This window comes from Fistularia commersonii, chromosome 31 (assembly GCF_037954325.1).
Source record: "Fistularia commersonii isolate RoL2024-O1a breed Wild chromosome 31, RoL_Fcom_v1.0, whole genome shotgun sequence".
In the NCBI taxonomy this organism is placed as follows: Eukaryota; Metazoa; Chordata; class Actinopteri; order Syngnathiformes; family Fistulariidae; genus Fistularia; species Fistularia commersonii.
Genome location: NC_141314.1, coordinates 3,538,951 through 3,599,898, shown reverse-complemented (window position 1 = coordinate 3,599,898; position 60,948 = coordinate 3,538,951). Strand labels below are relative to the sequence as shown.

General features: G+C 43.3%; 3 protein-coding genes across 4 annotated transcripts; 2 read left to right on the top strand and 1 right to left on the bottom strand.

The window, feature by feature from the left end:
• The first annotated feature begins 580 nt into the window (after positions 1-580).
• LOC147215593 (N-alpha-acetyltransferase 15, NatA auxiliary subunit-like) lies at positions 581-14,179 on the top strand. Its single transcript, XM_086178894.1, has 20 exons — positions 581-776; positions 1,714-1,798; positions 3,765-3,869; positions 4,054-4,211; positions 4,311-4,445; positions 5,037-5,190; positions 5,585-5,704; positions 8,209-8,304; positions 8,451-8,557; positions 8,651-8,723; positions 9,398-9,567; positions 9,646-9,798; positions 10,798-10,926; positions 11,114-11,327; positions 11,868-12,061; positions 12,169-12,277; positions 12,403-12,501; positions 12,592-12,735; positions 12,986-13,083; positions 13,164-14,179. Exons 1-20 carry the CDS (start codon positions 723-725, stop codon positions 13,371-13,373), a joined length of 2,607 nt encoding a protein of 868 aa, XP_086035020.1. The 5' UTR covers positions 581-722; the 3' UTR covers positions 13,374-14,179.
• Positions 14,180-15,854: 1,675 nt separating this feature from the next.
• Positions 15,855-23,500, top strand: elf2a (E74-like factor 2a (ets domain transcription factor)). Its single transcript, XM_086178895.1, has 9 exons — positions 15,855-16,156; positions 17,267-17,350; positions 18,533-18,812; positions 19,330-19,437; positions 19,727-19,840; positions 19,943-20,026; positions 21,271-21,463; positions 21,555-21,791; positions 22,065-23,500. The coding sequence occupies exons 2-9, from the start codon at positions 17,276-17,278 to the stop codon at positions 22,594-22,596; spliced, it is 1,623 nt and encodes a 540-aa protein (XP_086035021.1). The 5' UTR covers positions 15,855-16,156; positions 17,267-17,275; the 3' UTR covers positions 22,597-23,500.
• Positions 23,501-24,343: 843 nt separating this feature from the next.
• On the bottom strand, positions 24,344-35,998 carry nocta (nocturnin a). Of its 2 annotated transcripts, XM_086178897.1 has the most exons (4): positions 35,932-35,998; positions 35,453-35,649; positions 27,022-27,303; positions 24,344-25,632 (listed from the first exon to the last, which is right to left on the bottom strand). In XM_086178897.1, exons 2-4 carry the CDS (start codon positions 35,631-35,633, stop codon positions 24,770-24,772), a joined length of 1,326 nt encoding a protein of 441 aa, XP_086035023.1. In that variant the 5' UTR covers positions 35,634-35,649; positions 35,932-35,998; the 3' UTR covers positions 24,344-24,769. The 2 variants fall into 2 exon arrangements, with proteins under 2 accessions (XP_086035023.1, XP_086035022.1); XM_086178896.1 differs by lacking the exon at positions 35,932-35,998 and having other exon boundaries at positions 35,453-35,764.
• Between the last annotated feature and the right edge of the window lie 24,950 nt (positions 35,999-60,948).

Genomic DNA, 60,948 nt, shown 5'->3' with positions numbered 1-60,948 from the left:
ATTAGTATAAAAGATAGGTTCATAAATGGATATTATTAGATTCAACTTTATTGTCATTACACATGTAAAGATACAGAGTAACGAAATGCAGTTATTATGTAGTGCTGTGTAATGACAATAATTGTGTAATGTGCATTACTCTAAATGCATGATGTTACTTATTTTAACTAATGTTAAGATGTTATTTTAACTAATGTTAAGATAAGTAACACCATCACTAACGTTGGGTATATTTTACCCAATACAATAGCCTTGATAAAATACAGATTTCATCAATTTATAGATGGGCCGATGGTAGGAGGGAAACAAACATACAATTAATAACATCAGTTACACCAAGGAACCATAAAACTCAGACAATGGCAACACAATGAAAATCACATGACAAGAATTGTGAAAATCACCCGACGTTAGTGTTCTAGGGTTAAAACACGCAAACGTTTTGTACCATGCGGTTGTTTGCTATCTTAGAAAAAAAGTGAATGAAAACTACAAATTGGCCGCGGTCCGGTGCGCAGACTCAGATCACAAGTTGACCCGGAGAAGCTTGGCGGCCATTTTGCTCGGAAGGGGGCCTCGGCCGCCTCGAACACGTGAGAAGCGCGGCGCGGCGCGGAGCGGAGCGGAGCGGTGCCTGAGGAGACCGGAGCAGACCCGGACCTTTGACTCCGACATTACCATTATTCATGTGTGACCCGACAGAGGGATAGGAAGTCAGCACAATGCCCACCATCTCCCTGCCGCCGAAAGAGAACGCTCTCTTCAAGAGAATATTGGTAGGTTAAATGGCCCGGCACAACGTTAGCCCATTAGCGAATGCTAGTTTACCAAGTAGCCGTTAGTTGTAGCAGTCAGAGCAAGTAGCTCGAAGAGTTGCTGGTGTATTTTAACAAAACCTCCAGGGGCACCTCATTTACAGCGTCTCTCTTCTAAACAAGTCATTTTTGAAATGTCCGAAAGGTAACACTGTATTAGCTTTGTGTAACAATATTGTAGCAATGCACCGGCCTCGTAAAATAAGAGGTATATAAAACAGCAAAGCTTGTAGACATATGACAACCATAAGATAAGTTACTCGGACAGCCGTGCTAGCCTCTGAGGATGCTTGCAACTAGGAAAAATATTTATTTCCTTATTTTGCTTTTTTGGCGCTGTGCACGAATTCAACACTAAACCCCAAGCATGGAAGTGGTAGTATTAAAAGTAAATAAATCATACACACACACACAACATAGTCTAGCTATAAGTCTTCAATGAGTGTCAAAGATACACCGGCAGACTTTTTTTTTTGCTATCAAACAACAAACGCTTGCTTAGCAATCCTACTCAGCCAGTCTTGTGTATCCCGTGATACAAGTATTACTGCAAAATATAGTAGTTTTGCTTCCCTCCTTGTTATTGGGAACGGCAGTGGACACAGTGCAGTGGGAGTTGGCAGGATTTCCACTGAGCCAGCCGCATCCATCTGGCTCCCTGTGTCACTGCATCTCGTCAGATTGTCTCCTCTGTGTTGCCTTGTTTCCCTGCAATGGGGAAGGTATCCTGCCAGGAACACCTTATTTGCAGGCAATGCCCTGTCCTGTCCAGGCTTGGGGATTCTCTCTGCTCACCGCCAGCATGCTGGGCGGGGATAATCTTTTTTTAACATTACCCATGCCACCCTGGAGGCAGACTCCAGATTCTTATCCGGTCAACCTTGTCGCTTCATTGCAGAGGTGTTACGAGCACAAGCAGTACAGAAACGGACTCAAGTTCTGTAAGCAGATCCTTGGAAACCCAAAGTTCGCAGAGCATGGAGGTAAGCAGCCCATCTTGACCTTTGACCCCCCATTTGCTTTTGAGAAACTATTTAAGACATTTGCTTTGCAGCCAGGATGATCAGAAGTATGCCTGTGTTTGTTGACATACTCTGTTCAGTAGCGATGGCATGCTGTCATTTTCTGTGAGTGTCATTTAGACACTAGTTAACTAATTATGCATGTCTTATCCAATAAAAGCCTGTGAAGAAACTGAAATTTATTAGAGGAGCAACACAAAATCTGACCATCTAATCCAAATATTCTCAGTAGATTTCTGAATGTTGGTTCATTAACACTCAGAAATTGGACCCTTAACACTAAGAGAAGGGGTTTGTTCTCTATTTTCATCAACTTTAACATTAATATTTTTCACATTTTATCAAATGTGTTTCCCCTCTTGTATTATTGACAAGACGTTTAGCCACAAATGACCAAATGTTGCCAGGTGTATTTTTAGACAAGTCAGACACCACCACATACTGCTAAAGGAACATTATTTATTTGTTTGTTTGAGAAAAACACAAGTCTCCCCTGCAAATGAATGTTTTGTAGCATACACTCTTGAATACAGAATCTGGAAGTCATCAATACAGTTTGAACTCTAGACTTAGACAGAATCTATTTGGCATCTAGATTGATATCAAAATGAAGTTTTGTTGCAATGGCACAGAGCACAGCAGGAATGTTGAAAGAAACAAAAGATACAGAAATAGAATGATACATATATCTATCCATGACAGATTTCATGAAACCTTATGGGGACCGTCTAGATGCCATCATGGATTATGATGCGTGCTTTAGCACTGTGCCGTGAGACAGTATGTCAGAATTCAAACATGACCGTGTGGGTCTTAAGCCGAAGATATAATTCTAACTTCAGGACACGAGTGAGTTTCCCAGCTTTGCTTGACTGTCTTGTTGACACCCTGGCTTACTAATCAGCATCAGAAGGGAGTTTTCTGTCTTTTTCAAAAACACTTTAGTTGATCAAAATCTTAAAGGAGAAACGCTAATAACCAAAGAGCTGCCAATGGGTTTTGTGTGCATGATGCAAAAACATACCCTCTGAAGATCTTCTTTGCTTTCGTCTTTTTCTTCCGTAAATACCTCATGAGTGTGACAAACTTTGAGCCCTCTGTCATCTGTCACACCGAATTATTAAAAGTTTAATTTTAGTGGTCGATGTCGCCGTGCATATCTTAAACTGAGCTTTGCACTGAGATGAAATGCATGAGTTTTGCTCTCTTTTCCAAAAAGGGGAGGATCTTCATCATTGATAATTTAAGATTAAATAAAATGAGACCTGCAATCAACTGACTTATTTCTTACTTTATGCATAGGCTCGGAGGGGAAATAAATGCTGCATACACTTTGCATAAATGCAAACACAAAATGATATATATATTTTTTAAATTACAACAGCTGTGGAGGGTACGAAGAAATTCTAGTGCACCCTTTGTGGCAGAAAAGTACATTATTACATAGTCATTCAATGATATACTATGCCATTGAAGTAATACGGCTATACCATCCTCAAACACATGCAATTCTACACAGTTTTTCTTCACAAAGTCAGGACTAATCAATACATATAATATAAGATGATACTTTATTGATCCCCATAGGGGAAATTCGGGTGTTGTAGCAGCACAGGGAAGAGAACAGGTAACAAAAGACAGACAATAACAATAAATATTAATAGAGACATTATAAAGGACAGAGGCGGCAACAGTAGAGGGATAAAAATAACTAATATAAAATATACCATGCTTTTTAATATATAACAAACTTAATTTACCTTATGTTTCGATATTTATGGATCACGGGATAAAGATATTAAGTTTTTCATAAATGAACCTAAGCGTAATATGTAATTTAGCCCCTGGGCGGCCATGATTGTAGTCCAGTGATAGGGGAGAATTGATGACCCCACTCAGTTTTGCTCTCAACTGCTCTGTCCCACAGAGACGCTCGCCATGAAAGGTTTAACCCTCAACTGTCTCGGCAAGAAGGAAGAGGCTTACGAGCTGGTGAGACGGGGCCTTCGCAACGACCTCAAGAGCCACGTCTGTATCCTTCTGCTGGTTTTGTCTTCACTCATACCTTGAGCTGCAGGCTCATTGTGCATTTATGATATATGCACAGTATAGAATATAATGCCATTTGTTCTCTCTCTCTGGAACTTATTTATGAAAAATGTCCACTCGTAAAAAAAAAAAAAGGCGACATTTCCTGAACCCATTCGTCCTAACAGGCTGGCATGTGTATGGCCTGCTGCAGCGCTCTGACAAAAAGTACGACGAGGCCATCAAATGTTACCGCAACGCCCTGAAGTGGGATAAGGACAATCTGCAGATCTTGCGAGACCTGTCCCTTCTTCAGATCCAGATGAGGGACCTGGAAGGCTACAGGGTGAGGACCAGCAGAGCGGTTACATGCAATGTTCTATAATTAATGGTTTGCAGGGACAATAACTACTGCTTTTTTTTTTTTTTTAATTTTTTTGTGCAGGAGACTCGGTACCAACTGCTTCAGCTACGGCCAGCCCAGCGGGCCTCATGGATTGGCTATGCCGTAGCATACCACCTTCTGGAAGACTTTGAGATGGCCGCCAAGATTGTCGAGGAATTCCGAAAAACACAACAGGTACGCCGCCCCACATTCGTCCCACTGTAACCGTAAACAAGTCTCACAAAAGGCAAAACTCCCAGAGGATTCGTACCTGTTGACATAATGAACTTCTCTTCAGGTTGATTTGTTTTGCTCCTGGATATTTTTGTCCAAGTGGTTGTTAAAGAATATCAGGGCTGCAGCCAATGACTGCTTCAACAATTTGCAGAATTTTCAAACTATTCACAACAAAGTTTGTGAAACAAATAATAAATCAATTTAATTCCCCTCAAAAAGAAAAGTGCATTTTGTGCACAACACCTACCGTACCTTAGAAAGTTTGTTTGAAATGACTGAATTCTCAGGAGTTGCAATAGGAAACAAAATCAGCACGGTTGGTTTTGAAGCATGTTGTATTTGCCAGCTACTGACTGTATGGCTTAAAAAGTATACTGGAATCGCACCAAAATTTAACTAATTCTGAATTTCTACTTAATATCTGCATACTTGTATTGAATATTACCAGAGGGAAACAACACAAGTCAAATACTGTGCTGAAAATTCATCTCCCATCCCATATGTCAGTGAGGTCAGTCGTCGTAATCCTTGTCTTCTGCGTGTGTCCAGACGTCTCCAGACAAGGTGGACTATGAGTACAGCGAACTGCTGCTGTATCAGAACCAGGTCCTGAGGGAGGCTGGCCTGCACAAGGAGGCCCTCGATCATCTCAACAGCTACGAGAAGCAGATCTGTGACAAACTGGCCGTGGAGGAGACCAGAGGTGGGTGATGTGAGGGGGCGGCGTGGAGCAAGAGGTATAGCAATTGTCTTTGGAACCGATCATTCCTGGTTTGATTCCCCGCTCCTCCTAGCGTGTCGAAGTGTTGTTGAGCCCCTAATTGCTCGGGTGGTGGTGGCTCGTGCAATGCTGGACGGCAGCCTACTGCTCGTGGTTCACACGCGATGGGTTAATTGCAGAGAACGAATTTCCCCACAACGGATTAATAAAGGATAAATAATGATGATAATAATAATAATAACAATGATAATGTTCTCATTCAAATGCATTTCAGTGGAGATTCTCGATAAATAAAATGGCGATAATACAAAATCTCCTTTTCCCACTCGAGGTCCTTACAATTGACTCAATTGGTCAATTCTATCTATGTTCCCAGGAGAAATCCTGCTCAATCTGGAGAGGCCCGAAGAAGCTTCAGAGGTCTACCTCAGACTCCAGCAGAGGAATCCAGAGAACTGGGCTTATTACCAGGGCCTTGAAAAGGCCTTGAAAGCAGGTAACGTCTCACCTCTGTGTGGTCAGAGTCATGCGGTAATGTTGTTGCATACCTTGTCGGAGGTTGGTGGGAAAACGCAGGGGGGTGGCAGGGGTTCCAGCAGGATTAGTGACGGCAAGCCTGTGACAGTGTCTGGTCCATTGGTCTATTTAGCTGTCGCTTCAAAACTCAGTAGCCAATCAGCACAAAGCTTCCGAGGGCCTGCCCATGGTCAGCATTGAGAACGAAAAGGGAGTGTCAGGAGTGTAAATGTGAAAGAGGCAGAGCTAGTGAAATTCTGATCTTTTGCAAACAAAAAGTGCATTTTCGAACATACAAAATATAAACATTTTGAAGGATTAAATTGTTATTTTGTTTACAGTTTGTGTATTTCAAATTTCGTGGTTCCATTTTTGCTCGCTCTATTCAAAAAGTGTTGCTTGCCTCATGAAAAGTGTCATTAGATACTGAAACAAAAATGTCTTCTTCTCTTGTTTATGGACCATTGGTAATCGGGCCAGAAGATGAATAGCCTCTTGCAAATTGTCACGACCACCTATATGGTTCAAATGGTTCGGCCCGTTTGACAAAGTCCAAAGCAACTGAGAGTAAACCAAAGGAAAGTCCCGCAATGTATAACATGACTTTGAGCTGTGAAAGTGGCCTAAGCCTTGTGCAACCGACTGGATTGTCCAGTCCGCCTCAGGGAATGTCACAGGAACTTAACTTGCATCCTCGTGTCTCATTTTGAAGAATATTCCTGTTAGGAGTGACACATTCTTGTATAAACAAAAGTGCTTTTATATTTAAATACACCATTGTTTGATTAATAGTGCAACATCCCATGACCGGCAAGCTAAAATAACTAACGTTAGTGAAGAGATGCCTGTACAGGAACAAAAGTACTGCAAACATAAGTAGAGAATAGAGAAGACAATGGCCTCTTGCCCAAGAAATCAACAAAGCGGAATTATTGGCATACTTGACCCTTAAAAATAAGATAAAATAGCATATTGTGGTGTGAGAAGGGATTGCAGAGACGAATGCGAGTTCCAACTTTATTCCTCAAACACCAACACAAAACTGACTGTGGACTTCCGTGGACCACACTGTCCCTGACCTAAACCACACCCCTAGCCCTGAGTCGTGTGGGGTCAGAGGTCGCGCCCCTGAGTGTCTGCCACAAATGTATCTACCACAAAAGTATTTACCACATCATCCGCAAAAAGCAGAGACTCGATCCTGTGGCCGCCAGACCAGATCCCCTTGACGCCCTGGCTGCACCAAGAAATTCTGTCCATAAAAGTTCTGAACAGAATTGCAGACAAAGGGCAGCCCTGGCGAAGTCCAACTCACCGGAAACGGGTCCGACTAACACCCAAGCTCCGGGACCAAACAGCCCGAATGATGCGGTTGAGTACCTTATACTCCTGGAGCGCCCCCGACAGGCTTTCCCGTGCCTTCTCCAGATCAACACAAACACAGATTGGTTGGGCAAACTCCCATGTGCCCTCGAGGACCCTGCTGAGGATATAGAGCTAGTCCACTGTTCCACGACCAGGACGAAAACCACACTGCTCCTCCTGGATCCGAGGTTCAACGACCCAGCGGAGCCTCTTCTCCCGCACCGGTGAATAGACATTACCAGAGAGGCTAAAGACTGTGATGCTGCTATAGTTGGAGCACACTCTCCGATCCCCGTTTTTGAAAGTGGGATCACCACCCCGGTCTGCCAGTCCAGCAGCACTGTCCCCAACATCCATGCAATACCTGGACAGAGCCCCCAGAAGACCTCCCATGAAAAACAGCATAATTGAACCCAGTTTCCCCCTGCCCCGACGCGGGTCACCTGGTCCGGAGCCAGGCCTGGGGGCAGGGCTCAATGGCGAGCACCTGGTGGCCGGGCCTGCATCCATGGGTCTGGGCTGGGCCCAGCCTGAAGGAATGACATGGGTCCCACTTTCCCTGGGCTCAGAACCCACAGGAAGGGCCAAGGGTGCAGTGTGAGCTGCATTGGTGGCCGGAGCAGGGGACCTTGGCGGTCTGACCCTCAGCTGCAGGAGCTGGCCCTTGGGACATGGAATGTCACCTCCGGAATTGCACTTTTCAGGAAACGAAGTGCCTGTTCTGGAAAAGCAGATGAGCCTCAATGCGGAATTGAACCCTGTATTTTTCTTAGCGTCAATGCTCAAGATTTGAGGCAGGAATAGGACATGGCTGTGTAGTTGTCTTGTTAGGTAACTACTAGCGTAGCGCCCTGCATCATCACCGTCTTCATAACAACAGTTGTACGTCCATCTTTCATCACATTCATTCGCCGAACTTTTTCTTTGTCAATATCAGTGACACAGTGTCACTCCGACGAAAGAGCCTGTCCCTTCCTTCGGAAGATGAAATTAATATTAGAATATCAATCATTCATTCAAAGTGACAGGGCGCCACTGCAGAGTGAAGGCTGAAGGCTAAATAGTTTGCCAGAGATGACATTAACAGACTTCATCTCCTTCCAATGTTTGCACGTTCAGACAGTCACAAGGAGCGCCTGAAGATTTATGAGGACGCCTGGGTGAAGTTTCCAAAAGGCCTGATTCCCCGCCGGCTGCCTCTCAATTTCCTCACAGGTACACACAACGCCCGGACAAGTCTGATCTTTTACCTGTTGATCAGATTATTTCACATACAGCTGAACATGGCCTCGGCATAGTGTGTTTTTGCCGTAAAAATCTTACCTTAATGTGTCCTGGAACGCTGTGTTTTTGCTATCCAGGCGAGAGGTTCCATGATTGTCTGGACAGCTACCTCAGGATGAACTTCAGCAAAGGCTGCCCACCTGTCTTCACCACACTGAAAACTCTCTACGCCGACAAAGACAAAGTACGATGCGCTTTGGGTTGCACGCATTTACAAAATGATGTTCTCGCCCGTGCCTCCCCGATATAACGCACAATTGCCTCTCACCTCCCACAGGTTTCAATCATCGAAGATGTAGTTCTTGGCTATGAAACATCTTTAAAAAGATGTAGAATGTTTTGTGAAAAAGGTAGGTTATTGTTTTTTTTTCATCCCTTGGTTTGACATTTTAAGTGGATGCAAATAGATTAGCAAAGCAGGTTTCCACCCCCATGACCGATGGCCATTGTTTGCCACAAGATATGATTCTAATTATGATGGTTACTCAGATTGACAATGACTGTGTTAAACTCTTCGGGGAATTCAGGGAGCTCTTGAAGTAGCTGCTACAATTCATTTGTGTGGTTCATTTCATCTGTATTTATTTCTAAATTGGATTTTGTTCTTAAAAACCAATGCTTTCTTTGTTCGCCTTCAGTCACCCTGAGCCAACACAGCCTGAGGCGATGTTGCTGCTCTCACTTTGATGCAAAAATGATAATTACTCAAGAATAAGATTAAGGCAGAGAAATATTAACAACTTAGCTGTCAGCATGCACTGGAAAAAGTATTTCTTATCTTTCTCAGTAAAAATGCTAAGGTCTATCAAAGTCTTGTACTAAACAGTTGCACACAGCAGACTCACTGAAGAGCACTTTCAGATACAATCTGTGTCACAATGTTTTATTTTGGTCCACATTTTGTGAGTCGCTTTGGATAAAAGCGTCTGCTAAATGACTGTAATGTAATGTAATGTCCATCTCGATGCTTGTTTGAGTTGAATTTGTCCAAATGTCTTGTCCAACTCTGTGTCTGTTTGCCTAGATGATGGGAAAGAGGAGCCGCCCACCACCCTCTTGTGGGTGCAGTATTTTCTGGCTCAGCACTTTGACTTCATTGGGCAGCCCTGTGTTGCACTGGAGTACATCAACGCCGCGATCGATAGCACGCCCACGCTCATCGAGCTTTTCCTCATCAAGGCTAAGATCTACAAGGTTGTAGTGGAGAAATAAAGCAAGCATATTTCACTCATGTCTGGTTCGAGGCGCTCACCTGCTCCTCCCTCCCAACAGCATGCAGGTAACGTGAAGGAGGCGGCCCGCTGGATGGACGAAGCTCAGGCCCTGGACACTGCTGACCGCTTCATCAACTCCAAGTGCGCCAAGTACATGTTGAAGGCAGGCCTCATCAAAGAGGCTGAGGAGATGTGCTCCAAGTTCACGCGGGTAAAGATGCCATTACTAACACCTTAGTACCTTAGTACCACCACCTGCAGGGAGAGATGTCAGGGTCAGGTGCAATGTATTTCGGTCAGGTGACAAAAGTGGGGTACCTTCACGTGGAAGCCTTTGGGACGGTAAACTGGCTCTAGGGTCATGAAATACCACCTCTCTGTTGCTCAGAACGGATTAACGTTTCAGTTCAATTTCATGGGAAATTTAAATTGATAGGCGAACAATTGAATTCCAAGCTTTGTCATGGAATTAATTAAACTAGTAAGTCAAGGTATTTCTGTAGGTGGACTCTTCTCTCCACACCAGATCTAAGGAATGAAATTCTGAAGGGGGGGTTACTCTTTCCTGGAGTTGCCCAGGGTGGCTACGGGGATTCTCACAAATTCCCCATGTGAATGCTGGTTTGTTGGAGTTTTCAGTTCAGTGTTTTGCTCCACAACCGTTAACGTTTGGTTCCAAGACAACCACGCTTACCTGAGCTCACCACCGCCTCGCACCCCTTCTTCTCCACACTGTCGCTCTGGTCTTTTGACCCTAAGAATGTCCACTCCCTGTAACTGTACTTGGGTCAAAACACAGACTTTGTCTCACGGTGGCTAACCTTCATTTTCTGTCCTTTAAAGAGAGACATATACCTCCGTCTCTCTTTAATTCTCTCCCTTCATGCTCCCTCTGCAGGTCACAGTGTCCTCAGCAAATGTAGTTCATGGAGATGCCTGTCTAACCTCATCACCTCTGTGGGGTTATTCTGCATCACTTCATCTTATATCATTGAGCTACACTTTAAATTTTCTAGCTTTTGACACTCATTTCACCTCCAGATGAACTCCTCCTCCATTTCTCTTCCTGTCATTACCAAGATTGAACAACTGAAATCCTGCTCCCAAGGCTCTCACCTATCTAAAAATCCCTCAATATCTCTTCAATATTTTGATGAATTACAACTTTCTTAATGTACGCATTTTGATGGTGGCATGTGTGTGGTTTCAGGAGGGCACGTCGGCCGTGGAGAACCTGAACGAGATGCAATGCATGTGGTTCCAGACGGAGTGCGCCTTGGCCCACCAGGCCATGAACAAGTTTGGAGAGGCCCTGAAAAAGTGCCACGAGATCGAGAGGGTACGTGTGAAACACGGGGGTCATCTTAGTCCAATCAGATATGAGTTCATTTGTAATAAATCCCAACTGAGTGTCTTACAAATGGTCACCCTGTGTAAATAGGAAGTTTTAATTTTTTTTTTTGTAATCGTGAACCCAGCGGAACACACAAAATCTGACTGAACCCCGCTTCCTTCTCCTTTGTCAGCATTTTGTGGAGATCACTGATGACCAGTTTGACTTTCACACCTACTGCATGAGGAAGATGACGCTGCGCTCCTATGTGGACCTGCTGAAGTTGGAGGACGTGCTACGGCAGCACCCGTTCTACTTCAAGGCAGCGCGCACCGCCATCGAGATCTACCTGGCACTCCACGACAAGCCCTTAACCGACGACAACAAGGAGAGCGAGGCGGACACCGGTCAGACTCCTTGCGTGTGTGTGTTTGTCTAAAAAGAATTATGCAAGAAAGTGTTTCCTGTTTATGCAACAGGTTGGAACAAGTTGATCCCATCCAGGCTGACGATGCGCTCGTACAAAATGTAATAACAGTTCAATCGTGCACTGTGCAGGCACCCTGCCAGAAGCAGCTTCCCCTGGCTGGTGTCAGCCAAGTAGTGGTTTCAAGCAAAGACCATAAATATCCATAAATATTACCCTCTATTTGTTTATCAAGTTGGATATATCTTGACAATGTTATAATTGTTTAGCTATTCGTGTTATAGCTATCATACAGTAATGTCGTATCATAAATACAATAGGAGTGGACACTGGTGATGCTTTGTGCTTATCCAAATTATTCATAATTCATCCATTATCTATACTGCTAACCCTGCAGTCAGGGTCTTTGTGGTGCTGTAGCCTAGCCTAGCCCAGCTGTCATTGCGTGAGGGCTGGGGACCTTGACGGCCGACGTCCAGTAGTTCCTTGCAGAGCATCAATGTACTCTCGTTCACAACAGAGAACCTATCGGGCAAAGAACTGAAGAAGCTACGCAACAAGCAGCGGCGCGCACAGAAGAAGGCGCAACTGGCAGAGAAGAAGATCAGCGCGGAGAAAGAGAAGCAGCTCAAAAACCAGAAGAAGAAGAAGGAGGACGACGACGAGGAGATCGGCGGCCCCAAAGAGGAGCTAATACCTGAAAAACTGGCCAAGGTGGACGTCCGATTTACTGGCTCTCCGAACACAACCGTGTGGGAGGAGGTGTGTGCCTTTCAGTTCGTGAAGGTTCAAAATATGACATGGTTCACTTCCTTTGCCAGCCAGAGAATCCCCTGGAGGAGGCAGTGAAGTTCTTGACACCTCTAAAATACCTGTTGCGGAATAAAATAGACACTCACCTCCTAGCTTTCGAGATCTACTTCAGGAAAGGTGAGATGGCCGCCGCACTTGCGCGGTTCCTTCACCTCATCACGTATGTACAGATGATCGCTCCTCTCACCTCTCCACCAAATATGACTCCATATTTGTTTATTTTCTTCTATGGATTCCTCCAGAGAAGTACCTGCTGATGCTCCAGTCAATAAAAGGGGCGCTAAAACTAGAACCTTCAAACCCGTGGCTACACCAATGTCTGGTGCGATTCTTCAAAGGAGGTTAGCCGGAGAACTTGATGTACATTCAATAATTTTGACCACTTTAAAAGTTGAGTATGAGTGTTTTTGTGCATGTTTTTTTGTCTGCAGTGGGTGAGGTTGTAGACATGCCTGACGTGGTGAGAAAGGTGCTGAAGCAGGAGATTGCGCGACTGTTTGGGGAGAGCAACCCGGAGAGCTTCAACAAGAACTTCCTGAGCCAGCACTCCAACTCTATTCCTCATCGACTGGCTGGTGGGCAATGACACACACACACACACACACACACACACACACACACAAACGCTGTGGCGGTATTCTTCTTGTAACTTCCATCTCATGGTTCATATGGTCAGTTATGAGAATACACACCAGTCAAGGTAAATGACGGCTTCCCGGCAGTTACAGCACAAAGTCGTCATTAACCCTTTGCATAAACCTAAAGAATTTCGTGGACTTAAAATTCAAGAACTATTCTAAACTATTCTTTCTCACGTTTGTCCAGCTGCTAAGATGATGGTCTACCTGGAGCCCTCTTCTGACAAAATGGCCTGCGAGATTGCCATGGCCCTGGACGATTCGCTCACTGGCAGGAGCATCCAGGTCTGTATCCTCCACATCCCGTGTTTGCCGCCTCTTGTCAGAAGATGCGGGAAGCTGAGATGTGTATGTGTGTGTTGTAGATTTGCACTGAGGTTCTGAAGGCTCTGAGGGACGCCGCGCTGGGCGAGGGCCAGGAGAAGGCAGCTGAGACGTACCGCGCTGCCTGCAACAAGCTGTACCCCTACAGCCTGGCTTTCTTGCCTTCCGGCCACCAAGACAAGAGCGCCAACATAAGTGCCAACGGAGACCTATCAGTGGGACAGCATGAGGACATAGGGAATGAAATGTGAGCTCAGCGAGGAGAGAGGAGGACAAGAAAGTGCGAACACGCTGCAAGAGGCCTCAGTCCTCAACCCATTTCCCCAGGCTCCACCCACCCACCCACAGCTGAGGGGCTACCGCCGCCGTGATTCGCCACCGCATTGCACTGATCCAGATTGACCGAGCACCGCAGAAGACAAAGAGAATACTGGTATATATAGGAAGATGATGCCCGTTGAACTTTTTTTAAAACGATAAAAAAAGACCCTGTCCACAGTCATGAGTAAAAAGAAAAAAAAAAAAAGACGTCGTGGGGTGACATCAGGATAATGGGTATCGTGGACTGGCCTGCGAAAGCAGCATCCGTTCACACGAGTCTTGTTTTCTATGATGTCTGTGTTTTCACGCCATGTCCTTCCCGCAGGTGCATTTGCCTCACATTTTTTTCAAAGTAATTTATATATTACAAACTGGCAAAATTAATAAAACAGATTTTAAGAAACAAACCAACAGTAGAACTGCCAACAGTGTCTGTGATATTCAGGATGTCACTTGGGGCGGGGAAGGGGGTCAGTCACTGATTTCCACCTGTGATTCCCTTCTGTGCCACTGAAAGGCACTGCTACCAAGTTTAAACCAGAAGGGGGGGGGGGCTGAAGTTGTCCTCAAGGCAGCTTCTGGTGCATCCTCACATCCCTGCAGGGGCACCACCATCCACCTGCAACCTTTCCCACACCAGAAGTTGTGAATAAAACCTTTTTCATGCAAACGTTTTACATAATTGTACATGTAAATTTCAGCTTTGCGGAAATAAAACTTTGGTCAGTGTGGCTAAGACATGAGTTTCACTGACAAATATCCCACCAAGAATTGTGCTTGAAGAAATATGAAGTGCATCCCAAGATATAAAACGTTAAGTACCTTTTGAGGGTCTCTTTTTCTAACTCCTTATCTGTGACATCAGGGCCTGGGTAAAGTTTTAAAATGAGACCGTGCCTCGATTTCATGGCAACAAGTTCACAGAAACACCAGAATCTTAAGCAGTCTGAGGGAAACGCATTTTAATATTTTAATTTGAAAAGTGAACCCCCATTCATCTACCCGTCTTCCATCGAGGTGGAGAAATCAAGTCTCCAATGTAAGACATGATCCTGCAGTGGACATAAGGCGCTGAACTCAGGATCTCTTACCAATATAAATGGGGACATAGAAACATAATACCTGGAAATAAAAAAAAATGTAAGATTTATCATGACCATGTGGACAAGTCAGGGCCTCTTCCCTGCACAAATGGATAACTGTCCAAGACGTATAATAACATATTAATTATCCTGTACTTTGATTTTCAGTAGCTTGGCTCTCCAGCACTGTTTTTACAGGCCGCTTTCGACATCTCTGCAAGATCTTTGAAATTTGAAAACAACTCCTGTAGTGTCCTCATTTAAAATCCCATTTCGGTCATTTTGGGAGTGCTTAACATAGAGCTGGGCCCCTGGAAAACCTACTAGAAAATCCCAACAGTTATATGGGTTACTTTAAGTCATGGGAATTTTTGCTCTGTGATTTTTTTTTTTTTTGTTGCTTAAATTGATTCATTACAAAAAAAAATAATGAGTGTAAAATAGATTACTAATGTACAAAACATTTATCATGTCAAATGTTTATTATTGATATGGCTTATTATACTCAGCATGGAACAGAGAGCGATGAAAAAATACATTTTAAAAATGCATAAGTAAATATTTCTCTTTCTGCTTCTGAACATCAGCATCTTCATCCCCTGCTATCCAGCACTAAATATTCATGGTCATATGTACAGCCTGGAAATTTGTGACATTTTTATTTTGCTGTCCAGACATGTAGACAAAAAACAAAAGTAATACATAATAAGCACATTATTGCGATGAAATGTAAGCAGTGAAAAAAAGAAAAAAAGTGCAAATTGTCAGATGCAGACACGTCTAAGTTAAACATACAACTGAGGACTCTGCATTCTTTCTTTCTACCTGCACACACTGTTTCTACTGTTTACTTCTCTTTGCATTGTTTACATTTCTCTGCACTGTTTACATCTTGGCTGCAACAATGTGCTTATTATTTATAGCTGTGGACAGCAAAATAAGAATTTCATTGCATAGGAAAACGTGTTTCCCGACCGCCCATGCCACATTAAGACACTTGGATTATGAATCTAAGTCTTGAATCTCAAATATTGAAGTGCAGCACCGGCCGTGCTGTACATAAAGTGCAGTGCAGAGAAGTGAACAATCGGGTGCATCGAATTGTCTCACCGAAGTCTTCCGCACGGTTTTCCATCGCTGTGGCTATTGCGGGACTCGGTTTGGTTAAAAATAACGAGTTGAATGGTATAGTTTCGGCTAATTCTGGTAGCGATCGTGCAAGATGCTCAAACAGAGAAGACATATGCTGGAGCCGAGGTCGCTGTCATTGTTGCGAAGGGGCGGGGCTTAGCGGCGTGACGTCACGAACCGTCTGCGCTTTGATCCGCTGGATTCGTTTTTAGCGGAGAGAGGCGGCGCGCTGGAAATGTTGGGGAGTAGCTAGCTAGGAGCCAACTGGGAAACTAAAACGAAACTCCGGGGTCGGAGCTTCGGGGGCCACCGCGGGCGAGGGGGGGCGGGCTGGACTCAATAGGTGTCTCCGAAGCTAGCGTTCGACGAATCGGCGACACCGCGCACGCTTGTTTTTTTTTATGCGTGAACGTCTCGGCCTCATCAACTTGGCTAAGCTAGCAGGCCCGGCTAGCGCTAGCCTCGGAGCTCACTTTTCGCTAGCTAACGTAAAAAGCGAGGTAAGCGGCGGCAGCAGCGGCGGCGGGGGTGGGGGGTGGAAACTTGGAAGTACCCGGCGAACACGCAGGGTGTGACAGGTCACAATTCCCTCTACAGATGTTTTGACACTCTTTGTCACTCTTGCAGCTGCGTGTTGTCGCAAATGTGTGAAATAGCGGACCGCTCAAGTAACGTTAACTCTCCCTTTAGATTAGCCGCGCTAGCCATGCTAAACTGTGTTGCATCCTGAAATAAAACCAGTGTTTCCGTACTTTTTTTTTTTTACTTACCCACCGGGTTGTTCCCGTGAAAACTCCCTCATTTGTTGTCGCCCAAAACCGACCACGTATTCCCTGCGTGTGTTATCAGAATCATTTTGTACGTAGTTAGCAGAAGACTTTGGAGCTCAGGAAGTAAACAGGATCTCCTGTCACAATAACATGAGTCCTCCTTCCCCCTTCAACAAGCCAGCCGTCCCAGACGCGGCGGCCACTTTGTTTTGTTTTGATTTCGATTTTCGCACAACTCGCCGGCATCCAGCCAACAATTAACTTTCAAATTATTTCAAAGTATTTGCTGATAAAGTTATTTTAGTTTTTAGCAGATACCCTCCCGATCTATTTCAGGAAATGCATACGATGTGCGCTGTATATATCAAATGTTCCTCCCCGCCAAAGCTGAACACTGACCAAATGTATCGTTACGATAGTGCACAATTGCAAATTATTCAAGTCTAAAACGAGTGCTTGAATGTATTGTAGTGTCTGGGTAGTTGTATAAATATAAAGGTGCTGCATAGCACGCAGCCTGCAATGCCATATTCATTTCATTGAACATTTGTTTTTTGTGATTTAAGTGTGCTTTAAATGCTCTGTGTGCTTTTGAGATTAGCAGGTTATGTTCCATAGACTGGACTGTGCACTAGCTTGATTTACTGTAACTTTTTTACAATAAAGCCCTCAATATTATGTCAGCATGTGAATGCAGGGTGCTTTATAGCTTTCACCGGAGCCCAAAATCTTATGATTAACCTCTTTTATGTGTCCTCGATCTGCATTTGCTACGATGCATTTTCCCCGCTCTGACCCACCCATGCTTTTGTGTGTGTTTTCTCTTTTTTTTATTCGTAGGAATGAGTGATGACCTCTGTGGTAGTGTCAGATGGCGGAGGGAATATTGTGGAGTATGTCACCGTGGTGGAGGAGCCCCAGCAGGTAAGGCTTTTGCGATCCCGCAAACATGCACGCGGCCAACCTTGGGTTAGTGGTTTGAGAGGTTGTGTTCATGCTTTGTTGTTATTGAAGAAACAAAGTCACGTCTATTTCCTAGACTCTGGTGTTGTTGCTCCAGGATATGAGCTAAAATAAGCATTATATGATGCAATTAATTTGAAATCCATTTGGACACAGTACCCGGTGAAAGCTGCTGCTCCTTTACTATAACTTATCCCCTCTCAAACACTAGTAATAATGCCAAGACTGTCCTATGAAGGTATGTTTGATTTGGGGAGTGATTCAGTCTCAAAACACTACATTCCGCCTCCAAGTTTGTTTCAATGAACAGCACCATACCCGGTGGTAAAATGCAGCACGCACTGAGGCTTTATTATGTTCAAGTATTCTGCTTTGAAAATACCAATATTCATAATCTCACTCATATTGCGCCTTGCTCACCAGGTTTACAGAGCCAGTGGTGTGATTGAGATACTATTTACTAAAGAGTCGTAAATTGAAGCAAATTACGTCTCTTTAGAGCAGAATTTTGGGGAACTTTCCCGTAGTACATGTTTTTCTTGGATGATTGGCAGTATTAGAATTTCAATTCACCCCCATTTATACCTTTTGTGCAGATTTGAAGCAGAATGTAAGCTGTATTTGATACAAGTGCAAAATTCTGAAGGGCAGTGTGCAATAACACACGAAACACAACAGTCTGTTGTGGGCTTCACACTGTTGTATTGACCTTATTTTTGAGGAAAAGAGGATAAAACTGTGGGAGCGGGAAGTGCCGTGGATAAATGTGATGTTGCGGTTTGTGTCACCGCCGTTTAACGTGTTGCAATGTGAACATTGGAGTTTCAAAGCAAACTCCTGCCATAGCTCGCGGCGTTAATTCGACACAGCGAAAGTGAAACCCAGTTAAGTGCATCACATCTACATTCTCTCCGGTGGCCAGCAGGGAGCACCTAAGCTATGTGTATACAGCTGCTGCTGCGCTGTGTGTGAAGTGGAAACCCAGAGACCATTGCGAAAACGATATAACTAATCCTTTATGCGAAATGATTTTAATTTTTAAGTTTCCCCACATTGCAGTAATGTAAACAAATAGAGTACAGCAAATTCACTCAACCCTTAAATAGACTCCTGACATCTGGTGCTTCTCTCCAAACTGTGCAGTGCGAGTTGCAGGCCGCTGAGGAGGACGATGACGATGTGGTCCAGCAGGAGGTGGAGGCGGTGATCGTGGAAGGACCGGAGGAGGTGGAGGACGACGTGGACGAGGAGGAGGGCGTGGTTCTGCAGGAGGAGGGCTGCCCGGCGGTGATTGTGGAGGAGGTTCCCAGCGCCCAGGTGGAAGAGTGCTACTCTGCGCAGGTCCTAGTGTACGATGATGAGACGTACCTCATGCAGGACGTGGCCGAAGAGCAGGAGGTGGTCACCGAGGTGGCGGAGACCGGTGAGACTTGTCACATGTCACTATAACAACAGGTGGCTTTGGTGATGGTCATTTATTATTCCAGTTGGTCAAAAAGTTACTAGAACTGATCAGATGAATATCAACAGGTGCTTAGGGGAAGGGACCAACGGGTGTTAAGAAAGCAGTTGTCATTTTTGAATTCACAGATTCAGTGTTCCAGTTATTTGCCCTGAACACAATTTAGATATACAGTTCATTTTTTAATTGAAATGAAATTAATATAATAATAGAAGTCATTCTGCAAGCATCTGATAGAGCTGTGTCTTCAGGCAAACCCGGTAATATAAACATTACCTTAGACAATAAAATAGCAAAAAGGCAGGAAAGGAACCGCCTCAGAAAGCCGACGTTGTTCGGTATTTGAGTACCGTCCGGCGTCTCTGGTGACCTCACACAGGGAGCGGGTCGCTCTCAGACGCTGCTGGTCCTTCACCTCACATGTTTCATGGTCTGCTTGCCGTGTGCTGACGGATTCCCTCCCCCTTTCACTCTCCAGTGGAGATGTCGGGCCACGACATTGTGTGTTTCGACAAAACCTTCGAAGCGGCCGAAGCTCTGCTCCACATGGAGTCTCCTGGAGGATTGCACAACGAACGCAGCACAGGTAAGCACTGCATCAGCAGCTGGGAAAGTCTTGTAGTTCCGGTAGAAAGCCCCAGATAGAAGGCAGCTGTATTTGCAGGGGTTTATTTTTGTTTGGTTTATTGATTTGTCGTCACACCCGATGACGCCGTGCGTGAAACAAATTGCAAATGAGGCTTTTCCCCTTAAAGAAACTGCTTTTTTTGTCAATTTATTTAAACAATCTGGCCCTGGGTTCAAGACCGCATAGGTGCGCAATCCCCCTGAAATAGCAGGTGAATAGCGTGGTGCCTCTTGTCTTGCCCATGCAGATGACGTGATGATGGAGACAGTGGTGGAGGTATCGACAGAATGTGGGCCCATCGAAGAGGAGTCCTTCCCCATTCCCCCCGAGTGCGAGCCCGTTTCCAAGAAAAAGCGAGGAGGTGACATACCCACACCCACACCTGTGTGGAAAAACAGCTTGCAACTGATACTCCAACGATTTGGTGAGACGCTAACAATTAAACTGTGTGTCGCGATCTCAGGGCCGCGCAAGACGAAGACCCACCAGCCAGCGTCCAATGGTTCCTTTGACCTGGGTATCAAGAAGAGGCAAAGGGAGGGGAAAGGTGTGTTTGGCTGCCTTTCAGATAAATCTATGCGAGGGTTTGAAGACGTCCATTCTATCCACCACCAGCTGCCAGTGGAGCTAGCATTGCTCGTTGTGCCCCATTTGTATGGAGCAGTGACAAGTGGAAAGTACAGCGTTTAACATCTGGTATTCATGTGAGATGATGCATTGGAATACCGCTGGCTTGAAAAACGCCTTCCTCTCGTGATTGACTGACGGATTCAGGCCGCGTTAATGGTGGATCCGATGGAAATGGCTGCGCCAGTTGTCAAGCCTTTGACAAAGCGCGAGACAAGAATTTCCCATTTTGCATGGCCGATTGTCAATTACCGAGAGTATAATACATTTGCTCGTTGACATAATGTATCATCACATCGTTATTAACAATTCCCATGGATTCAAATTGTTGCCATAATCTCACCATTCGACCACAGCCATTCTTTCTTGGGCGGCCAGTTCAGCGCACAGATTGACTCTAAAGACCGGATTCTCGTTATGAGGTCAATCACAGCGGCCCGTTTCAATATTGCAGTTAATTGGCCAGAAAATGGGTAACTCCCGGTTGGCCGCCTGATACCACAGTGTGACGGAATAGCAATAGCCACTAGAACTTTCACTGCTGGAACTTTTTTGCAGTTACCGAGAACATTTTTTAGAAATTTGGATGCTCTTTGTGCATTCGGTCAAAAGAGGAAGTAGGAAATGTTGACCTCAGCGCCTAGAACCATTTTTACCCTTACTCCCAGGCAGTGTCTTTTTAGGGTTCCATAGGAAGCCATATGACGTAGGTGCCTGGTGATCGGTGGAACCCATAAGCCACATCCATTACCACAGGCTTCCCGTCGACCGTGGAGCACAATAATTTCAATCGATCTTGATCACTGGTCAGGTGTTTTTCCACAACAAAATGTGACAGAAGCTGGTTGGAAATTGTGCGACGAAAGAGGTTCGGGCTCTTCTGGCCTGCTACATTCACAGAGAGGGTTTCCAGGGCTTGCAGAGGAATGTAAACATTTTAGCTCGAAATAAGTCTGGGGTTAGCTAACGGCCGTGTTTTTCACATGGCCAAGCAGTGCGGAGAGCAGATTAAAACACTGGCAACTTTGCTCTCCATGTTGTCTTTCTCTACTTTAGTGGTTTGCTTTTGAACGTGTCGCTCAAGATGCACGTCGAAGGCGCTTTTCACCGCGGTGCCTTAAACATTTACCCTAGTCAAGACTCCTATGGTTTTTGTTCTTGCAGGCAACACCACCTACCTGTGGGAGTTCCTGTTGGAGCTGCTGCAGGACAAGAACACGTGTCCCAGGTACATCAAGTGGATGCAACGGGAGAAGGGCATCTTCAAACTGGTGGACTCCAAGGCCGTGTCCAAGCTGTGGGGGAAGCACAAGAACAAACCAGACATGAACTATGAGACAATGGGCCGGGCGCTACGGTGAGTCGACGTGCACCGACACCACCCGTCGGTCCGTACTCGAGGGTGTGACGAAATTCATGGACGTGTTTGTTTGCGTGTCTATACAAAGGTATTATTACCAGCGAGGCATCCTCGCCAAAGTGGAAGGCCAGCGTCTGGCCTACCAGTTCAAAGACATGCCCAAGAACATACGGGTGATTGACGACGAGGAAGTGGAGGAGGGTGAGGACGGCGAGGCCGTTCTGTCAGGCCACCAGGGTCCCACCATCCTGAGCACCACCTCGCCGCCCACCAGCCAGCCCCAGCAGACATATGTCACCGTCATCCCCAGCAACGCCGCTGCCAGGTATCCCGTCTGAACCCGGAGACAAAGTCGCACTTTCTCATTCTCATTCTCATTCATTATCATTCTCATTATTATCCTAACTGAAGTGAAAGATAACTTTGACTATCTTCACAAATTTGCTGATTTTAACCACACTGTTAATGTCCTGAATGCTAAATTGAATGCCCAAACGGTTGTCTTCTAGCCTTGTAAGGGGGCGTCTGCCGAGCTCTAATCCAGTGAGGTGTTGAACATTGACTTAACCGATGTTTCCTCTTCTTTCCTCCCCCGCAGGCCCATTAGAGCCGTGCCAGTGGTTATGACCAACTCCCTCGGTCAAGTGACGTTAAACTCCTCCTCCCTCCTCACCACCGCCGGAGTCCCCGTTACGGTAGCCAATGCGAGCACTCCCCCAAAACTAGTCATCCAGGCGCTGCCCACTATGCTGCCCTCTGGCTCGAAAGCAGGTGAGAAGATCACCATCATAACCATTCCTGCCAACCAGCTGGCCACTCTCATGCAGGCCAACCCCTCAGGCCAGGTCACGCAACTAATCCAGGCCAAGCCCGTGACGACGCAGCTCGCGCACGCCGCCGCCGCCAAAGCAATCGGCGGGCCGGCCGTCCAGCTGGCGGCGGGCCGGCCGGCGCCGCACCTTATCCTGGCCAAGCCTGCGACGGTGGCGCCGTCGCTGTCCCCGATCTCCGTGCAGGTCATCCAGTCCGCGCACCCCTACAGCGGGGGGTCCGACGTCACACAATCAGAGGCGGCGGCCGAGGCTCCGCCCACCTCCAACACACCAGCAGCGGAAACCTCGGCCTCCTGAGATTTCTGCCTGGGAGGAGCGCTGGGAGGAGCGGGAAGTGACTGTGGACAATGTCGAGGAAGTGCAGGACAAATTCCCGAACCCCCTCCCGGCCCCGCGCCGAGCAAGGCTGCCAACTGATCGGCTGTCAGCCTAAACTTCGGAGGCCATGCAGGAATAAAGGGACGGTTATATATTCACTCACACATACAAACACACACACACACACACACACACCCCCCGTACATACACCCTGGACAGCTCAGAGGACACGGGCAGCCTTAGACTGAAAGCAAAATGACCCTTTTTTTTCTAATCAAACACGATTTAAAGAGCCCAATAGACTTTTTTTTTCTCCTCGTTGTAAACAAAAATGTACAAAGATTATTATTTTTTTTGATACTCAGCAGGTAATGTATCTGTAGGTCGACTTCATCTGTTTCCCGTTACCGTCTCCACGCCGCCATCGGCGCCCGAACACCTTTTGCGTCTTTTTTTTTTTGTTTGTTTTTGTTACAGCCGATTTAAAAAGGGAGTGAGAGGATGTCCGGATCCGTATAAAAGAACAACACGGTGTGTGCCACATTTGAAGTATAATATACAATTTTTTTTTCTCTTGTACTATCAGTGTAATGAAGTAGATTTTACTGAAATATGTATTATAAAAAAAATGAATGTGGAAAAAAAAAACCCTCTTTATGCTGTGTTTTATTCATGAATTCAGACCAATGATATGATGCTGCCTCGATAAATCCGCTGTATATCGGACAAATAGTGAATTTTGACTTCATCCTGCCAACGGCCGTCTCTATCTGACTCAAGATCGAAAACTCTTATCGATTTGTAACGCGTTGCATCTCCGGGCCAGACCGTGCTCTCTCAAATGAAAGAACTGTATAAAACAAATTTTATAAAATGTTTTTTCAAGTGCTTTCCGCTGCCGGTCATTTTACAGAAGTCTGGTCGGTGGTCCTGCCATATGGTACGTTATCATTCTTACTCTGTCTTCATACTTTTTGTCCTGCTATTAAACGGGCTAACGCCACTGGCGGGTTGACTTTATTAGATAAGGGATGTTTACGTCTCAACCTTTGGACCAGTGAAAATGATGAGCGGACGGTTCCATGCGTTAGCCAAGTGGGACGTTTTGTCTCCTGAGCCCTTCAGTGGTGAGCCGGGGACAAATTTATCATGGATTTATCCTTTTGTTTCTACCAGGTGGTCATCATTCACTTGACTGCATGTTTTCTTTTATTACTTTTTCTTTTCACCAAAATTTATTTCACCAAATTCACCATAATTTACAGGCAAGATCAATATGGAACTGCTTAATGACCAGGTTAATCCCCGATGTGGGCCTCTGCAAAAATGGCTTTAAAACAAAGGTGGTTACCAGTTTTTGTTTTTGCTTTCTGAAGTCTCTTCACAAGACAGCAATGTCTGAATCATGAATCTGCACAAATCGGCATTTTAATTTAGACAAAACAATGAAATATTTGACACTTCAGTACCATGCCAGTCTTTTTTTGTTTTTTGTTGATCAATAGTGGTTGGAAAAAAGATGAATTTTCTTTTCAGTTTTGTGCTTGTGCATGGGTGCAACAGCTGGACGCCAACATGGAGCAAGGGACAGAAATGGCCGTTTGTAGTCTTCTGGCGATTTGTTTATCGGTCAAGGCACATATATTGTGACAATATATTGGACAAACTGAACAGCTGATCCCAGTGCCAGCGCTCAGAACTACCCAAGAAACACAACAGAGAAGAGTAAAAATAATAGCTTTATTTCACAAATAAGTTAAAATTAAATGTTCGTCATTGTGGAATCAAACTAGTGATTCCTGGAGAACGACATCTTTGCAAACTAGTGAGTTAGAATCAAAAATAGAGATGATTTAAAAAAAAAAAAAACAACAAAGAACGATGTTTGTGTGTGTTGAAAAAAGTCCACAACAAAAACGACAGCAAATACTGCCAACGACAGCTATAAATACTCCTTTTACAGCAGAAGATGATGATGATCCAAAAATGACAGTTTTTTTTTTTTTTTTTTTTATGTAAACCTAATGCGGTTTGACTGAGTTGAATGAAGCCGGGCTTGTTGGAAACGAAGCATCGCGACTCTCGACGTCTTGCCTTCAAGCCTGTTTAAAGAACCTCCCGCACCCCGCTGACTGGTCGGGTGCATCGCGAGCTACATCAGCATGTGAGGTTCTTCCCTGAAGCTGATGTCGCACAGCAGCGACAGGTGGTCGGAGGGGTAGTGGTAGTACGGGAGGCGGTCCGGGCCGATCTGGTCCTCGGTGGGAATGTCCAGCAGGCAGTCCACACTGAGGGCGTCGTGGCTGTACCAGATGTAGTCCAGAGTGCTGCAGCTCTCGCCTGACGGGCGAATCTTCCATGTGGTGTACGCCGGCTCCGTCTGACCGTCGGAGCTGAGCAACTTGTACGCCGAGTCTAGCCGCAGGGGCGAGGATCGAAAGCGGCGGTACACGTCCTCCGAGGGCTCCGCGTTGAAGTCCCCGCACACCACGACGGGGTCGGCGCCGAGGTCGGTGTCGCTCGGGCCGCCGCTCCTCGACGCTATAGCCCGCAGGCTCTGTAGCAGGTCGGCGCCCTGCGCGCTCCGCAGTCTCTCCCAGCCGCTGCGGGCTTTCAGGTGCGTCACGGCGACGCAGAGCCGCCGTCCCGTCTCCCGGCAGCCCAGGGTCTGAACGATGGCGACCTGGTTGGTGGGCAGCATCATGGCCGACAGCCGTAGGTGGGCGGTGCTCTGGAGGGTGAACCGCGAGCGGCGGTAGAAGAGGGCGCAGCCGTCGGGGCCGTTGTTCTGCTCCACGTCCAGGCACGGCGACCAGGGCTTGGCCAGGAAGCTCCCGCTGTATCCCAAGCTGGCCATGATGGGCTGGAACGTGTCGTAGTAGTGGTCCACCTCCTGGAGGCACATGATGTCGGGGCGGTACGTCAGGATCTCCTCCAGGATCAGGTACTTCCTCTCCTGCCAATTGAGAGCCTCCAGCGGGCAGCGGATGAAGCCGTCCTTCCCCTCACCGAGAGCTGGAGAGGGCGATATTTCATGTCAACGTCTTGTCTCATACTCGAGTACAGGGGCGTCCGATCTACGCAACCCTATGGAATCTACCAAATCAATGGGAACGTACCAAAGTATAAATGTATAACAAAACATGGCCTACACTTTGACTACTGACTACATGCATTGCGCTTCTTTGATTTAACACTTGTGGGAGCTACTGTCTCGAAAAGGCAGCCTCCCCTCAGAAGAAGAGGCCAAAACCGGACAGCTAGTGAGTGCGGAGGGATTCTGAGGGACTGAATACATCCTCGAGGAAGTCATAAGAGTGTGTGCCGGATTGGAGACGAAGGACGTCTACGAAGGTCCTTCGCTGGTGCCACGAGACAACAAGAGAGTTCAGCGAAATGCTGTCTTGTGTTGACAAACGATCTCGGTTGGATACAAGGTTACAAGAAACACCTGAAACACAGTGAAGTGAACATGCCTGGCCAGCAGTTGGCGGCGTGAACTAGAGTGGTGAACTAAAGCAAACCCATGTGTAGGGACACTTCCTGTTTCGTTGGCAATGTTGTGATGCTATACACGACCGCAATGTTTTTTTTTCCCCCGTTCTCGTTTCCATGAAGTTTCCACCCAAAACCGGAGCATACAATTGTATTTCATTGCATCTGTATGTCAATTGGCCCAATGAATTCAGCCAATTACAGTTCATAACTTTAACATAATTCACAAGCCTGATGACTTCTTAACGATACGAGATTGAAATAAACCACGCCCACTACATCTCTTCACACAGGCCGTGGAGGGGAATCACCATCTCTTGGGAGGAGCTATCTGAGGCTGCTTGTTTGAGAATGAACTGCCAGGTTTCGCTGGAAAAAAATTGAAAAGCCATTGATGGAAATCTGTAAAATCTGGGGGAGTTTGTTTTTTTTTTTTCATTCATGGATTCGTTCATTCATCTACTGCTTATCCTGCAGGGATCCCTGCCGTCACTAGGTGAAAGGTGATCGATTGCGGGGCCACATGTAGAGATGTCCAATCATTCATCCGTCTGGCTGTCCAGCTGACTTTCTGCATGTTTTCGGCAAACTGTGGGAGGAAACCGGAGAACCAGAACAAAGGGAGAACACGCAAACTCCATGGTCACCAGGCGGGAATCAAACCTGGGTCCTTTTTGCAGAGGCGCTAACCGCTACGCCATCATGCAGCCACAGTCTGTTATTTAGCATATCTTAGGTAGGTCTGATTGATTACGCTAACTTTAATATGCTCAAGGTGTGGCAACGTACTGTCTTCTGGTATCCGGCCCAGGCCTTTCTAGATTTTCTGGTTTGTGGCCTTGGGTGAAGAGTTTGGTTGCGCTCTCGAGCTGATCTCGTAAGGTGTGCTAAGCGTGTGCTGGGTCTTACCTTGTGCCAGAATGTTCCACTGCATGACGCGGATGGAGGCGTTACAGCGGGCCGGCCCGTTCGGATACACCAGGTCCCGGTGTGGTCTGGCCGGTCGCTTCTCCAGAGCCTCCTCGCACTCCCGTAGCAGCTGCTCTGGGTCGGCGGGAGCCACGTCGTCCCGTCCCTGTTCCTGGTCCAGCCCGTCCCGGGCGAAGGGGTCCGTCTGGGGCAGGGGGGCGCTGCTCAGCGTCTGGGCCAGGGTCCCAAAGAGCCGGCTGCTGCTACCGCCCATCAGACAAGCTGAGGGGGCGAAGAAGATGAGATGAATGAAGTCACTATTTAGCCATCGAGATGATGTGACGCAGTGTGGTGGATGACGGCCAATCGGACAAGAGAGACAAGGGTGGGGGGTGGTGGTGGTGGTGGAAGGGGGGTTGATTGACAGGATGCAGAAGCCAAGCGGGCTGATAAGAGTTGCAGGAAATGTGGGAGCGGCTGGTTCTCGAGTTTTGTGATCGATAACAATGAGAACATGCACTGGGATGTGTCCATTTCACACTGTAGTCCAGAGCAAAAGGAACAACAATCTAAAAGAAAAGCCCCAAAAAAGATCATTATGGCAGGATGGTGAGCGAGGTTATTATCTTGTATATTATTAATTTTTATTTCTTGGTCGGCAATCAAATATTCACAACTGCTTTGCAAAAATAGTGAAATAAAAGAAAAAAGCCAAGTATGGCGTATGGCACCCCTTGTACGCTACACGTACTGCAGAATGAATATTGCACACACACACATACACACACAGACAATTATGAAAATGTGTTTTTCTGGCACCCTGATGCCAACTACTCTGAAGACATGTATGTATGTATGTATGTATAAGTGAGAAGGGAAAAGGTACACAGAAGTGAGGCAGGGTAAACGAGTCCATGTTTTTTTGTGCTCCTCTTGCTCTCTTTCTCCACTGAGTGTGTTTAGTAACTTGTCAACTGACAAACACAGACATTTGTTTTGTTTATCGTATAACGCCGATCTCATCTCCAAGAGTCCTGTGTGAGTCTCACCCATGCTGTCCATCAGTGGAGTCCTGGGTTATCAGCCCGCTCCCTCCTTCTATCCTTTTCCAGTAAGACTTTCGGATTCGTCCGTGCTGCTTTATCCGAATAACACCCCCCACATTGACTGAACACTTGTGAGCCCCCACCCCGGCCCGGCTGAACGAAACCCAGAGGGGCGGAGGATGTGGCGGGCCTGCCTGTGACGTGAAGAGAAAGAGGCGGGGGACCGCCGGACCGAGTTTCTTTGTTTGTGGCTTCTCTGTTGTCGAGGAACAGGAGGTCGAGCTGGAGAGCTCGGGTAGATTCCCCGACAGATGGAGATGGCACACGCACAGACAGACAGACAGACCTACACAGACGATCACACGCGCACACACACACACGCACGCACGCACACAAACACACAGCATTACCAGCTTTCTGAGGGCCTACCATTTTTTCCTACCCTCTTTAGAACTTCAAATTCAGAGATTTATTTTGTTGTCATTTTCTAAAAATAGCCAAATTGTTAATTTAAATTGATAACTTGCTCTGTGCCCGCAGGTCGTCGCGGCCCGAGTGGTTGAGGCGATGGACTAGAAATCCATTGGGTTGTCCCTGCACAGGTTCCAATCATGCCGACAACGCAGGTTGACGTTATACCGATTTTCAATCGTCCTTGGAACCAAACGTTCCTGGTATTTGTCCAAGTGTTGTTGAGCAAGACACTGAACCTCCAACTGCTCCACTGACTGATGGCATGCCTGCTGCTCATGGTTCATCCATGATTGTAGAGAACAAATGATTAATCATTATTATCATGTGCTTCTGCTCCATTGACACTCGCACCGTGCAAAGACGACAGCTTGACAGGGGTTTGACTCAGGAGACCGTTCACCTGGAGCTGGTCTGCTATGGAAACTAATACGGATGACAAATGAAGCCACGGGGTGCTTCTGAAAGGCAGCTAAAAGCAGACCCGAAGCAATCTAGATGTTTCCAGGGAGGAGCCTCACCCTGACTGAGCTTCGTCCTGGGCTGAAAGTCATCGGTCTGTCATGGAGCAGCAATATGGTGTCACTGAAGGTGTTCATGAAAGAAGAGCGCCAAAAATGGCCCAAGTGGGATATCTGGGGCTAAACTGGGTGCTAACCTTCTCAAGATTGGTGAGCTCCTGATTTTGAGCTAAATTAAGCCACACACTCACACACAGACACACACACACTGTCCACTGAGGCAGAATACAGTCCCCTTGTCGGTGGCACATTTCTTAACAAGGTTATGTCACTTATGCTAATCTGATTTGGGGTCATTGGTTACCGTCTCCAGCAGAATGCTGCACTTCAAGGTTTGAGGATGTACCAGAACGTCAATGTTAACGCTCCACCGAGACGGCAAACTATCGACTATTTCCATCATCCTCTGCATATCACGATTGTCTCCTTGATCGATCAGTTGGTTGATTGGCTAATGAAATGTCAAGGAATAAACAAACATGTATCTACTTTCTTTTGTTAACCTCTGATGTCAAAGAATATTGGTAAAATCAAGTTTCCCTCACTCGACCCCGTTAATCAGTGCTCAAAAAGGCAGACTTGGGATACTGCCTACATTTAAAACATCTCACTGTGTCATATTTGTTGACAATCTATGATCTGAAAAAACTATGAAATGAATGTGAAGCTAAACCAATTTTAAATTAATTTACTTTTTTACAATGTTCAAATGTCTCACTGAAAATATAGTCGGATTTTCCAAAGGTCCGGCTTAAGTTTGAAACTCGCTTTGACGGAAGATGCTGGCTATTAGAAGGCGGGGCACGTTAGCGTGCTAACACAATAGATACCTCTATGGAGGTTCTCAGTCATTCAGGTCATGGCTAATACTTTTTGAAATCTTTTCCGTGGCAAAACTTGAATTTCTGTCCTGAACTGAGGAAGCCTCTGAGAGCTGAGAGGCGAAACATGTTAAAAATTCAAGTCCAGTTGCCATAAAAAAATTTCAACAGGAACAATAGAGATGCCGCTTTGGCTTCTGGTCAAGTCCAGTTGCATAAAGCATGTTGCAGCGATTGAATTTGGAGATGAAAGAAAAATATATCTAGAGCCTCCCTGGACTGAATGCTCGTTTCTTAAAGTTCTAACGATCCCACCCCGTCCAACTAGTAACAGTAATTCTCTTAAGGACAGCAAGACGCACAAATATGGAGAAGCAAAAAAGTGAAGCCTCAAACCCCACAGCTGACACCAAAAATCAGACAGTTTCTGCTTTTGAATGCAAAGAAATACATCTATTGGTCAGAAACAAGGTTTAAGTTTGAAATAATTCTGAATTTGGGAGGTACGAAGCACCAAACTGCAGGATCATGTGTAATACTGTGACCTGCCTTTAGAAGAAATGAAAAAACCAAAAAAGGTACTTTTGCCTTCATTTTGCCTTTGAGGGATTGTTCCTCTTCATGGTGCGTAAGCCATTTTGTTCGGTGAACCGAAAAGGTCCAATTACGAGATTTATTTTAAATTCACGGTGCGTGAGGTCTATCCAACTCTCTTCAATTAAACACAGAGCAAGAAAAAGAAACACAGAAAAGTCATCACGGCCAAGAGTTGGAAGCGTGTGGAAGCAGGAGACTCAGTAACATACAACTCAAACTTATGGTGACTAAGTGGGCGTCACTAACTCCTGTGAGTGTATTCCTTGACCTATATTTGCTAGGGACCTAATTTAAGAGCTCGGCAGCCAGTTCATACTGGTTACTGGTGTCTAATAACTGCAGCGCTTCCATACAATACATCATTGCTATCACAAACGCATCTTATCGTGTCTCCTTCAGCCGCTGAGTGCAGTAGTGCAAAATAATTGCAATCTTGTCAAGTTCCGGAGCACCGTGGAAAGCATTCAGAGGCGGGAGATACTTACGTCTCTGAAAGTCACAGAGGGAAAACAAAATGCAGACACAAACTGCCGTTTATCCGCCAAACGTTCCCCAGACGCACCTGGCTCTTCGTCCCCAGATGGAGGCACACTGTGACTCTCATGAGACCTGGGCCAAATGATTGTTGCTGCGGCAGCAAGATGAAGGAGGTGACTCAGTCTCTCGACACGCACACGCACACATGCACGCACACGCACACTCACACTAACAGAAAAGGATCTGTTCAGTGCGGCCAATCTGGCGAGGAATGTAAGCAAACAAAGAAGCTACACTCAGTGGAAAGATATTGAATGTGTGCCGAAAATTGAACTAAGGGCAAAAATGGTTATGAGTGCCGGCATGTGTGTCTCGTGCGCTATAACTGCCAGGGTACCTCGCTGCGGGTTTTGAGAACGTTTGAGACAATGTTGATATTGTCTGGACGGATGCGATTCTTGCATTTCCCTGCTGCTTTGCTTGAGATCAAGTAGATGGTAGGGAAAGGCCAAATAGAGTCCTACTACATTCAAAATGCGCCACATCACAATACAGTTGTCACAGGACATTTTTCCAGGTCTGGAACGCACTCTTTAAAACCCAGGATTCCTCCCAGTGAATAAGCACTTGGTGACAGCGGCAAGAAAATAACTGCCCTTTAGCAGAGCAGAAACCTTGGGATGGATCCAACCTCGATGCGGACGGCCTTCTGCCTCGACAGGTTGGGGTAGAAAGAGAGAGGACAGAAAAATAGAAAGCAAGCGTATGATGGAGGGGGCGGGGGGGATGAGGGTTGGGAGGGACTGGAAAAAATGATCTCTTTCTACTAATAACAGTTACATGGTTCTGGCTGACAATACAAGACTCCACAGTGTTAGATGGACTTTTTATTTGTGTTGTATCTGGAAGTTTTTAAATTTGCATTTCACTTAAGATATGCTTTGTTTTTTCAAAGTAGATTTTTCCCTGCATTCTCATCCCACGTTACAGTATTGTAATATACTGGTGCAAAATGGACTGGATGATTATCAGACCTTACCTGTACCACACAGATGTAGCGACATTAGTAGTATAAAAAGAGGATTTTGTTTACACGTGCTGCATTTTCAACACCTACACGTATAAAACACATGCACAAATACATGCACGCACAGCTTATAAAGGACTATGAATGAAGTGAAACAGTTCAATCACAGGCAGGATCATTTTTGCAGAACCTTTGAATGCCAGCATGTCAAAATTAAGCTAGTTATCTATCAAACAGCAAACGTGACATTTACTGCTTTTCTCACGGATTAATTATATGTAGAAGAGTAAGAGTGACCTGACAAGAGAGAGAGAGAGAGAGAGAGAGAGAGAGAGAGAAGTGTTGAAGGTCAGGTGTGTTACTGAGTATTCCTATTCAGGACATGTTACATAAGGCGGCACCCGGTCAACATTCATACCGTGAAGTCGGAGTGAGGCAACACTGCAAAATACTACTGATGTTACCCTGGTGATCTAAGGCCTGGCTCCAGGACATGGAGAGCTGCTGGTCAAATTCCAGCTCTTCGCTTTCACGAGAACATTTGCCAGTCAAATAAATCAGCAGGGTCGTGTGTTCAATAACAGGTACAGGGTGAAGAATTCAGGTCAAACTTTCTAAGTCTATATATTCTTCTTACATCACTGATAACTACCTATATCTTTGTGTGACCCCAGTGTTCCTCCATCCACATCTTCTTCTGGATGGTTATGTAACCCATCAATCCCATTAGAGTTGGAGGCCAGATCTCCTTTGTTAAGATTAAGAGTTTCAGCCACCGAAGGCCTCCAAGCATTTAAACGTCACCGCTCAAGAGGCTTATTAAAGCTCGCGTTTGCTGTTGGCAAATGGGACTGTATGTGAGGGGTGTGACCCGACCCGCTTCTTTGCAACGAGACCCGGACCTAAATAGACCCGGTGTGTGACTAGTTTGATTGAAGTGCTGCTTCCTAACCAGCTTTGCATGGTCAAGATTCCACTGCGAGGTCTTTTCATGAGGTTTCTTTAAGTAAATCCAATTCTCGCTACGTTGTTATCTCACATATTATGAGATTACTTACAAATATTTCCATAATTTCTATCCTTGGGTACCGAACAATATGACATTATATTTGAACTTTTGCTATAATTTTATTCAAACCCTAGAATGATACCGACGCTAATTAGCTAAAGTAACAGTTGGCTTTTTAAAACCACGAAAATAATAGAATAAAATACTGACGCCTCTCACGTTGCTAACAGGCGAGCTTGGATGTTTATGCCTGTTGCGTTACTTCTGAATGAACATGACAAGAGAGTGGCACGGAAAAGGGATTTGTGGGCTGTGAGATCCCGCACTGAATTGTCTGAAATATTCATTCATCGCTGTGTCCATCCAGCGGGCCGCGGAGCAAGGTTCAATTTTGAGTTGTTTCTATGCTGGGCGAGAACAAATAAATATCAGAGGAGACTTTGTTAGATTACGGAAAACGGAAATTGGTGCACATTATCACTTGAGTAGATTAAATGCAAACTTTACCAACATAAAGACATATGAGTAAACAGTTTCAAAGTCACAAAGTGAGACGGTGTAACAACTAACTGCAGGTGATGACATACAGCTTTATGGGGTTTTCACAAAACTGTAAATAGGGTATTAGTGTGTTGAGAATGCATAAAATGAAGTCCTTTTAAGGCCAAATAAATTCTGAAGAGTATCTTGAAAACAGTGAGTGATGACAGAAGGGAAAAGGCATAGAACCCTGGCCTGTGGTGGTGTTTGCCTCGTGGGTCCTGCAAGACCGGTCATGAGAAATATCAGCAGACTAAAATCTCCCACTAATTTGGGACCTGCCTTTGCACGAACTACTTACTGTACATGCAGTGTATCGCATATCAGTATGGATATCAAAACGACTGAGACATTCCAGAAGGATGGAGGTCAGGGGCCCTGCGCGGTCTAGAGGTGACATGTTGCGTCATCACTTGTGATAATGACTGCAAAAGAAACAAGTGTAGGGGACATTTGAAGGAAGAGCGTTCACATTTTGGGGTGAAACACTGACACTGGAAATTCACAATGACCAAAGAGTATGGGAGTTAAGGAACAGGTCTAAAGGCGACAGTAACTGTTACTGGGAGTAACTGGGGCGTTCAGCCTATCACATAGGATGACCGATTAATGAAGGATTAATTTTTTAAATGGGTACACATGACTCTCTGCCCGGGAGGTTCATTGGTTTTCCAACTGGGCAATTGAGCTGGTATTTAAATATTACGGTACTTGTGTGCTGTCGTACCTTGACAGCGCTTTTGTTTGTGCAATATAATTGCAAAGACACTTCCTGCGGGCTTTCATTCCTCTTTGCTGAGCAACTAAAAACTGCGGGGTGTGATCAGCTCTGCAGCAGAATGTGGATGAGAAGACACAAGAGAATGAAGAGGAGGAAGAAGAAAGGGAAAAAAGCAGGATGAGGAAGGAAGACAGAATATTTTTTGGGGGGGAGGTTGTAATGGGGCTAAACGGTATATATAACCGTATATATATATACGGTTATATATATATATATATAAAATGAAATTATATATATATATATATATATATATATATATATATATATATATATATATATATACCATTTTTATATTAAATTTGCATAACTGTGAGATGAGATGAGATGAGAGATGAGAACAACTTTATTAATCCCGAAGGAAACTGTTGTGCCAGAGTTTCAAATAAAAAACATAACAGTAATAGATAATAGTAGAAAGGAGGAAGAATAAGAAATACAATGAAATATGAATTGTCTTAACTGTTAGCTGTAACTAAAAGATTGAAGATTCCCTGCGGCTGAGGGAATAACTAAATGGAAAAGAAAGAAGGATACATTTAGTTTACAAGGGATTTACCAATACAGGAGGGGTAGTAATTATTAATCTATTGAAATATCTATATTACAATACACATGTTGCTTACCTGTTAAGAGGCGTCTTTTTATTGCATCGTAGAATTTTCTGATTTACATTTACTTTACCTTAGGTGTTGTTGAAGGTATACACAATAATAATATCAATAAAAATAACAACAACAATAATAATTATAATGATGATAACTTTGAAGAAGCTCTCAGAGCTATCATTTTGTCTCGTAACTGAATTTTCTACTCACACAGAAGAGGCACACTTCGAATGCATTGAAGTTCAAAGGCATATCTGAGGTAAAGGTCTGAGGTTATTTAAGTATCTACATGCCAACTGAATAAAAACTGGTTCACCTTGTTGTTGATGCTTCTTTCTTTTCGCATTTTTAACACGTTGGGTTAGCGTAATGTTAGCTACATGCGAGATCGGCCACAGTGGGTGTGAGTGAATGAGTGTGTCTGCGCGCGTTTGAATGTTTTAGTTAGCAACGAAAACAAAAAAACAAAAAAAAAACAGCACCTTTGAGTCATAAAGGTTAATGTCAAGTACCGAAGCCGGATTTAGGGGCACTACCTGTTGTTGCCCCGGTGGTGGAGTCTTCACCGGGCTTCGGCGGCTGGCAGCCGCCCTTGCCTCCCCTTCTTCCGACGCCGGTATGACGGTGCCGACACCCGGTTCTTCTGGCCGAGGTACACCCCAGCGAGGTGACACACAACTGGCTCACAAAAGCCGAGCAGCGACGGGCTGGATTCATGAGTGCCGAATTAGCCCTAGAAAACAAAATGTACTCAAAAAAGTAATAAAGAACGAGAACAGTTAGAGGAACCCCTCTCCTTTTCGTTGTTTCGAAAGACTGTACGCGGCCGAAAGCCGGCAAAAGTTACATCATTTTCCTATGAGTCACGGAACGCCGGTTGCAGAGGGGGGTTACAGTTAATGGGCCAGTCCCTTACTCTTAACCCGTGGATGATTAAATAATTGTTTTACTTTTATATTGATGTATTTTATTTTACTTTTCAAATATATATATGACTATTTGAATATAGACTCACAGGTATTATCTGAAGAAAGTAATCTATCCTGACACCCCCCTATGAAACGCAAATGGTTCAAGCCATGCTGACATTCATAAGCGCTTCGCGAGGGGGCACTCGCTGGGAGAAGGTATACACTTCCTGTATATGGACCAATCACGTTGCAATGCGCTCGCCGAACCTCAACAATGTCTCTGACGTCAGCATCCGCCCTCTCCACCCACCCCTATTCGCTGTGACACACACACACACACACACACACACACACACACACACACACACACACACACACACACACACACACACACACACACACACACACACACACACACACTCCCCTTTCCTGACGTGATGCTTTTTTCCCGACGCCAAATGATATGTCTGCCCCCACTGCCAGCCAATCAGCAGATTTCTTTATTCATAAACATTTTTCAATTATTTTTTTTTTGAAATTTGAGAAATTATGGGGCTTGAAATTGATACATTGAAATTAAATCATGTTCTTTAGTTCGTCCACATCAGTAAAATCAAATCGTATTCAGCACAATGTGATTCAAAACATTTGTATTTGTTTTTCTTTCCAAAATTGCTCTTTGTGCCTCCTTGTCAGTGTTTTATTATGTAGCTGTGTTAGTCTAGAGAGTTTGCGTTCAAGACATTACGTAAGCATCTGAAAGGTCAGGGATGTCAATAAGCAATGCGTCTCTGTTAATTATCGATCAGTGTTCAGGACAAAATTGTTTTCCAGGTTTGTTTTCAGAGAATGTTTGACAAAAATCCATGGTATATCACAACACATTACGTGTCAAGAGACACAAATCATTATGAAACCGCTGAAAACATTAATGTGTCATTGTATGAATGTATCTAAGTATATATGTTTTCAAAAACCCTCCCCACACTTTAAATAGCACAGAAATTATGGAAAATGAATTTTGGTCTAGTAAGGTTGAAGTCATTCCGGCCACAACATAGCAAGCAGATCTTTGATGGAATCAGTTATCGCAGTAGTTGTTTGACTCATTGAATAACATTCGAAGGCATTCCCTCTATCTGTTACCTCCTAATCAATAGGGATTAACACACATACACACACACACACACACACACACACACACTCACACACACACACTCACACACACACTCACACATACACTCACACACACAAGCATGCGCGTGCACGCAAAGTTATATATGTATATGAATAAGTGTATATGTGTATGTATATATGTGCATATATGTGTGTGTGTGTGTATATGTACATATATATATACATATATATGTATATATACACACACACACACATATATATATATATATAGAAACATCGAAAACATTTTGCAGGATACCTTATAATACTATATATATTGACATATATATATATATGTGTGCGTGTGTGCGTGTGTTTTTTGCAGGATACCTGTTGAATTATATCTCTATATATTGAATGATTCATTTATCTTCTTATTCTATTTAGGGATTCATTTATTGATTAGTTTTATATATTTTACATTTATAATGAGGCACAGAGCAACATTTTAACATTTAAACCTCAGACTTCAATTACAAACAATCAATCAATGATATTTATGAGCTTGGTGTTTTTGCGTTATAAATTTCAGATAAGAATAACAAACAAGATTCACCATTTTGTTGTGTTGACTGATAAAGCTGCTTGTCTGGCCAGTAAATACAGGAGAGAAGGATCAATTATGGCGGCTCAGATATAAAATGTTTACAGTAGTAATTTCATGGATGACAATAGTAAACAGGACAGTACATGGGCCACAGTTTATGAGACATTGACCAAGTCCAATAGGACAGTCAAACAAACTCTGGAAGCATGATTGACTATTCCAAATGTTTTCACGTAGGACATGCAAAAAGAATTAAAAAATCAAATAATAACAGATTTATTATTATTATTTTTATTATTATTATTATAGAAAATAATTCTCGCAAGGGATTAATAAACTATAATAAATAAATGAAACAACAGTAATAATCATAATAGTTCTGATGATAATAATGAAAATAATAATAACAATAGTGAAATCAATATAACATAATAATGAAAATGATGATGATGATAATGCCCTTGTGCCCTAGTAATGGGAAGTTTGACAGTTCCATTCCTTGTTGCAAACTAATGTGTCTGATCAGTAATAAATTTAATTTGAAAATATGTGAATTGGTGACATTTCATTGGCAAGTAGAAACACATGGTTGTTTGTTAAGTTTGATGCAGAATGTAATATTGAAGAAATCCAAAGTGTCAGATTCTGACAACAAGTCAGAGTACGCTGCGTCATACACACACACACACACACACACACACACACACACACACACACACACACAACAACAACAACATTTGCAGGCATAACTGTGTGTGTATTTAGTTTAGAATTTCAGATACACCGGGTAAAAACTGTGCAACCAAGAGTGCAATTAATTTAATAATGCTGGTGCCACACAGCACTAAAAAGAAACCCAATGGTGAAAACATTCATTCATTCATATATTGTCCATATTGCTTATCCTGCTCTCATGGGTCATGGGGTAGCTGAAGCGTATTTTGACTCCATTTTTAGAGAAATACAAAAATTCGCCCTCCAATTCACATTTCATAGAGAGACACAACCATTCACTCTGTCATTCATACATCATATAGAAACATATAACCATTCACACGTCATACGGCTATTTAACCTTTCATTCACAGGCCATTTAGAAACTGGAGTTTACCAAAATGTGAAGATCTAGATCCCTGTGTAGCTGTGGTCGTCTGGTCTTTTACTTAAAGAGTACCTCTTAGTTGGTTAGGATAGGTCTTCTCCAAGCTGAGGAATATAACAAAATTGCCCTCTATTTAACCAGTCCGAAGTTCACCTTGAAATCTATCCCAGATTCTTAAACCCAAACCTGAGGTACGTACCAAGTTTGTTGACTCAGACTGTTTGCGGCTTTTCAGCCTTTCGGAAACAAACAATCATTCACCCTGTCATTCATACATCATTTACAGATGCCCTCTCATTTCCCTATCTGGACAATTGACAGCCTCCAGTTACTCTACTGCCTGTTTTGGGAAACCCGAGGAAACTCACAAGAACACGTAGAAGTCCGGGGTCCACTTTGCTGCGAGTGGAAGCGCTAAGCGCCACAATGCCCAAAGCTGCGACGATTTAAAAAAAAAATTGTGTGGAAAGAGTAAATGCTCGGACAGTCTACCTTCGAAGACGTTTATGGGGTTTCATTGGAGTGTGCAGGACTAGTTGGGGGAATTAGAGGGTGTAAAAAAAGGAAATAGACCTAAAACGCTGTGCTGTGCTGTGTTTCCGGCAGACAGAAACTTGCAACTCTAATTCCGTCTGAAAGGTTCAGAGGGGATTCCAGCGAACTTCGGGTTGGATGCTTTTAGCTGCTTTAGGGATTTTCAGATCTTTTTTTTCTTAAGCTGTTTTGTGCTTATTCAGCTGACAGTGGTCCATAGGCGCCAACGGAGAAATAGAGTGATCTCGCTTTACAATTAGCGGTAATTACAACAACCCGTTGCGCCCCGAAACCTCGTGACTTTGCATTTTTCTGCACTCGTCGGTGCAATGAACTTCCTTGCTGCATCAGCGAAATTTGCCCTTTGCACTAAACCCATCATGGATGACCTGCGAGCAGCAGGGTCGCCTAGAGCCGACTGGCCCATTGGGCAATATAGGCTAATGAAGTGGGTGTTGTGGCCTGTAGGGGGTGCCAGAGCCTTGGAAAAAATCACCTTTAATTAATGTTAAAACCAGTTATTACTATTGACTCTTAAAATAAGAATAAGAATAAGAATAAGAATAAGAATAAGAATAAGAATAAGAACAACTTTATTTATCCCGAAAGAAATTATTGTGTCAGAGTTTCAAGTGAAACATAACAATAATAAATAATAGTAGGACATTGTATAAACAGTAAAAAAAAGGGTGGGGAGAATAAGAAATGCAAATAAAACTATAAAGTGTCAAAGTCAAGGCTATAGAGTGTTTTAAGGTCTTAAGTGCAAAGATTTGAAGATTGAAAATGCTATTATTTATCAATGCTCCAGTAGGCGCATAGATAGATAGATAGATAGATAGATAGATTGATAGATAGATAGATAGATAGATAATGCTGATAATAATAATAACAATAACACACAAAATATTATTATTATTATTATTATTATCATTATTATTATTATTATTATTATCATTGTTATTGTGGTTGTTGAATTGTCATAGTAGCCAGCAGGGTACATCAGAAAACAATAGGGTCTGAAAATGTCAATAAAAAATACAATATATGTATTTAAAATATATTACTATTATTATGATATTATTGTTATTATTTACTCAATTATTAACAGAGGCTTTATTTTGTGGTAAGGTTTCTATGTTTTTTTTGCATTTCTTTTTAATGTGTTCAGTATGAAAATTGGATGAGATAAAGGTAAAGAGAAAGGTAAAAACAATGCTATTTCATTTCTTTTGTAAGCCTCAGTGTCTTGCTAAGCCATGCTTGGGATTCAAACCAGGAACTACCTTTTCTTCACAGTTTCTGACATTAATTGACAAGGTTGCACAGAGAAAACAACTGCATCCTCGCTGGTGCTGGAACGAAACAAAAACATTGAACAGATGAAACGGGAGATTTTATCTTGAAAGAGCAAAATTTGCTGTGAAAATGAATTTGAAAGAAAAAAAAAAACAGTTCCAGACGTTAAATGGAAAGATACAGAATACAATAAATGTTTGAGTCGATGCACGTTGGATCCAGCCCGGTGTCATCTGAACACTTGGTGGCACCAAAGCTCCATGCCGGGACTAGATCCACATTTCAGCTGAGTCCCCCCCCCAAAATAAAAAAAAAACTATGGATGGGTGGAAAGGATTATTTGTCTTAAAATGCATTATCCTTCACCTGGCTCAGCCTTAACATTCCTAATTTCATGACAGCCAGTCCAAGTAATTAATGTTGATTGTAAAGTCCAGGTCCTTTGTTGAGCTTTTAGAGCTAATTTCCAAACCCAGGTAGATGATTTGAACCCTAGATGTTAATTCTAGCCACCAAGCAAATAATTAAATCCTCAGCTATCCAGACAGTTTATCTACCTCTCCCCATTATCCCATCACCTGAATAAGAGCATCTCCAGGACAGCGCAGTGTCTCACAGCCTCGGGTTTGATATTTGTTTGTCCCTAAAAGACGTGAATGAGACAGAACGCTTATACGTCCCCACATAACATTTGAATGATATTATGAATGGTTGAATGTCTCCAAATGACATGTCACGCATCTGCATGACTCGCGAATGACAGGATAAATGGATTTATGACTTTATAAGATATGTGACTGACATGGTGAATGCTTATATGTATTTGACATAAATGAGAGTGAATGGTTGTATCTCTCCATTTGATGTGTGAGTGACAGGGTGATGGTTTATATTTCATTAATCCCTCGTGGGGAAATTCGTTCATTGCATTAATCCCATTATGGATGGGATGTAGCACACCATATGTAGCATGCTACATGTGGCATATGAATGATAGAATGAATGGCTGACTGTCTTCATACTCCATGCCATATTTTTACTGTATATACAGGACTGTCTCAGAAAATTAGAGTATCGTGATAAAGTTCTTTTGTAATGCAATTACAAAACCAAAAATGTCATACATCCTGGATTCATTGCAAATCAACTGAAATATTGCAAGTCTGTAATTATTTTAATATTGCTGATTATGGCTTACATCTTAAGAAAACTCAAAAATCCTATCTCAAAATATTAGAATATAATGAAAAAGTAATTTTAGTTTTTTAATTGCATTACAGAAGATAAAGAATATTATCACAATATTCTAATTTTCTGAGATAGTCCTGTATGTTCCACATGTAGCTTTTATATATATATATAGAGAGAGAGAGAGAGAGACAGAGAGAAGTGATATATAGAAGAAAATCAAGTCCAGTTTCCATGACAAGAGGATTTTGACAAGAATTCACCATGACCTTGATGACTGAGAACCTCCACAGAGATATATAGTGAGAATAACAAATCTTTCGGGCACAAATAAACTTTCTGTCTCCAAGATGTGCATTTGGGAGGATTCAGAACAATTACTGGATAATTGTGGCCGAAATGTTTTTGTTGTGAATGGACATCAGTTTCTTCCAGAGGATGTTTCACCTCTCATGCGAGAGGCTTCATCACCATGTACCGATTCATATTCCAAGTACCCAGAAGCGGTACCTCCCCCCATGACGACAACGCCATTCAATCTAGCTTTAGTAAAACAACTCTCTCATCAACACAGCAAGACATCGCAACTAAAACCATTACATTTGCATTACAGTCACTTGGCAGACGCTTTTAACCGAAGCGACTCACAAGAAGTGCAACTCAGTCACCGAAGAGCCAAATGCACTCTTCTTATGTTATGGATGGAAAACTCCCCTCGGATGAGAGGTTAAAAGTCAAGAGAAGAAACCGAAGTCCTGTTTCCACGGAGCAGAGTTCGACTAGAATTAACCACGACGTGGACGACCGAGTACATCCCATGACAAACAATTCCTGGAGTTTGTCCCACTAAATTTGACACCTTTGTGTTCCCAACTCAGAGATCACTGCCCCACTTACTGTAAATTACAAGCTCCCCCTGCAAAATATATATATATATATAGATAAATAATTCACAGTTCCTGCCACGCACGCACCCTCCGCCGGCAACTCACTTATAGCACCGTGTAAATAAGTTTCAGTGTTATTAACTACTCCGGTCCAGCGAGGACAACATCTGTAACCCCTTCTCGGTGTCTCTCCGGAGTCCAGGATTAGATAAATGTCCTTATAATGTGAATCCAGCCTGAAAATGTCCTGCCCTGCAGCTTAGTGAACAGACAGAGAGAGAGAGAGAGGCCGGGCAGGAGGTGGTGGAGGGGCGGCGGGGCTGGGTGGGGTGGGCGGGGGGCGCCCGAGCGATTGATGCCTCCTCCGCCGTTCAGACCTGAGCGGTATCGATCCACTCTCTCTCAGCGAAGAGGAGGTGTTGATGGACCGAAGGTGCTGCCTGAGGGAGTGGAAAAAAGTGCGTGCGAGTGTGTGGTGTCGGTGGGAAGGGGTTGGAGGGGGGGGGGGATGAAAAAATAAAGGCAGAAGACAAAAAGAGAGCAGAAAGTAGCAGTGAAGTTCACTTCACTTGGTGGCCCCCCTCTCACACGCGGGATATCTCTGTTCCAGGGTCCGGGGGTCTATTCCTAACCTTTCGCTGCTCGCTGTGAAGGGTGTGTAGGGGAAAAAAAAAAAACCTTACGGACTCTCTCTCTCGCTCTCTCTCTCGCTCTCTCTGGGCCAAGGTCGGCCCGGCAATACCACCGGAAAAAAAGCTTCTGTTTTTAGCGTGGCGCGCCGCTTGTCTGTTTGTAGACAAACGGCCGCGGCGGTTGAGCGGTCGAGATGTACCGATGAGCAGGGGAGACGGCCTGATGAATCTGCAGAGGACTTTTGCACAACGGTGTTGAAGCGAAGGTTGAATAAGTTGTATTTTAAGGATAAAATCAATACATTAGAAAACACATACAGTATATATACACTGCTCAAAAAAATAAAGGGAACACTTAAAAAACACATCCTAGATCTAAATGACTGAAATATTCTTATGAATTACTTTGCTCTTTACACAGTTGAATGTGCTGACAACAAAATCACACCAAAATGATCAATGGAAATCAATTGGATCAACCCATGGAGGTCTGATTAGGAATCACACTCAAAATTAAAGTGTAAAAACAAACTCCAGGCTGATCCAACTTTGATGTAATGTCCTTAAAACAAGTCAAAATGAATCTGTGTTGCTTCCTGAGTGGACACTATGATTTCACAGAAGTGTGATTGACTTGGAGTTACATTGTGTTGTTCAAGTGTTCCCTTTATTTTTTTGAGTAGTATATATGTATATGCGTGTCTGCTCATAAGCAGACCCATATATGTAAAAGAAGTGGACTTTCAATACCACTTTGATTGTGCTAAACACTGAGGGAGGACAGAATGGGATGATAGCAGGTGGCGGCTTCGACCGCATTGAGGAGAAAGAAAGTTTCATTTTTTTCCAACAAAGAAATGCATTTTTGACCAAACGGACAATAATAATTGCATAAAGAGAGCCAGGAGAGCCATTCACCTTCTCCGTTACCCTTTTGGGGCGATTTGGGTCTTGGAAATAGAAGCTCCCGGTCCAAAACCGGATTTCCTCCCGACCTGCCGAAGTGTTGAGCAAGACACTGTAACCGTTGCCCAAGCACTGGTTATTGGCTGCCGACTGCTGACGGTTGTAGAGGATTGACAATTTCCTGCAAGGGATGAATAAGCATACAAATATGCACACTTCAGTTAGCACTTCTACCTCAGACTAAGAAGGTCCCTGGTTTGTTTCCTTTCTGTGTAAAATTTGCACTTTCTCCCCATTTTTGCATGCTTTTTTTCTCCTGGCGGTCTAGTTTTCCTCTCACAGCTCCAAAACATACAGTGGATTCATTGGAGGCCATCATTTTGGGTGAAGGAGAGGCTGGAAGGTTGTTTGTCTCTCTATATGACGTGTGAATTTGAAAGTGAATGAAGCAGTGAATGGTTGTTTGGTTGTATGTTTCCATATATGGCCCGTATTCACTAATTCCAAGGTGAACCCTCGCTGTTGCCCAATGACAGCTGGAATAGGCTTCATAAAGAAAAATTAATTGAAAATCAATTATCAAATGACCTAGAAAAATACAAAAATATCACTATATGAAGTATTTCTAGTTTCAAGTAATTAATTAACAAGCTTAATACATAATTCACCCCAACTGATTGGAGTCCACTGGACACTCAAGTGCACATTGTTCTATTTTATGCTAATTCCATATTCCATCCATGAATGTCTGGATAAAAAAAAACAAAAACACTTGAATGAATGAAAACTGCCTGCCACTCAGCTGTAATTACACAGAGGATGAGAAAAATGCCGGGTTATTAAGTGTAACCTTCAAATATCAAGCCACAATCTTTTGAAATGTTATTTAACTGGACTGTGGAAGCCAATGGCAAATTAGAGATGGCTGTTGGCTATTTCTTTAAAGATTGATTAAAACAGGAGCTTTGTCTTAACTGGTGACCCAGCATACATCGCTTGATTTATGCCGTTAAATACTACGCTTTACAACGTGGGCGTATCACAAAAAAAAACAAACAAAAAAAAAATCACGATCATCGCCCACCAGACATCTGATCATTTGTTAGTGAAGGTCAAATCAATTTAAAATCCATCGGGGTTTTTCATTCAGTTGCGTTGGTGACAAACCCAATGATGCCCTTTGACGAAACGGCCTCTCCTCGACTCGAGGAAATAGCTTGAAGCGGGTCGATGCTTTTTTTTGTTTCTTCTTTTTTTTTTTTCTTCCAAGACAGTCGCTAGGATGTTACACGGGAAGCCTTGAATTGTTTTTACATGTTGAGCAGAACCTCGGCCCCTGATTATATATAAGCTACATGTGGAATATACAGGACTGTCTCAAAAAATTAGAATATTTTGATAAAGTTCTTTATCTTCTGTGATGCAATTAAAAAAAAAAAAATCATGATATTCTAATATTTTGAGATATGATTTTTGAGTTTTCTTAAGATGTAAGCCATAATCAGCAATATTAAAATAATAAAAGGCTTGCAATATTTCAGTTGATTTGCAAGCCCAGGTGCAACACAAGCAAACAAACTTTCCGCCATGTGCCGTTGTAGCTTAGCAGCAGTCGTGCGTGCTAATCCGTGTTTTTTCAATAAGTTAGCCCTCATTTTGGTTCGCAAAAAAGTTAAGAGCGCTAGAGCTCGTGGTGTTAAGAGGAAGTTAGGAATTGCATTTGATCTGAAGAAAGAAATAACAGCTAAATGTGGGAGTGGTGTTTGTGTTACACATCTCACTGAGCACTAGCACATTGCTAAGTCAACCATCTGTAAAATCCTGAAGAACAAAGATGTGCTAAAGACACCTGATGTGGTTAAAGGGACGACTACGTTGACGAAGCAAAGGTCTCAAGTCTTAGAAGAAGAACAAAAATGATTATTTGTTTGGACTGATGAAAGACAGCTTGCTGGAGATAGCGTTAGCGAGGGTCTCGAAAGCGAGAAGGCTTTACTTTCGCTGCTTTAGTGAAGAAGATCCCGAGTACAAGTGCTGGCAAGAAGAGGAAAAACACCAGAAACACTGTAATGATGAAGGTTATTTAAGTTGTTTTTTTTTATCTGTAATTCCTCTCAGAAGAGTTTCAGTAGAATACAGTATGTTTTTGGGGCTGGAGAACAAATCAGTGGGATTTACATTGATTTCAATGGGAAAAATTGATTTGCCCTCGCAAACGCAGTCAAAATCAACAAACTTAATTCGTACGTCGAGATTCAACTATAATCTGTTGCTTTTTTTCCATTTTGCTTGCTTATTGATCATCAGATTACAGACCAATTAACTAATTTTATGCTTTAATTATAGTCCTGGATGTGTAGGTAAGTGTTTTGACATTTTTTTTAATGGTTTTAATATAGGAATGTGAAATACAGACGTCTTATAATATCAATGCATTCATTCGTTTATTGTGCACAAGTTCACAGGGGTGACACTTTCCGATCCCATCTCATTTATGCCCATGCTACGTGCGTGCCCAAGTACATCCCGTATGCGCTTTACATCGCCTTGTCTGCTAAGCAATACATCCATTAGAAGCCTGCGTCTACTTCCAATTTCCTTTTCAGACAATAACAAACATGGCAGCGGTGGAGGAGGAAGCGATAATGTACACAAGAGTCTGAGCATCCATTAAAAACACGCCCGCACCTTCTTTTCCCGAGTTATACCCAGGCCACGTCGCCTTGTTCTACTCTGTTCTGCACTAGCTATGTTTGGCTGCAGATCCGAGATCCCCTGGAAAACGGACAGGAGGCTCCATGCATTTGCAAATTTTACGTCGATCGTCATTAACCCTTTAGGCTTCAACTACTGTAGATTGACTGCATGGCATCATCTAGGCATACAACTAATCACCCTCTTACTGTCCTTGGAAAATGGATTGAAAGTTTACTTTTTTTTTGGATGGCGGTGGTCTTATGAAAAAGTACTGAATATGTGTGGGTTGGGTGTTTGGTTTTTTTTTTTTCCTTGTTTTTTTTTTTTTTTTTTCTGTAGCTTGATGTCTCCCCGTGACAAGGCCAGTGATGGATCCACTCTCTCGGCTCCTGATGGGGTTTTAATCGCCAGTTATTTTCCGCTTGACATCTTGGAGCGAAGGTCGAGTACTCTAAAAGCGTCGGGTTGAAGTGACGAGGATGATGAAGAAGCGTGTCGTGGCTCTCTCTCAGCTTTTTTTTTTTTTTTTTGCACCTCCTTTACCCGTGTTTTGTTCTCGTCTTGCCTCTGATGAGATTCACCTTTTCCTCTATGCTCAATTGGTTCTTTGTGTCGATGTGGTTCCGGCGCCGGCGGGAACCGTCACCTCTCCACCCTTTCGCATTTTCGAAATTCAGGTTTTGGATTCGCTGTGTTTTTATTTCTGCCGCGGTTTCCCTCCCGCCCTCGAAAACCCGGCCTTTAGCCGTGGAAGGCGGCCCGTGGGGAACAAAACCAGCTCCAATCAATGCGTGGACTGGATTAGCTTGGAGGATGCATCTTAAGGCGCCGCGTCGACCAAAGTGGGGGTGATGCACTGTCAGAGAATGTCAAGGGAGGGTTGTAATAGCCTTTGTGCGCGCGTGTGTGTGTGAACAGGGATCCACTGAACAAGGCCAATGCAATCATCCAGGGTTGCGTTGCTATTTAACACTTAGATTCCCCGAGAGAATAACGTTTCCAGGCTGTTCGGCCTTCACACGGAGTCACCGATTATTTTACGCCAGCAGGCCAAAACATGCTTACCATACATACACGGAGTACATATTCAACAGGAGAGCACTCGAATAAAGCCCTCGTGTCACAAAAACAGCACAGGTCCCTGAGTTTTACCGGAGGAGGTTAAGAAATAAGGAGGTTTTTCTTTTCAGAGCCGAGGTCAAAAAGAAAGAAGATAAAAAGTACAAAAAACAAATTCTCAACTCGGTCCGTCGCTGCATGTAAAAAAAAAAAAAAACAACTTGTTGAGATTCTTTAATATCATCAGATTTATAAATCTGTGCGCAAGTTTTAAGGTTTGATTCTACAAAATAAAATCAGATCGGCCGCCGATTACCTCCCATTGGCGTTAATCTCCGTTTTAGTTTATTTTTGAGAGGAGGCGACGAGAAAACTGTGATTTCATCAGGTGTGAAATTGGATCGACTGTTTATGGAAGTTGGGACGAGAAGAGCCGGAATTGTGTGCGGGTTTGCCATCGGGTGGCCGACCTTAATGATGACGAGCAAGGGGATGGATATCATGAAAGTCTGAAAAAGCGACGGTTGACTAAAAGTGTGAAGATCTACGGGTATTCATACAGTCATTCATAATCTATACTATAATCCATCTATAATCTTTATCCTGCGGTTAGGGTCGCGGCGGGGATGTAGCCTATCCAAGCTGTCATTGGTCGAGAGCCGAGGCACAGTTGATCACACTGAACCAGTCACCGCTCTCATTCACGTCAAAAAAACAAACAAAAAAAATCTCAGCCACTTACTGTAAATCGTAATAATTTATCTGTATATATATTCATAACTGTGCAATATTTAATTTCATAACAGCTGCATGTGCAATATTTTTTCATACTCTTTTGCACTCCTTATCTTTCACCTGGCACTTAAAACCTTTTTTGCAATTTTACTGGAAGTGGCCCGATCCCCTCCTGTGACAAAAGACTCACCGTCGCAGTTTGGAAACACTTTCAGATGGAGGATGGCACCAAGACAGCCAGACTGTTTTTCGTTGATCGAAGCCTCGTCATTGGTCGAAAAAGCTCGTTTTGGTGTTCGTGATCGTTAGCTGATTCATCCGAGTCCCTGTATCAAGTGGGATGTAAAATCCCACCGTTGCAGAGTCCCTGTGCTCCACTGAATGTTCCAGATTGCTAAAAGGGAACGCGCCGAGGAACTAAAGAGCTTAACATTTAGCTAAAATGCTTAGCGTAGCCTCGGCATACAAAACATCTGACATCATGATTACTAAGGCAATTTAAAGAATTCCGTCGGTTCCATCATTAAAATTCACAAGAATAATGAACTTGCGGAGAAGAAAAACAGTGCTTATGAATGTAATCCATCTTTTTTTTTTCTTCCCCGCGTTTTTTTTTTTTTTTTTTTTTTAAAGTTTGCGCTTTATCCTGGCTGCTGATTTGATAAACGGCTTCTTATGCAAAAGGCGGAGAGCGGGAAAATGAATAAGGAGGCGGGAGGAAACCCGTCGCCACACACACGCGCGATAGAGGTGGCAGTTCTCGTTTTTTAAACAGGAGCGAGTCTGAAGGCTCGTATTTCATTAAGTCCTTATTACAAGGCTGTACTGTCGACCCCGCTGTAAACTGTGAGACATTACCAGTGCCTAAAAATAACCGGGTTAACTCTCACAGCTGCCGAGCCGACCGGCAAAATTTTAATAAACATCACGGAACGGCCTCAGCAAGCCGGTTTAATGAGCCCGAACCGCCGGAATAATTCTCGGCCCTGCAGCGTAGCTTGCCCAAAGAAGCAGAGCCAATAACAACAGGATGTTTGTTCCCTTTTTTCTCCCCATTTATAATTCACAAAGCTCGTTTTCTCCGTTTAGAGTTTGTTTACACTGTATTCTCCAATAAAACAGTAGAAGGATTAGGTAGACAGGCGAGTAAAGCGGGAGGTTAAGTTAAAAATTTGTTGGACGTACCTCCCGGCAAACTTTGGCCTTCCCGGTATTCTGTCCGGTAGGTTGTGACGGCACGAGTCTCCTCCTAATTGTGTCCACTTCTTGCTATTTTGTTGTTATTGTTGCCATGTTCTAATCCATTGACTTCTATCCAGTTGTCTGGAACTTTGCACAAACTTAGTTCGATACAATGTGACATTAGAAACCTCTTGGTTGAACGCTACTCAAATCAAAACACTCATTGATCATAATTCACTTCAGAAACATGAAATAAACTAAATGAATAATTAGGAGAGACGTGAATGTCTGCAGAATGGACATTTATGTCAGTTGGACAGTCCTTGGACTCATGATAATGTGTATTGATACACTAGAGTTCTGTGGTTTAATGACCCTTTCCTTGCTGAGATATTCTCCTTTCGCTTTATCGATGTTTGTTTATTTGTTAAAAAACTGAGTTGTGCGTCGGGGTTCCGTCGCTTTTGGTTATTCGGTCATTCTTTGCCCTGAAGGAACAAACTGGCAAGAGTGCGGACGCAGACGATTCGGGCCATTCATTCCCAGGAAGAGCGTCTGAACCGGGAGCGGGATCAAATGTTCTGGTTTTGTCTATTTTTTCATTTTAAAAATGGCAGCATCTGGAAAATATCACCGATCGCCAAGCACCTACAATGCAAGGGTAGGAGACCTAAAAAGACCCTGCCTTGGAGCAGAAGCTAAAATGGTTCCAGGAAATTAGTTAGTTGTCCGTAGTTCCTATTCGATGTGAAGGTGTGAAAAAACTAGTTCCTGGAAAGGTTTTAGGAACCGCAAAAAGTTCCGACAGCGAGGAGAGAGCGCAGCTACCTCGACCAAATTCAATTTTATAAGAAAACATTTGTCGAACATCACACGTTTATGTTTTTGGCCGTTGCAGTGACGGTTGCTGGTCCTTGAAGGCCCCATGCAACTTGCATCACTTAACCTCACCCCGCAGGAGCTGTCATCGCAGACCAGATTCAACACACACCGATGAATTGCGTACGCCTGCGCCGTGGAGCTAAAGCTCGATCGTTGCTTCGCGATTCGCAGCGTTTTATCATCTCCCCTCCGATATTCCCTCAGCTCGGCCCACCACTCGGGGATGGCTCTCCTCAGAAAAAAAAAAAAAAAAAATCGAAGTCTTTAAACGAGAGGGCTTTAAGGATTGCCAGCATTACCTCGCCTGCCCGCCTCATTCCTCCTTCCCCTCCTACGCATCATCATCTTCATCTCATGTGGGCTGAAAGAGTCCTGGCATTAGTTTAGAGGTTTTCTACCATGTGGCCAGCCTATTCGATAGTGCACTCAAGAAAGCACGGGGAGCGATACGTCTTCCCACTTGCTCGTTTCTCACTCTCCCCCCGATGAGCAGCATATTACACCAAACCTACAGAAGATCTTATATGCAGTTTCCTATTTTCGCTCTTGACATCAATGATTGAGCGGTTGAATTCTGGCCATGTGGTCGAAATCCCATCGCCCACCCCGTCCAAGCATGGCATTGTATGCTTATAAATTTCATCGATGGGGATTTGATGTTGGTGTTTTTCCACTACTAACGATCAGCCCTTCAAACAAATGACGGGGCGTATTGGTTGACCTTTTAGGGTTGATTTGACATCACGGCAGACTGAGTAGGATTTATAGCCGGATGCGACTTCCAGCTAGATGCGAACTGCAGGCGACCTCCGAGAACGAACGGCGACCACAACGACAAGTAAAAGCGGACAAAAAGGTACAAGGGACAAAAACATTGTTCCAAGAAACTCTGCATTAGCCATGCTAGGTTGTAAGTCCAAGGGGGGATGTTTGCATGAACTTCTTGGACTTGTCGCCCGGGTTCCTGAGTACCCCAAACATAGCAGTAAGCAACTCGCCAAACTTCTTCTTTTCTTCTTGGGCGATGGCCCTGAGGGGAGTGTCACAGGATGTCTGCCGAGGGCACGGAACAACATGGTGTTCAGCTAGACGTTTACATATGCAGGCGCATGGAGGACATGGAGGTGTAGGCTAGGAGTAGCAGAGGGCTAATGTCCGCTACATCTTGGCACAGCATCAACAACGAATTTCAATAGAAATGCTCCGTCAAATAGAGTCAGGTTCACTGTTCTCAGTGTTGCCTTCACCTACATCTCCATCTCTGCCGGTGTGATTCATTAACTTAACAGCCGATGTTAATTCTAGCCCTTCACCAATCGCCTGGGTTTGGCATTTAGGGTGGTGGGTGTTAACTGGCGGTCAAGATCGTTTCGATTAAGATTGGTCATTATGGCTTTAGCTGCAGTTATGGCCAGAGTGGATGAGAGAACCTTGTAACAATGCTGTTAGATGTTTGCAGGGCAAGATATAATAGGTGGATAAACGCTGCCAGGTGGAACTAAGTGAGTGGGAGAGCTGACAGCCGAGGTCGTAATGCTTTGAATGGACATTGTCTTGGTCTTAAGGTGGACCTGTGGGTTAACGCTCCCGCTGCTATTCCGGGCACTTCCATGCAAACAACAAGGCACGGTGTGTGCATTGTTACGCTGCCGGTGCAAGTTGAGGGAAAGGTACATGTTGGTTTATCTCTTCTGAAAAACACAAGGGGTACGCCAAACGTTGGCCTATACTGGGGAAATAAAGAAATAATTCTAAACAAATAATATAAATAATTATAAAGAAATAATAATAAACTTGTCAAAGAAATAATTACATGTATTTTTTCTTCTTATAATTCAGGATGTAATATTTGCAAAGAATCATGTCATATATATTTCCCCTGACATTCCTTTGACCTGTTCATGTTCCTATGTCTTATATTTTGTTTTATTCACTGAGTCAATATCACACCTGATAAAAACATAAAATAATAATAATTATACTGATCATTTATTTACATATTATTTATTAATTAATGAAATAATAATGATAACAATGGTACTACTAACACTACTATGACTACAGGTGATATTATCAGGTGATATCACACCTGATAAAAACATAAAATAATAATAATCATACTAATTATTTATATATTTATTATTTACACATTAATGAAATAATAATGATAATAATGGTTCTACTAATACTACTATGGCTACTATCTATCTATCTATCTATCTATCTATCTATCTATCTATCTATCTATCTATCTATCTATCTATCTATCTATCTATCTATCTATCTATCTATCTATCTATCTATCTATCTATCTATCTATCTATCTATCTATCTATCTATCTATCTATCTATCTATCCATACTCTGTGTCCTACTCCTATCCCATCTCATTTTTACAACTCTTTGATTGAAACTGCGCTATAAATATATTTATCACTATTATTCTTATTCATTATTTACATCCTGTTTTGGCAGTTTGGGGGTTCCAGACTTTTCAGATGCTCGAAGTTTCCGAACGAGTGTGTGTAAAGTTGCTCGTTCCTCTGAGACATGGATTACGCCAATCAAGCTATATGAAGGAATTTTATACTGTTTGTTTTCCTCTGGCTTGTTTTATTACATCTGAAACCTTGTCACCGCACGCCCAAGCTGTTTGGTCGGAAGCGTAGGAGCCGTTTTCCCATGAAAGTCTTCCTCGTCCTGAAAACCTTCGCCTGACCTCTCTTTCAGCGCGGGGGCCGGGAGATTATGTTTGAATTTTTCAATTTTTGGGTGAATGACTCTTTTCATGCAGGCGTGGATGAACACTTTGAATGCCGCCGTCGTCTGGGTGAAATATTATGCGGCCCTGGCGTGGACAGCAGCCGCTCAAGTGAGTTTAACTGAAGATGCTTCAAAAGCTGCCACTCGGGTGCCGATGACAGCTGCCATGATGAGAATGTCAATCGTAATGATGAATAATCATTTGGACGCACTACTCAAGAACCGCATTCATCCTTCTCCTCTGTCTGCCGAGGGAATAAGTTGGATGGATACATAGATGACTGAAAGAGAGGAGATTCATAGAGTCTGGAGAGGAGGGGTTTGGCGTCGCAGTGACTCATGAAAATAAAGAGGACTGGTTTGATTAGTGACACTCACCTGGAAAGGAGTGAAGCGGAGGGGGGGGGGATAGATGGAGCTCATGAAACAATAAGAGACTGGAAGAGTTTTGTTGTGCTTGTGCACATACAAACATGCAGTGAGGAAAACAGAGCTTGTCACAGTCATTTTAATGAGGTTGACGAGTCAAAAGTATGAAAAACAACCCTTCGACATCTATAACTCATAGAATGAGTCAAAGGAAGCGTATGAACCAGATGAGATGACTCAAGCATCAGTGCCAGTTAATTTATGTTCATTTATTCATTCATTCATTACACCGCTTATCCTGCACTCAGGGTCGCGTATAAGGATGCACAACCATTCTTCACCCGCTCATTTACATGTCATATAGACATTCAACTATACACTATATTCACACATCACATGGGGATTCAATCATTCACCCTCTCATTAACGTGTATAGAGAAATGCAATCATTCAGCCTCTCATTCATGTGTGTAGAGAAATACAACCGTTCACCCTCTCAATCATGCGTATAGAGAAATACAACCATTCACCCTCTCATTCACACATATAGAGATATCAAACCATTCACCCTCTCATTCACATGCCATATTGACACATGACATAGAAACAAAACTCAATTCACTCACTCATTCACCCATCATGTACATATTCATACTTTCACCCTCTCATTCACACCTCATAGAGAGACATACAACCATTCACTCCGTCATTCACTCATCACATGCAGACACACAAGCATTCACGTCGTATAGGGACAAAACACAATTCATCCTCTCATTCGCGGCATATAGACGTATCACATTCACACATCACATGGACATTCAAACATTCACCCTCCCATTCACATCTGTGCAATTCAGGATCTATTAAACTTCATGTTTTCATACAGTGGGAGGTAGCCCAATGCTAGCCCAAAGTCGCAGTCATACAGCTTTATGTAGTGTTCAGAAACAATGGAGCGTTCAGCCTTTCACGTTCCCCGTAATGAGAAGAGAAGCAGGCTCCGAGAAAAAACCTAGTTTGCCAGAGAAGGCGTGCACGTCTGACTCTGAACTAAAATCTGATCGATGCGTTAGAGGATGCCGGAGATGAAATGGAGGAGGGGGAAGATGCCGATTGAGGCCGATTTGACGGCCGGGAAACGGCGCACAATGGAGAAATGGCGGCATTTAATATGGCTCAGCTGAAAAAGTCTTCAAGCTTTGCTCATATCTGTCTCTGTTATCTATTTCACCACAAGGGTTTAGTGAAGGATGGAAAGATGCAACAAAACTACGTTAATGTTGGATAAGGGCGCGCTCACTACAGTTCATATGCTTGAACTGTATGACAAAATATTGACTTTTTTTTGTTTCTATGACGCTATTAATGTTGATGATACATCCAAAATTCCCTCCTATATGTCTGGACATACAGACAATCTCCCTGAGCACACTGAGGACCACTGTGAGCAACATTAGACGTGCACGTATTTTTTTTTTCCATCAGAAAACTCTCTTACTACTCTAGCTTCGCCGCATGTTTTGCAGAGCAGACCTTTCTCACTCGAAAAAGAAAACATTTTCACAGCTGGTTCTTCTTTTTGCACGTACTTCGACAGCCACTCCGACTTAAAAGAACCGCATTTCTTTTTTACTTTGGTTTGGTGAGTGGACGATCACATACACTGTTTCACCATGATAAGGGGTTAGCATTAGCGTCACTAGCTCCGTCACATTGTTATTGTTATGTATGGGCAGAGCACGTGTGCAAGTACTGTCAATGTCGTGATTGGCTGCGTAATCGCATCGTATCGTATGATTGGCTGGACACCTGTCACTCCCTTGGTTACATTGAGTTTATGTTATATATCTGATTCATTTGCAGTGCGCAATTGCGCAGTTGCGCTGCTTAGCGGTAACGTAGATACATTGTTAGATGGACAAATATTAAATAAATAAACTGCTTTTCATTCAATTTCAATAAAATAAAAAAGTTGGATTTTTCTTGAATTAAATCATTTGATCTATATTCAAACCATTTAATAGAATTTCTGTCTTGTATTTACGCTGATTCACCATTCACTCATTTGTTCATACAACATATAGATATAGAACAGGTTAACCTTCGTCACACGTCATATGGAAACAACAATTCACTCACTCATTCACGCATCACAAAGACCTTAAATTACTCACTCTCTCAATCACACATTGTATATTTACATCCAACCATTCACCCTCTCATTCAAAATTAATGTGGAGGGATGCAACCATTCATCCTCTCATACACATCATACACAGATGCACAACTATACACTCATTCTGAGGTTGCATAGAGACATACAACCATTCACCCTCTCATTCAGAAGTCTCATATAGAGGCAACGATTCACCCTGTCATTTTCGGATCATACAGAGACAAATCCCATTCAGTCCCTCGTTCATGGGTCATATAGAGACATACAATAATTCACGGTTTCATTCACCGTCATCATTCACCCTCTAATTCAGAGGGGTCGTCTTGGGACATAAAACCAATCACCCTCTCATTTACACTTTATATAAACACAACAATTATTCAATTATTCAAAGTTCACAGATATCTAAAACCATCCAACATGTCATTCACACGTCATCTAGAGGCATCAAATCATTCACCCTGTCATTCACAAGTCATATGCAGAGATGCAACCATTCACCCTCTCATTTACAAATCATAAACGAACACACTCCAACAAACAAATACACACTTGTTTTCAGGTTACATACACACATGCAACCATATATCATATATCAACACATTCATTCACCCTCTCATTCAAACATATAGATCTGTGGTCCCCAAACTACGGCCCGGGGGCCGGATAAGGCCCGCCGCCACATTTTGCGCGGCCCCTGAACAATACCTGGAATGCATTATGATTTTTTTTTCATTTAAGCCACGTAATCGTGACTTGTACACACCCCTGTCAAATAACACGGAAAAATGACAAAAAGATTAGGTAAGAGAAAAATAGATACGGAATGCAAGGTATTTAATCTGCAGTGGACAAACGATTATTTTTTTGTTCAATACAAAGAAATCGCTGTTTGTCTCATTAATAATGTTTATTTTCTGACTTTTTTTTTTTCTCCCCAAGATCCCAGAAAGGGTTAATTTTTGGTTATGTGTGGCTTTCCGTAAAACAATGAATGTTTATGTTTAGACACCTCTGTGATCGTCACACTTTTTGTTACAAACTGGCCCCCCGTCAGAGAAGGGAAAAGTTATTTGGCCCTCGCAGGAAAAAGTTTGGGGACCCCTGATATAGGGAAATAAACACTTCACTCCCACATTTGCACATTATATATAGACAAACAGTTGTCCACCCTGTCATTCATGCGTCATATAAAGCCAAATGACAACGTGTAATTTAGGGTCTCCAGCTGATTCGATGCACGTTTTTCGAACGTGGGTGAACCGAAGGCTCCCTGTGGAGAGCTGAACCGAGGATCCTCTCGCTGTGAGGCGGAAGCGCAAAACTCCATTTATTATAAGAACATTACAAATGATTTAACACACACACACACACACACACACACACACACAAACAAACCCCAGCCTGTTAGAGACGCTGGTCCAGACAATTTCATGTTTTCCATCTCACTGATGCAGGAGGAGGCTCTGTTTACAGACAGATGATGTCTTCTTCTGGCTGACCTCCTCCACCATCAGCCAGACAATTTCCATAACCGCAATTCACGGAGCAGCTGCGGCTCCTTCTCCATCCCCTCCGGCTCCACACAAAAGCAAGGCGGGCTGTTTGTGTCCGCCTGTCGTGTTTACAGTAGCACTTTCGTTTTCGACGGCTCTCGGCCCCTCCAGAACACGACGAGCAGCCCAAGGAGGTAAAGAAGGGAAGAAAAAAAAAAAAGGAATGGACGAGCCGGAACTGCAGGGGGCACTGTTGATTTGCCGATAAGTTAAAAACGGACACGCTTCAGGTAAAATGAAGCAGGTAGAGGCTGGTGTCGTGCGGCGTGGGCGGCAGATGCGACCCTCGGGGTGTGTCAAAAGTCAGCGAGTGATGAAAGGCTGAGAATTCGAAACTCCCGCTGAAAACATTCTCTAGACCGACAAAGTCGTCGTTTTCAGTCGGGCGACGGTCGTGGAGGAATATCCGCATAGACGTCCGCGACCGGCACGATGTGTTTAAGTGGATGAGGTCACGGAAGCCGAAGTAGAACATGAGGATGACATGAGGGGATACGCAAGGCGGAGAAAAAGATAATTTCGAAAAAGTCGATGCGCTGCTCGGGGTCGAGCGCGGTGCCGCCGTCGGGTCGTGCACTGATTGGCACGCCGGAGGACCACGTGCACGAGGTACCATGCCAGGGAATGCTTTGAAATGTATATAGAGAGTGAGATAGATATCTAGATAAATAAATGGATAGATAAAGATATATACACACATATCCATGCATATATGCATATGTATATACAAATAAACACACACACATACACATATAAACACACAATACAGATCCATATACAGATATAGATATTAAAAAGTGTATGCACACTACATATATACAAAAAGCTATATATCTACACATGAAAACAAACCAATGTACACACATACATATATATATAAATATATGTATAAACAAACATATATACACACACATGGACACATAAAGATCCACGCATGCATGCACAGATATACGTTCACCCTTATATATACACACACACACATATATATGAATATATTTATATCCACACAAACATATACGTTACGAATAATAGATAATTCCATCCATCCATCATCTGCCGCTTATCCTGAACTCAACCTTTTTAATTTCAAGCCTTTTTATTCCTCTTCCTTCAGCCGCAGGGAATCTCAAAATCTTTGTACTTAAGACCTTAAAACACTTTATAGCCTTGACTTTGACACTTTATAGTTTTATTTGTATTTCTTATTCCACCCCCCTTTTTTTTACTGTTTATACATTTTCCTACTATTATTTATTATTGTTATGTTTCACTTGAAACTCTGGCACAATAATTTCCTTCGGGATAAATAAAGTTGTTCTTATTCTCATTATTCTTAACCACTCACTCACTCATTCAGGGCAATTTTCCCAATTAACCTGCTGCATTTTTGGATGTGGGAGGAAACCAGAGAACCTGGAGGAAACCCATGCAGACACGGAGAAAAATGCAAACTCCACACAATAAGTCTCCTTGTCGGATTGGATCCAGGGTCTTTCATGCTGTGAGACCGTAGTGCTAACCACTGCCTCGCCGTGCTGCCCTAGGAAGATGAAGTGTACAATCAAGATCTAAAATCATCCTAGTGCATCACTGCCTCCTGTTTGGTCTTTTTTGGCTGATTTGTGTGTCTTTATGTCTTTTTTGAGGCACAACAACAACTTCACTCATCCGTTCACACCGTACGTCGTTCATTCAAAGATGCAAATAAGAATAAGACAGGCATTTTTTTTCTTTTTAAGCACGTACATTTAAAGATACTGCGGCGAGCCCGTCACGTGCGCGCCGCCGTTTGCCGCTCCTTCCTGCTGTTTGTTCACACTGCGTTGGACTAGATGGGGAGCCGCTGATGAAAGATGGCAGGACTGACCTTCAAGATTACCAAGCTGCGTGCTCCTCACGCTCCTCAATCTCCTCTCTCTCCGGAAATCCAGGATGGGCCTCACCCCACACTGAACCAAGCAGGGGTCATTGTGCGGATTATCACCTTATTTTCCCCAATTTATTACTTTTTTAATGGTAACTTATAGCAACAGTGACAAGAGGTAGCGTAAAAATAGGCAATATTCAAGACCTATTTTGTGCCAAAGAATACCACAATAGCTGAAAAGCGGATGTGCCGCTTCACTTCAGTGCCTCATTTACCGAGAGTTTACCGAAAAATGAGGCTTTTCCAAATATTGTTCAGAGGTCGGGGAAGGCTAAGGTACCAAATACACAACAGGGAATTAAGTGAGTACACAAAGAGTGAAATGCACCCTCGGTGTCACACAATAATAATAAAAAGAAATGAGTCGGCCTTGAGATGCCAGTGGTAAAATAATAAAAACGATCTTTGTGACAGCCTAAATAAAATAAAAATAGAATAAAATAGTGAATGGTTGTCTGTCTGTATGTGTCTGTATAACCATACATCGTCTTACTCGCACGTCACGTAGAGATACACAGCTATTCGCACCCTGGTTTATATCATATCGAGACAAACAACCATTCACCCTCTCATTCATGTGTCCATGGTCTTCAAAATAAAGTGCTGACTGAGTGGTGCATTTTCCTGGTCATTACTAAATAACGAAAAACGCCATTTTCTACAACAGGGGTCTCAGGCTCGCGGCTCGCGGGCCAATTGTGGCCCTCAGGACAACATTTTGTGGCCCCCTGCCTGGAATCAAATCTTCAAAATTTGAAAACAAAAGGATTTTTTGATGAAAAAATGTCTAGTGACATTGCTAAAACGATCTTTTTTTTTCTTATTTCTATAAAAAACACAAAAATGAAAGCAAAAAAAAACAAAAAACAGGCACAATTAAAAAATATTGATTTAATAACCAGAATAACCACCATTAGCCTTGTAAACATTAAACCTCCTCCTATACATGCTACCAATGGATTTTCTAATAAATTCTTGTGGCAAAGTTTCCAACAGTGACAAGATTTTCTTTTTTAACTCAACAATATTTTTAGGGTGTAATTTCATCAATTCTTTTTTAATATTCATTTTTAATGTTTATTCGTCATGTGTCTTTTAGAGGAACAGTTCATTACATTTAAAGATTTTTATAATTTACCTGTTTACCTCCTTCACACTAAAACAAATGAAAAATTTGGACTTAGTGTTACTTATCAGTAATGATTTTACTGGTCCGGCCCCTTTGACATCAAACTAGATAATGTGGCCAAAATGAGTTTGACACCCCTGCCCTACAATATTGAGCATATATGTAGACAATGTAGATTTTGCTATAATACACACATGTACAGTATGTATGTCGGTTATTTACTTTACAGCTTGTTAGCACGATCTGTTAGCATTTTCTGACATGCATTTTCCCAGACCGAATACAAATCACGTCCGGAAGTGGAAACCTAAGACGGTGTTGGACGAAACATGAGGTAAAAACAATCGGAAACAAGATCGGAAACACCTGGTTT

Coding starts and splice junctions, on each gene's coding strand:
- LOC147215593 (XM_086178894.1), top strand. CDS start 723: ATGCCCACCATCTCCCTGCCGCCGAAAGAGAACGCTCTCTTCAAGAGA. Junction 9,568..9,645: donor TCAAGGCTAAGATCTACAAG/GTTGTAGTGGAG, acceptor CCCTCCCAACAG/CATGCAGGTAACGTGAAGGA. Junction 13,084..13,163: donor TCACTGGCAGGAGCATCCAG/GTCTGTATCCTC, acceptor TGTGTGTTGTAG/ATTTGCACTGAGGTTCTGAA.
- elf2a (XM_086178895.1), top strand. CDS start 17,276: ATGACCTCTGTGGTAGTGTCAGATGGCGGAGGGAATATTGTGGAGTAT. Junction 17,351..18,532: donor TGGTGGAGGAGCCCCAGCAG/GTAAGGCTTTTG, acceptor CAAACTGTGCAG/TGCGAGTTGCAGGCCGCTGA. Junction 21,464..21,554: donor ACAATGGGCCGGGCGCTACG/GTGAGTCGACGT, acceptor GTCTATACAAAG/GTATTATTACCAGCGAGGCA.
- nocta (XM_086178897.1), bottom strand. CDS start 35,633: ATGAATCCAGCCCGTCGCTGCTCGGCTTTTGTGAGCCAGTTGTGTGTC. Junction 27,304..35,452: donor CACCACCGGGGCAACAACAG/GTAGTGCCCCTA, acceptor TCGCCCCCTCAG/CTTGTCTGATGGGCGGTAGC. Junction 25,633..27,021: donor GTGGAACATTCTGGCACAAG/GTAAGACCCAGC, acceptor CGCCCTCTCCAG/CTCTCGGTGAGGGGAAGGAC.